The sequence below is a fragment of the Agelaius phoeniceus genome, chromosome 10, assembly GCF_051311805.1.
Source record: "Agelaius phoeniceus isolate bAgePho1 chromosome 10, bAgePho1.hap1, whole genome shotgun sequence".
Taxonomy (NCBI): Eukaryota; Metazoa; Chordata; class Aves; order Passeriformes; family Icteridae; genus Agelaius; species Agelaius phoeniceus.
In genome coordinates, this window is record NC_135274.1 from 12,372,568 (window position 1) to 12,428,813 (window position 56,246).

A 56,246-nucleotide genomic window follows, 5' to 3' on the forward strand; every position below is an offset into this window, starting at 1 on the left:
GGACTGTGACCTGTGGTATTGCAGGTCAGTCATGGCCTTGCTTAAGCTGCCCTTGAAAGCCTTCAAGGATAGAGACTGGCCAGCCTTTCTGGGCAGTATGTTCCTGTGTAGCACCAGCCATGCTCAATCACATGCATCCAGACACAACTCCAAGGACTCAGCTTGTGACTTTTCCTTCTGGTTTTGCCATTTGCTACTACTGAAAAGAGTCCAGCTCAATAATCTCTGCCACTTCCCTTTGAGTAGTTTTACATTGTCATCAGATATCCCCTTATTTTCTTCTCTGCCAGGCAAACCAAGCCCAACTTATTCTAAACTCTTCACAAGTTGTATGCTGTAGGCCATTTGCCATCTTATCCACCCCTCTGCATGTCCCTCTCCTGTTTCTTGACATCCTTCTTGAACTGGGGAACCCCAAACAGGACACATTATCCCAGGTGTGGACTCACTATCACTAAATAAGGAGGGATAATAATCTCCATTCATCTGCTGTCCGTGCTCCCTTCCTAATGTAGCTCAGAGGGTGAAATATTCACAATGAAAACTCCTTGTTGGCTCATGTTCAGCTTAGTGTCCACTGTGACCCCACATCCTCTTCAGCTGCTGCTCTGGCAGCTTGCACGGGAGCCTGGCACTATTCAACTGCATGTATTCCCTTTGCACTCCTCATCACACTTTGTAAGGTTTCTGTTGCCTCAGTTTTTAAGTATCCCAAAGGCCTCTTGACTGGATCTCCACTTTTGATTTGGAAATCACCTCTGCTAAGTTAGTATTGTCTGAAAATCTCCTGCAGGTGCATCCTATATAATTATTCAAGCTAAAATCAAAGTAAAGAACAATTCTGGTACTAGTATTGACCCTTGAGTGTTCTGCTTGTACTGGTCACCAACTAAACACCGCATTGATTCCTATTCTTCAAGCCCAGGATTCCATGCAGTTTTAACCCATCTTGCAGTTCCTTCATTCAGACCATACTCTTCAGCTTCAACCAGTTGCTTAATCCCCCTTGCTTCAAAGGGCAGCTGTGCTGTAGATTTCACAGACGATTCAGCTCTCTGCAAATGCATACTGATAAAAATATAAAGTGCTATTTATCTTCCCAGCATTTCTCCTCTACCATTGCTGTAGTGCTGATCCCTCTCCTCCCTAAAGCTCTCATTAAGCTGCCACCCTGCTTCCCATGAAGTCATAGTGCTGTAGTGATTGATGAAGAAGGAAAGGTTTGAAATAGGAGCTTGGCTGCTGCAGCACCAAGATACAGAACAGAAAAAAAGTCTGCCCTATTTTGTTCAACTACTGAACTTTTAACCAGTACAAAGTATCACCAAATGACCTGGCCAATTCTTCATTACATAAGTTACTGTTAAAAGGAAAGATAATTTATGGTATTTAGAGATTTTGCCTCCTCTTTCCTCCATGAGCCTCTTTGGGTGACTGAAGAATTCTGTATATTTGCAAGGGCATGTTACATTGGTGCTGGGTAAAAAGGCAAAAAGGAAAACAACCCAATATTATCATTTGGCATAGAGACTGCACAGTAGTACAGCTACCTTGCAACACCCTAAAACCTTGTGCCCTCCCTTCATTTTGGTAACTCCAGACTGCCAAACAGAAATAATGCATCTTTTCTTCTTTTCCCACTGCCTGTCTGCAGAGAATCCTTGGTATCTTTGGTGGATTCAACCACAAAACAACATTACCAAACAATACTCAGAGCAAGTATGAACATTTTCAGCAATTCCCTTGCCTACTCCCATGATAGCTGCAGGGTCTTACTCAAATGGGAAAAAATGAACTAATTTGCTATCTTCAAGTTCACCCAATACTGAGGATAGGCCATGGGAATGGAATTCAAAAGTAGAGGAAAAAGCAACATTTTTATCATTGCTGGGATGGAGATCTCCTTTTGGAGAATAACTTCTTTTCTGTCTTCTCTCTTCTCTCTCCAAGAGCTGATGAATTATGTCAGCTGCAGATAGAGAAGATCCTGTTCAATTTCCTTAGATCCTTCAGGAGGGCAGTGCAGAATCATAGAATGGTTTGTATTGGAAGGGACCTTGGAGATCATGTAGTTTCAAACCCCCTCCTATGGTTAGGAACACCATCCACTAGACCGAGTCGCTCAAAGCCCTGTCCAGCCTGGTCCTGAGCATTTCCAGGGATGGTGCAGCCACATCCTCTCTGGGCAACCTCTGCCAGTGCCTCACCACCCTCAGAGGGAAGAATTTCTTTGCACCATTTGATCTAAGGCTACCCTCTTTTAATTAAATTGTGTAAAAAACACACTGTGTATGCGGTGAGAAATGCAAAAGTTTCCTGGACTGTATTAAAAGAACCCAAGAATGTTTCTCAGCAGCTGGGGATGCTGCAGAGGTTAACAGTCTTGCCTCAGAGTGGAGAGGCTATTTTATCAGTGACTTGTCAAGATTCATGTTAGAGATTCTCCCAGCAAAACTGAGCATTGCCTCACATGAGAAGTTGGAGGTTCATCCTGCCACAAGAAGTGCAGCAAGAATGAAGGGAGAAAGTGAGCAGAAACAGGACACTGAGTTGCAGAAAAAGTCTAAAGAGCTGGCAGGGTACATTGTATGGGTAGGAGTATGTGTGGTGGCTGCTGCTTCTGAACTGAACTGCTGCTACCCACACACTTGAGTTCTTCAGCGGCAGCAGCAACAGCAAACCTACATTTCCATGTTATAGATAAAGACGTCCACAGGAAAATGTGTGTTCTGCAACTCATTATAGTTATTCCCCTAATTCAGAAAGTCACAGCACAGGAGGAATGACACTTGCTAACAAAACAAGAGGTGATAAAAGACGCTTTTTGTGGTGTTATTTAACTTCAGCTTTCTTAGTTAGCAAAGTTGTATATTGAGAAGGGAAGATAAACTGTCTTATCAGGAAAAGTCCTATGAGTCCTAAGTGTAATTGTAACACTAACATGTTTTGCACACGGTGATATCTCGCTTTTCTGGTTTAAAACATGTGAGTATAAGGGTGTGGTGGCAGCTGGCTGAACATCTGAAGTACCGCGTGAAGAGAGAGAACTTGGGGCCTCCAGCATGACTCACACTGGCACTGCAGTCACTCCCTCCGGGTCAGACATGGGCATGTAAGAGATCCCAGAGCATGCAGTGCATGACTTGGTTGTGGGGTGCACCTGTTGCAAATATACCAAATTAACTGCAAATTCCTGCAAGGTCAAATTAGCACTGAACTAGTTAATATAAAGTCATGTATTTACTTTAGTGGTACCAAGGCTATGTCTGATTTTATGGCACTCAAATCACAGTACTGTGCACAGTAGCTCTCTAAACTTTTGCTCTTGAAATGTTTTATTCCAGTGGGTATGAAGTGAATGTTTTGCATGTGTCTAGTGCAAACCAATAAATTTGGGTTTGCTGCAGATTACGCATAAAGTTTAAAATACATACTTAGCTTTGTTCTGTAGTTTTCTTCATGCTTATCTTGACAGACATTTTGGTCAAAAGAATCTTCCAATCTCTAAACATTTTGAAAACATAATATAAAACAGCATTTGTGCTTGTAAACATTGAGATTTTCTGAGACTGACTTGAACTGTGTGATTTTCCTTTCTGTTTCCCTTTTTATTTGCTGTAGCACCACTGCCAAAGTATTACATTCTTTATAAACAGTTTGTGAAGTATCAAAACTTTCATTAAATCCTAACACAACCTTTCAATAACTTGATTTGGGTAAAGTCCCAAAGCAATATATTTTCAGAAAAGGTCTTTTTTAAACACCAGAACAGCAATGGTGTTATGATTTATGAGAACAGAGCAGGTAAACAATGCATAGAGACAGAAGGAGACACATACACTGTCCTCCTCTGAATTGAGAGCTGTAAATATTTCAGCCAAGTTACAGCAGGTGACTTCCTCAGCTCACAACTAAACTGCAGTGTCCCATTAGTTGCTCATATCTCATAAGGTCATCAGGAGCAGTCCCTGAACCAGGGATTTTTACATTGTGTGAAGCTGCCAGGGTGTGCTCAGTGCTCTGCTGCTGTTGTGCTCTCCACAGCTGCACGGGCTGTTTTGGAGAGCTGGAGTGTGACTGATCTCCATTAGGCCAAAAAAGCCCAGAAGTCCTGCAATGGAGATCCCTGTGACAGCTCAGCCAGAACTGTTTGTACAAAAGCTGCCTTTATGTGTCTAAGATAGAGCCATTCCTTCCTTCTCAGTAACTGTTCCAATATCATTTGCTTGTTTTACTGGAGTTTTTTCTATCTCTGCATAGTGCTCATACTGTCAATAACTACAGTTTTCCCTAAACAGAGATAGAGGAAAGGAATGTATTATTAAACTGCCTCCAGTTCCTTAGAAAACTTAAATAAACATAATCAGGACTGCAGAACAGAAATATATTTAATGGGATTTTTTATTTGTGAGCATTTTATATACTTCAGAATTAAATTCAAACATTATATTAAGGCCTGGTTTGTGTTTCCTTGTTAAGTTTTTGTTCTTGAACCATAAACAGGGGGCTTCCTTTGAAATCTATATGAGCACAAACCAAACAGTTGTTGCCTTGTGCTTAGTTTGTCCATGTCACAGTATATAAAGAAATATTTACTTTTCAAGGTCACTTAAACTTCCAGTGCTAAATTATTGCTTTGACAGTTGACATATTAACCCCTCCTAGCCTTTCTTCTTTACTCTTTCTGTGGCGGGTTTTAGATGAAAGTAACATTTCAGCTTTTGATTATGTGCCATCTATGGCTGTCCTTTAGGTACTGAGCATCCCGTGCCCACTGTTCCAATTGACCTTATAAATGCAGCAGAAACTTGGTCCTGCTCAGTACTCTGAGTCTCGTGTTTCTGTGGGCTGGGGCACACACGTTCTGTGGGCACACAGACACCAGCTCTTGTTTTCTTACCCCACCACAAACTGCAAACCAGCAGGACCACGAGTCCAGAGGACTGAAAGGGACAGATACTTGTGTGGATATCATGGACTGGATCATCAGGTTATTTAGGTGAAATGGAAACATCGACACTCTGAACAGTTGCTGTCAAATTGTCTCTGGAGAGGGGAGACTTCTGTGAGCTTCTGAGATAGAGGGGCACCTGCTGGGTGGAAGAAATCATGCTCTGATTTCTAAGGAAGCAGTAAAAAAAATGCAGTACCTGTAGTAATATTCCATATCCAATACAGAATAGAAAGTACAATATAGGTAACTTTGTTTTATTATCAAATTAGTAACTATAACAATTTCTGTTACTTTTGCTGTTTATTTCAGATGTTTTAATAATTATGTTAATGTGGATGTCTAAAGAAATCAACTTGGTATATTGATTGATTCCAGAAAGTAACCTGGCAGCAATTAAACTTTAGATTTCATGTCTTCAGTATTTTAGGAGTTACTTGGTATTTGATAATATAATGAACTAAATTGCTCGGGGTTTTTTTCCCCAAAACTTGACATCTTTGCTTTAAATGGTGCAGAATGAAAGTGTAGAATCTGCCCAGCAACAAGAGCTGCTCTCTCTCCCTCTAGCGGACGATAATAAAATAATTTTCTTTCCATTTTTCCATATGTAAACCGTCAAATAATGCTGTCAGAGCTTGAAAGCTTTTCTGACCAAAAATATACAATATTTTGTTTTTCATGTATAACATAAATATTATATGAATAGCATTTTAATATGTTTTCATATTAATACTTTTCTGCAAGTGCAATTCTTGCACTTATACAATTATTCTAATACACTAATACAATTATTCTATAGATAGTAAAATATTTATGTATGTAAATATTTACATACATCTATGCACTTTTAAAAACAACAATAAAGCGGTAAAGATTATAAATAGCTTAATCTCAGAAGTACAATACAGCATGCTTAGGTTGAACAGGAGCAGCTTGCTTGTTGGCATTTGCCAGATTGATCCTCAGTCGAAAAAGCATGTACCTAAATTATAAGCTTTTTATTTCAATCCAAATGTTTTCAGCATTTGTGGTGTTCACCTTAAAAGAAGAAAGAGAGTGTCAAAATACTTGGATGTGATGTGTATCCTCTTTTTCATAATTAGATGCTACAATCTACTGCTTTGTTTCAGTCTCCTAATAAACAAATTTTTAAAGAACAGCATAAACATCTTCCAGGTATTCACTATTCATTGCAAGTACAAACTTCTTATGCAAGTAAAGATTTAATTATGGACTAAATCCATAATTAGGATTCTAGAAAATACTTCTTATGTATTACTGATTAAATAAGATGTGCCTCTAATTATTCTACTTCTAGTTTCCAAAGTATACCAAGACCATTGTTTCTTGGCTAGATTCCTGTTGCTGTTTTCAGGGGAAATTTTGATTTCTAACTCTGCTGCTGAGCTTCTTTTTAGCATATTTTTCTATTTTATGTTTTTCTTATCTCACTTTCTCTATTAGTACTTCTCTTTCCCTTCATTGTTGCCACTAAAACTTCACACAGGTAGGTAGGGGAGCTGTCAGCTCAAGGGAATCTGAAAGATGATGCACATGTAGGTAACTTCAGAGATTTCATCTTTCAGGGAGAGGCACTTTCTCACCTGCAAGTCCCTGTCTTGCACTGTGTGTCACTGGGAGCATTCCAGTTCCATTTCATTTGAGTTTGTGTATTTGTTGTTCCTACCAAGTCACTAAGGGGTAAAAAGCTACTTGAGAAGAAGTGTTGGATGACAGTTCTGTCTGGGTTGCCACCATCTCACTCAAATACCAGCAGAAAGTAGATCTCATAGAAAAGAGGGAGAGCTTTTCTTTTCTTGTATGGGGGAGTGACTCCAAGACTTGTGGTGTCATGAGTCACTCGAGTTGTAATTGCTTTAAGTAGCACAGAAGCTTAGAGAGGGGGATGGAACAGTGTGCAGAGAGATGTCACAGGAGAGATGGCAGAGATGTGAGTATGGACTCCTGTCGATAGCTGTAATTCTCCTCCAGCATGAGAGGAGCCACAGGGATGTATGGGACCTCTTGTGCTTCTGTGGCTGCTGCAGCAGCTCTGCACTTCTGTCCAGATAGAAATGGGCTGATGAAAATGCATTCCAGACTCTGGAATCTGACAAACTATTACCGGCTCCGTTTGTGTTGTTTTAGGGAGAGTGACGAAGAACAAAAAGCAGAGGAGCAAGTATGAAAGGGACATTTGTTCAGTCATTGTCTTTATTATCAAATGGAGAGAGAGAAGTAAGAGCTTGCTGGACGGGATGACATCGCAATGTCCTCCCACACACCAGCCTGTAGATGTTGTTTTCCCAAATGCTTATTGCTTTCCTTTCAGTGCAACAAGAATGCAATAAACATTGTTATTTGAGGGAGAGCGAGGGTGTGGGCTCCCAGGCGTTCATTCGAGCCAGCTGTTCACTTCGCCCTGGTTTCAAAATGGACTCGAGCTCCAGGGGCTGGTGCTGCCAGTGGCCCAGGCAGATTTTGGAGGTGCTGGTCCTGCTGTTGTGGTGGCTGCAATGCAAAAAACAAACTAGTAAATGCTCTTTAGCCCAAATCAGCTGGTCATCTCCTGAGTTGCTTTAATAGGGAATGCAAATATTATTTTAATTCAACTTTTTTATATGTTAAGGAAGGAAATGATTGTTAACCTCTACAAACATCATTTTAGAAGCACTTTCTTTTTTGTACTCTGAAAGGTGAATGTGCTCCTGACACTGGGATGATGATGATTTCTGCCAACCAGGCACATTGTCTTTTAGGTTAAATATTGCAGACCCTATTCTCAAGGTTTTATTAAAAAATGGAAGGTTTATTCAGCTTATACTATTACTGGCCGGACTTTTCTGCCACTTTGTATCTTTTAATGTACTTCTTAACAAAACTGTATTGCGGCTCTAATGAGGAGCAACAATTAGTTTTAATAAGGCTTCCTGCAAGGGGCAGTGACCACAACGTTTTAGTGTCCCCAATAATAATAATGTGCCAGCGCCTCCGGCAGGTCCTTTCCCTGCCATCCCAGTGTGAGGCCGGTGCTCCCAGCGGGGCCGCTGTGGGGCCATTGCGGGGCCGCTGTGGGGCCGCGCTCTCCGCCATCCCGCGTTGGGGCCGGTGCTCCTTTAGGGCGCGGGGCCAGCGGGGCCGCCATGGCGGGCCAGCCTCGCCAGGGGGCGCCGTGGCGCAGCGGCCGGGCCGCCTCAGGCGGGGCTGCTCCGGGAGCGCCGCGTCCCGGCAGCGCCCGGGCCGTGCGGGAGCTGCAAGCGGGAGCAGCCTCGGCCGCGGCTCGTCCCGGCCTGGAGCAGCAGCTCCGCAGGGTACCCAGGTGCTGATATGACGGGACACACCGGGCAGGCGCTCCTGGCGGGGCGCGGCGGGAATGACGCCGGTAACACCCGCGCAGTAGAGCGGGTCACGCTGGGGTCAGACACCTTATAGGGTTCTGAAAGTTCAATTATTTTTCAAGTATACTCTGTGTATTTTTAATATTTATTTTATATACTTAACTAAGATCCATCTGAAAATATCGCTACGTCAGATGTAGCAAATTAGATTAAAAATATTTTTAAATCATGTATTAATTTCTCTCATGCTATTGCCAAATTATTGACGTCTTGATGGGCTATTTAAGTAAGCCTACTATGATGGGGGCTTATTGTTCAACACATAATTAGTCTATATTCTTGAAATTTTATAAAACTTTGCTGCACTAAATGGCAGCTGTTTATGCTTTCTGAGTATCTTTCATATGCACGATTCACAGTACTTTGCAAATCATTAAAACATGACATTGTTTCACAAACAATGCCAAGTTCGTCACAGAGGAGCCAAGAAACACTGGGAGCAGACTGCAGAGAAGACAGGAAATAATGAGCTCGTCCTCTGACCCCATTTTGATGCCTCTTTGACCCAAAAAGCGAGTAGTGCTTGATAGGCAGGCAAGGCTGATCATCGGGGCCTCTAAGGAGGTTAGAAATTGCGTGCAGGAAACCTTAGAATCTCTGTTTTCACATCAGGCTCAGAAAGCTATCCATGGTTTCGATATTTACTGAAATACACCTGACATCTGTTAGAAAGGAGGGATCCTAGCTGTCAGCTGCACTATTCTGAGACCAGAGAATACTGTACAGCAAGTACATACAAAGTCTGACCTCTGTGTCAAATTACCCTGATCTTTCTTCCTGCAGTTCTTCTGGAGAGATGGGGAAGCTTCTGGGTCTCACCACTGACCTTATCCTCACCTTTTAAGAAAAAATTTTGTGGACTAACTAGGAACACTGCTGAAGGATGAGGTCTTCATTTTCTGGAGTTACAGCCTTACAGAACCAAACCTAATCTTACTCTGCTGACAGCCAACTGCAAATCCTGATTACTTTTTGCAGGGTTAGCATCAAGGCCCTTGGCCTGATTCTGCCAGAGCTCCAGGCAGTTTTAGATAACTGCTCTCACAATATCATTTGTCAGACCAAGGTTTTGGCTTACACAAGATCAGAAGGAAAAACAGTTATCAAATGCATTGCCAAGTAGTAGCTCCAGTAGGAGCACACAGGGAAATACTAAATCTTTCAAATGTTACATTATTTTAAATCATTCACCCTCAGTGTTCTTCACAAATTACTAAAGTTAATTTATAAACAGAAGGAAAAATCGTTGTACCCATTAGTAAAAAATTGTTTTTTAAATACTTTAATTATAATAAGTAATTTAATAAATTGAAAAGAAGCCTGTATTCTGTAAATGTGTACACTGACCATGAAAAGTGCCAGGATACACATATAAAGTCTCATGAAAGAGAGAGGTTTCAGTATTGCCCATTGCCCAGGACCAAGGTCAGACCAAGTTAACACAGGACACTGATCCCATGGTGTTAGACAAGCATGTGCTGAGGCACTGAGCAGGACTTATCACAGCACAGTGCATTTGGGACCTGCAGCAATTTGGGACATCTGGGGCTAAAACCACACACGCCATTTTTCTAGGGCTTTTTTTCTTATGTTTAGAGAGCTAGATTTTGCATTTAAAGTTGCTGCCTATTTTAAGTTTCTTCTTTTTTTTAATATGTTAGAGGTCTTATGCCCATCTGCTTTGTTCTTTCTGAACTTCTGGCCTCTTTCAGATGTTTCAAATTAGGCACCGAAGAATTGAGATGCTCATGACTTCTGATGCAGTGTGTTGTATTGTTAAATGTACCTTGATTTGTATGTTTCTTAGTGTAGTTAATAATTTTGCTTACAGGTAGCTGGAGTGGCCTGCAGCTGCTCCCCTGAAGTCTGTGGGAGTCTTTTAGCTTTGACGCCAGCATGAGCTGGCTGTAACCTAGAGGCCATGCAGCTGGCTTTTACCATACTTAGCTGGGTATGAAATCATTGTATTAGTCAGAACAATGAGGAGGCAGCAGCAAAGCTGAAATTGAAGCTTCAAGGATCTGACTCATTCCGTTTGTGGCGCAAAGAGGTGCAAATTGCACTTCCTGAATTTGCTGCACACCTACCAAACCCCAATTACAGCACACCCCAAATTGGCTGTGCTGTGAAAAGCCCTGCTCACTGCCTCAGCACAGAGCCATCACCTAATTTGCTGTTGGCAGCTGCTGTTTGTAGGATGTTAGCTGAAAATTACCTGTGTGTTGCTGCAACTCTCCTTACCTTACCACTTCTGCAGTCTTAGCTCACTGTCACCCAGAGAGCCTGGCTTGTTGTAATGGTACCCCGAGAATCTTCACTAGTTCAACAACATGATAGAGCAAGGCCCTCATCCTCTCTGCTGGTCATAAGCAGCATATTATCAGATTTTTTTCCCTGAGAACTAGCAATAATATAGCTTCTCAGATGTGTTCTATCTATCTCCATGTGTTCTATTGAACTAGAATAATTTTATTAGCCCTCGTTCATAAAATTATATATAAAAAAAACCACCCCAAAGCCTGCAAGCCCACTGTGGTCTTGCTGAAAGCATGCTGCAGCCCCTTTTAAGTCACAAGCCCTGTCTGAGAAGTATTAACAAAATGCAGTGGGTTGTAGCTATGTCAGTCTGATGCAGCAGGTACTTGTGCATGGAGACAGCCACAAGGTACAATCAGCATGAAGAACTAGCCAAAGGAAATTCTGCCTGCTGATCTCTGGTGGTTGGAGCAAAGGAGGAGCTTTCGAGGACAAGTCAGAGAAGATGGGAGACATATTTTCCCCAGTGCCTGTGTCATTATACAAAATATACTGGTGCAGATACCCCTGGTTGCTGCTGTTTTCTATCCAGGACACCAGCTTGCAGATACTTATTTAGGACTGTTATTGACAGCTAGTTTGGGGGAAAGGCTGTTACCATTCTAAGGCTTGGGACCAAAATTTGCATGAAAAATATATGTGCACAATATGTCTTAGGCTATTAACAGGTATTTTCTTTACCACAGCTAATTAATTAGGAGAATTACATTCCAAGTAAGGGGAGCTGAGATTTGTTACTTTTTCTGTTTCTGTAAAATTTTAGGCCACAGTAAATGTATGGTAGCTGTGAACTTACTGTATTTATTACAATATTTATATCTCTTGCTATTACTTTTTGAGTCTTTAATAGCATAAAAAACTGTAAACGCCTCTAGAAGGACACACATTCTAAGTATGTAATGACATTGTAGACATTTTGGTTTCCAAGTAACTTCTCTATTTTTGCTTCTCTTTAATTTCTCTTGCTTCTTCTTTTACAATGAACAATGTTTTAGCAACACAGAGAAGGAAGCATGCAAAAAGTACTCCAGTTTGAACAGAGACAAAATACAAGGTAAGTTAACTTTCTTTGAAGATACAGTCAAGTTACATCATATTCCTTTTATTATCAGGGCTTGATAGGCATGAGTGTACAACTGAAATTGATGTTTTATCTATTTTTAAAATTTGTCTTTTCCAAATAAAAATCTGGGTATTCTCTACATGAAACTCTTATCAGTAAAGAGATTAATTTAAGAGTTTGTGTTACACTCAAAGAATAAAACTACACCCAGTAGCTAAACACTAAAAGAATGGGGATATACCAGATTATTCTTCTCAGTAGTAAGAAAAACTATTTCTGGAAAATATACTTTTATATTTAAAGTCTACAAGATATATTTGAAAATTATTCTTGATATTATTCAGCGAGTCTGCACCCTAAGATTTGAGTCATATATGTCTTTAAATATTGCCTCAGTAGGTTCAAACTTAAAAATTTTCCTACTTCTGAATTATTTTTATTTCATCATTCTTGTCCCTTTATGTTCCCCATGTTCCTATACTCTTTTTGTATTGTGTACTCTTTTTGTATTTTTGTATTGTGAAACTTCTCCAAATGATATTTCTTAAATTTGGGAATAGATAATTGGTACAAAATCAAAATACTTTTGTTATCTTCTTAACATTTTACCTATAGCTAACAACATTCTTTCTCATGAGTCTGAATAAAACTGCAACAGACTAGAAAGCATTCAGCATCAATTCCCACACTTCCATCTTAAACCAGTCCTGTCCAATTGAAACCAGCAGTACCCTTTGGCTTCAGTGGAAGAAAGTCCATTATTTTAGCTAGAGTTACACATAATTTTCTGTCCTCATGTGGATATTTTTTTCAGAATAGATCCAGTCAGCTTTGTGGTATTACAGACAGTTTAGAAATACCTTATCTGAACATCAGTCTGACCTGTTAGCAAGTGATGCCTTCCTACAATCTCACACTGTAATCCACATTTTTCCTTGTTTGAAGTCTCTCTCATATCAGGATTAAAGTTAGAAGCAGGCCAGAATCAGAGCAGCAGGCTGCTCATGCAGTGTTATTTGGGATGAAATTCAGTTTCCTAAATGGAAGCTTCCGGTGCCTTTTAAAGCACCCTGAGTTAGCCAAGGCACAGGGGGCTGTTGGATGTGATGGGGCTGTCAGGATAAAGAGAGCCTCATTCTTCTGGAGCACAGAGGGCTTGAAGCGTGTGACACCCTGGAGCTGCCGTGTTTCAGGCACTGCCAGCAGACAGTGCCGAGTCAGTACTGTGCCAGCTACACCTGCTGAAGGGGCAGCTCCTTCTCCTGTCACACTGCAGCAGCCCTGGCTGCAGCATGGGCCAGCCAGGCTCCTGAGACAGGGACACTTCAGGACACAGCCCTGGCAGCTGCTGAACACGAGGTCCTGGATGCCAGATCAAACTGCCCCTCTTGAGCAGGGAGAGTTCTCTTCTGCTGGGTGTGTATTCTCTTTGATTTACATTACCAGATCACTTCAGCCACTAAATATTTAAGTATTAAAAATCATTTTGTTTCCACAGCGATGAAATACTGCTTTCAGATTATTAAATATTTCTATATATATTTAGTCAAAATTAGTTTGGAGTTTTGAAAGTCAACGAATGCAGCAATGATAGAAGATAGTATAAGACACATTACAGTGGCAATCTGATTTTGATTTCCTTTAAACGTCTCCTGATTTATTTATCAGTATATTGTCATTCTAATGTCCATGGGCAGTGCCCATGTGAAATAGTACAACTGATATATTGAGGGTTTTTTCGTTTGTGTAAATGCTAAAATGAAATAATTTTACTTCCATGTAGTCTAAATAAAAACTCCAAATTAAGTCTGTGATGCTTTTAAAATGAAGCTTTAGCTCCATGTAGAAACTGATGTTCAAACAGGCTTCACTTCCTATCAAACTCTGTGTTAACATTCTTTAAACTTTTGCAATTTTGGAAAATCTGCAAGATGAAGACTTCCATGTGTTGTGGGTAAAGACTTGAGTGAACAGGCCCCATGACTCTGTTACAAGAACTGTAAGAATTCATAAATTGAAATTTTACCACATGCCTTGCAGACTGATCTTAATCAGCATACAGATCTAAACTGCCAAGAAGACCCTTTAACCACTGTTATCTTTTGCCCGTACATAGGAAAAGACCAACTGATAGATGAATGACTAAGCAAAGCTTTCCTTATTTATGCACATAGAAAATTGACTTTCTAGAGCCCCTGACAAGCATAGGACTCAGTGGTTTCCTTCTACAATGTCTATTCTGAGATTCTAACAAAAACAATAGCAGTTTTCTGCTTATTTAATGCACCCTTTCAATGAGCTCATCATCCTGCACAATAAATGGAAGACTGAGTGCCTACCATGCATATACATATATATATATAGATATATAGATATATAGATAGATAGAGAGATATATAAAGTGGCTGAAGTAGCTAAATGCACCATTTGCTTAACAGATTACAGTAGGAGACCAGAAGGCTGATTCATGACAATGCAGTGCACTTTAAAAATAGCCCCAGCCACCAGTATTGACACTGCTGAAGTGCAGCTCAGTGACTGCACTGTACAAACAGAAGCTGGCCTGTGTGGAGCAGTTTGAAGCTTTGGAGCTGTAGCTCTGAAGTGATGTGTTAGTGCTGACAAGTTGGCAGGAAGTGGTGATTCAGCCCCTTGGAGGGAAGCTGCAGTCACTGGCCCCTTTTGCTTTAACAAAAGAAAAATACTAATATTTCTCTTTTTATGTAAAGCTGTCCCTGACATTTTCATCAAAATAAACTTCATATACTCTGTATTTTTCCACTGACTTTTTGCAGCCCATGCAATAATTTTAAATGCTTATTTCTTCTCCATGTGCCCAAAGGCCACACATGTCTATGGAGGTTCTATGTCACCTTCTTGAACCATGCAGAGTCAGTAAGAGATACTGATTCTCCCCCATCCATATGCTGTTTGTATTCAGAAGTATTCTGGAAGAAGATGACTGTAGGGGAACTATGGAAAATCTGCTCTAGGGTTTTGTTAAGACAGAAATGTTATGTAGTACCTGTGTTGTGGCTTGCTGTTACCCAACAGCCCAGCACAGGCTGGTCTTCATTGTAATAAAAATGAGGTCACCAGGCTCTCCAAAGCAGCCTGGAAAATTTGTCAGGAGGAATCCTAAGGCTAACAGCTGGCCATGAGCAAAGTGAAAGTTTCCACCAAGGTTGTTACAGTTGTGGGAAGAAATAACATCAAGCTAACTGAACAAATTATGATACCTTTGGGTTTTTCTTTTTTTTACAGGACCTAGGAGCTGCCTTTAAAGATCATGAACGTGTTTAGTAATTCATCTGAGGGGAAATGCTCAGTATCAGTGCATATAGAAAGTGTACTAAAAACATTCCTTTAAACAGATGATTATATTGTTATTATTTCACTTAGTTTGCTAATACTAGAGATAGTTTGAAAATGCTTTCAAATGAGGAAATAAGTGCAGTATTTTCTCCTGTGCCATTACCTGCTCTGTTTTTCCCTCCTCTGTGACCTTGGTGACAAGTACTTAATGTGGTAACTCCAGGATTTGTAATAGGGACAATGTTTGGAATACAAGGAGCACGTGGCAGGATGGCACTTCACTTTGATGGCGCTTCACCGGTATCTCGCTGCATACGCTGATCTCCGCAGTGTTTACCAGCAGGGCACTCAGTGAAACACCAAGTCATCATTTGTGCTTGGATTATAACAAACCTTGAAGCTATTTGCCTATTACTTACAGAAGGCAGAAAAGAAACACCTCAAGGAGTACTCAAAACAGAACTTCATGGCCAACTCTGCCTGGAGCTACTTTTGTCAGAGCAGCTGGAATTGTTTTAATTATAGTTCCTATAATCATCATTGTAATTGACTACTGTCTCTTCTGCAGAGAAGAAAAACATGATGGGCATTCAAATATCTAAAATAAAAAGCCCAGAAAAACTGTCATTATTCATGGACTGCAACTGAGTTTGCACCTTTTTGCTACTTCTGATAACAGCTGTTGGAAGACACCATGAAAGCACTATTTTACAGCCCTTCTTACTTTGTTATTTGCACTGTGTTTTAACCCTGTGGTTTATGGTCAGTGAAACAAAGAGCTGCAAACCAAGCTATTCAAGGGGTGAAGACTTGGTGCAATTACTCAATACATGGCAAACATTAATGGCACAGGAGCTATTTAGTTTGCTGAATTAGGTGAGCGATCTTACATGTAAAATTCCAACTTTCCACTTTCTAAGAAATTATGATCATCAGGACTGTAAAATAAAGGAGAAAGCCTTACATACTCCTGCACAAAGTGTTTTTATGACACTGACTGAAACTTAAGGGAAGTTGAACTGCTTCGTTCCTTTAACAATTTTCATATTCTTGTTATTATGACCCTACTACTATGAAGCTGCTATGAAACAAGATCAAGCAGAAGACAGAGTACGACTTGGCATGTGAGAATGCTGCAGGTTTGCCAAATGAAATCTAAAACAGGATTTATTTTAAAAGAAATGAAAACCTACTTTCACTGGCAATGAAAATTATGACTACAAAGAATACGATGGAGTCTATCTGAAGGTAACTATTATTAGATAGGCAAGTAACAGCAGTAGGTTCCACTTAACAATATTTCCAAATGGAAAATCAACTTGCAGAATCAAGTTTCAGAATAGTTTTTAATATATGAAAAGATGCACACATATTTTTACACATCTATTTTTCCTTTACTCATTACATTTAGACCAATGAAGTTTTATTACGATTTTAGTGAACTACCTTTTTTGGTGAATTTGTCCTTTTTACTGTTGAATTCTGAAATACTTAAAAAAATAGGAGCACAAATTCTTTTGTTTTATGTTATTTAAAACAATGAGTTCTTGATCTAACAATGCTGATTCATTGTTCTTGTAGGACCACTAAAATTGCTGTACTTGAGGAAAGACATGCATATTTACACCTCTGGCTTCCTTACATTCACTGTATGCTCTGGAAAGTCTAGAGGTTGCCTTTTGAAGTAAGGTAAGGCTAATTAAATCCTTGGGGATTTATTTTGAGAGAGGCTACCTAGACATAGAAATCTGAAAAAGTAGAATAATTTTAATTGAAAATTTTGCCAGCATTGTGAACTCCAAGAGATCATTCATAAGTACATACACCAGAAAATGAATTGTCAGCTTTTAAATGATCATAAAACTAAACGAAAGCAAATCTGGTGTTCGCTTGTGTTTTAATGTTTAACTTTACAGGGTATATTTGCTTTTAGCTTTGATAAAGATCTGTGAAGCTAGAAGTTATTTTTAAATAAATGCTAATACACTTCCTATTAATAGGATCCCCAAATCCTATCTCATAACGCTGCGATGAGGAAAAAAGTTACATTGTACTTCAGGGTAAATTTCAGTAGCTGCTGCATTACTGTACCATTCCCTACATATTGACATGAAAACTTGTGACATTTAAATTTGAAAGCAGTGGCCTTGTCCACATGGTCTTGCAGATCTGGCAAGCAGATGAAAAAGGAGTTAAAACCTGCTTATTTGGCAGTGGGTTTAGATGAGCCAATGAGATCCCTCTTTGTAACCTGAAGTACACAAAAAAAAAAAAAAAAAAAGAGGAAGTATGAGCCTAACCACAGCCCACTGCTTGGTCTTTATTTTAGCCTATTACCGTCGTCATAAGTACAGCACAGTTTGCACAGAGACTGAAAACTAAAGTCAGCTGATAATGAATTCCACTTTGGAATGAGCCCTGAATTTTAGGTATGATGGGGGGAAAAGTTGCCTGTGTCGCAGTAGAGCAGAGAGAATGGTATGCAGGTAATGACTTGGAAAACAGAAGCAGCCCGAGCTCTGTGTGTGAGCTGAGCCCTGCGGCTGCCTGCAGCCGCCCTGCCCTGCCCCTGCCGCCCTGTGCAGCCACCGCGGGGCTGGGGCTGGGCTGCTCGGCCGGGCCTTTCCGGGGCCGCCTTCTCGAGCGCTTGTTTAAACCAAGAGCTCCGTGAAGAAAACGTCACAGGATGTCAAAAACAACACAGGATGTCTGATCTGTACAGTCACAACTCCTGAACAGGTCTTTTAGAAATGCACACATTTCAACATCACTGAATTGCTATGTAAAAATATGAAAACAATCTATATAATGCCATCGCTCCATATTAGCAACGGAACCTAAAAATTATTCCTGACAAATACTAGAAAATAAAACAACTTGGAATTATTGATATTTATTCCTCTGTAAGTAATTTGAAATCTTGCTGCTTTTCTTACTTTACCCTGTTATTCCCAGTGTTGAATCAGAGCAGGAGAGTCCTGCTCTGAAGAGTTCTGCTACAGGGAGGACGGGGAAAGTCCAAGCTGACAGGTGGAAAAAAGTACTGTCTGCGTGAAGACTGGAGTAACATGACCAGATTTAGAATTACCGCAAACTGAAAGAGTCATCTCTACAGAATTCTGGTAACACAAGCTGTGTGATCGATGGGGTCTCTCTTCTGAGTGTCTTGTTCACAAGCACTTGTCCTGGATATCAGGAAGCAGTTCACAGTTTTTCCTTTCTGTGGCTTCTTTGGGGTTACAGCCCCAGGAGCAGATGGTCTTAAGTTCAGTCACTAATGCAGATTTATGGTGGCTGTTATAACAATAGTAATTTTGGTATCTTTTAAAGGTGGAGTTTGCAGTTAAAGTAAATTCCAGTTGATAAAACTTTTGATAATACCAGCTTTTATGCAGTTTAATCATAGTAAGATGATTGTAGACCACAAGCTAAGGCAATCACAGACTTTCTCAAACAAGTATGCCCAGCATGTTATATTTGTCAAGACACTAAATATTTCAGGATCATCAAATCCTTTTCTCCCATAGAGCTCTTCCTTATAAAAGTAAGAGGTAATGCCAGTAGAATCTTTGTCAGGTAGGCAAAAGCTAATGAGGGATGTAGCTAATTTCTGACTTTCTCCTTATCCCTTATGAGAGCTCTAAAAAGCTCTCTTAAGCTACTTTTGCTTTGTTGTGTTTTAATGCTTTAAATGCATAATGCAAAATACACTATTTTGTCTCTGCTCTTACTCTGCTTTTGTAAAATGGACACTGGTCCACTATTCTCTGGTTATAGTGGCAGAGAACCTCAGAGAGCAGCAGCAGCAAACCTGCTCACCCACAGTGAGTAACCACAGGCTGAAAAAGGCTGAGAACTGCATGCTGTGCAGAAAAGACACACAGAAACCAATTGTCCTTGTGGTGGTCCTTCTCCCTTCAGTGGATTATGATGGTTTATTTGTATATTCTCCACTGTAAATGGAGAGGATATCTTCTGATGGTTTACACAGAGGATTTCAGAGTGGTGACAGTTGTTGGTGGTTATCATTTCAGAGAATGTAGACAGAAACACCTTGGAGTGTATCTTTGAGGTTGCCTTCTTTGGTGGTGCATCCTCCCCTGCTCGCTGGGCTGCACTATCATCTCAGAAACACCCATTAAGCCTCGGCCTTGATGAACAGCGCCTGGACTAAGCTCCTCTTGAGCTTGTCAGAAACTCTGTCAGGTCCCATTTTTCAAAAAATAGCCTTGGAAAATTAGTTTTCAAGCCTGAATAACAACTTGAGTGGAACAAAATTTTTATTATCAAACTTCCGAAGAAAGTCACTGACCCTGATTGTGACCAGGATGGAAAATTGCTATGACTAAAGCCAACTCTTCTGCAACCCTATAAACAGTTGTCGTGAGTGAGACCCTGTGAGCTGTCCTGGACCAGAGCAGGCTGTGCCCAGCCTCCCCCCCTGAGTGGGACATGCTTGGAGCAGGTGAACTCTCATGTTGGCTCTACTTGGGGTACCTCTGCCAAGCACTACCAGTGTATCAATGGACCAGTCATTTGTGACACCTACATGACAGATGTTCTACAGTCCTGCAGAGCTATTCAACACTTTCCAGGAAGGTCTCTCAGGCCATGTGGTTCTGCCCACATGAAAGATAGGTTGGGATATTTTACACATGTGGGTTGAAAGCAGTGATTGGGCCTAAACAGAGATTACACAGCAGTTTAATAGGGCAGCAGATAAATTCTTTTCCACAGGAGCTGACATCTACCAGCAGTAACTGCAATCGTGATTAGTTTTCCAAACTTTAATTTTTTTCAGGAGAAAGCATGCTTTTACACGTATTTTTACCTTTTAGTGTTCCTACTCAGAAGTAAAGCTGGCATCAGGTATCATGAATATTTTCTCTTGGTGCCTTCCACTCAAAAGGCAATAGGTTTAGGTGATACATTCTGTTTTCTGTATTTGCAAGCACAGTGAGTGGTCAGGTCTCTGACAGTGAAGCACTGTGCTTTTCAGTGCATTTTTCATTGATAACAAAAATCCTGGAAATCGAGTTATGCCCTTGCTTACGTCTGCTCAGCCTGGCTGCCTAGACCTAGAGCCCAGGACCATACTGACTTCATAGAATTTGCAGTGATGTAACAGTTTGAAATTCAGCTTGAGAAAAAAATGAAATACATTCTCCACTGAGTAAAGAGAAGTTGGACTTCCAACTTCTCTTTATTACTTCTCTTTATTATTACTTTCCAAAACAGATTCCCTTGCAGTTAGATGTTTCCAACAGAACTGGTTTGCACATTGCTGGAAAAAGATTTTGTGATCGTGGTTTTTTTGTATTGTTCTGTTTTGTCAGTGTGGTTCGGAACACAAAGGCTATTGTTTAAAAAAACCATGAATGTTAATTTGCATTCCATTGATGGGTTGTTACACAGAGTGTGGAAAGAAAAAACAAGCTCTGATTTAAAAAAAAAAAAAGGACATTGTTTCCTTTTCCCTTTCTTCTTCCTTGTGACTGGTTCTCCTTTATTTTAATGTTTCTAGCCCAGACTATGCTCTTAGACACACTGACTGTCTTCTAGTACTTGGAGGCAAATATAAGTAAATCCACAACTGTGTCTACAGAATACAATATTTCAGCTGGGAAGGACCGACAACAACCATCTAGTCCAGCTGCATACAGATCACCAAGTAGAGCTATATAAATTTAAAAATTAATTCTATAATTATGTTTGTGAGCAGTGACACTTGCAATACACTTGCTCTTATGTTAGAAGGTAATTGCAATCTGAAAATTCATATCTGTGCTATTTCAGAAGACTCTGAGTGTAGTTTCACAAGTGGCAGAGACCCCACTTAGACCACACTGTCACATCTACCCCTGTCTATTGATTCTCAGCCCTGAGCCACACATTCCAGCCAATTCCACAGCACCAGTTCTGGTGTTCACACAGCAGTGTGGGGAAATAACCTTACCAAGAGGATTGGTTTCCTCCTGAGCTGCTCTGACTCCACATGCAGCCTCACAAGCACTAAGCTAGAATGAGGAGAGTGGGAGGAACAGGACACAAGGAAGAGCAATAAGTAGAACTGTCAGGACCCTGATGATTCTAATAACCCTTTATTGGCCTCCCCCACAGCCCTACCCATGGGCCCAAAGGCTCTGTTTACATTCACTACCTATTTCACCACAGCCATACCTGTGCCTGTATCTGTGCCTATTGATCTGGGCATTGTGGACTGTTCTGGCCTCAGACCTATGGACTGACTTCCCAGCCTCCCCTTGGCTGTCTCCTCTCACTGTTGTCCTGACAGGGGATCACAAGGCTGGACCACTCCTGGCTTGACCTCAGCTCTGCTCTGGCATCACTGACCTGCCTGTCAGTCACAGGGCTGTGTCTGACCCTCACTTGCAGACTGACTTCTCAGCCTGACCTTGGACCTGCCTCATGGTCATGAACTTGCCTGATGACCTGTTTTGAGCCTGGCTCCCACCCCTAGCCTGCCCTGCTCCCTTACTTCAGGACAGGAGGAGGGTGTCTGGTGAGCCAGCTGCTCTGCTCGCTGCCATCCCTGTCCCCAGGGAGCAGCCAGCCTTGAGAAGGACCAGGCACTGGGAGCAGTGTGGTCTCTGCCTGGCTCCTACCAGTTTAAACAAATTACAAGGCTGTGTTAAGAGCAGGCACAGGAGGTGGTGCCAGCTCTTCCAGGAGCTGCTTCCCAAAAGAGGCAGGCACACCACTTCCCAGGCACAGGTATTTGTTCCTACCCCTTTTCCCTGGGCCAGCACAAGTGTTTGCACAGCAAGGCAGTGAAGCAGGACAAACAAAAGTGATGCAGTTGGTTCTTGAAGGAATGGACTTAACCCTTTACCTGGATCAAGAACAAACACCTTATGTTGAGAAGAGTGACACAGATTCAGCCTCAAGTGTTTGTGGAAACCTGGAAGATCACCAAGATTAGGGATTTTGCTGTGATTCCACCAGGTCTGGGATCCCAGGAATTTGTGTGACTGGCCTAGGCTGAAGTGAGCAATTGTGTATCTTCCTTTCTGTCACTACTCAAACTAACTCAGGTATCAAGGTGCTGCTGCAATTACATCCTGCAACTGACAATGTAGTTGGATCTGGGGTTGTTTAAACCTTTCTTATATAAGTAAACAAAACAACAAAAATATTCATCTAGACCCAAGGTCCTGGGCTCAGGGTTTACTTTCAGTTCATATTGAACAAGGAGAGGGTCAGAAGTGTTCTGTGCCTGATTCTGCCTGTTCAATTGTGTGAGGTTGAGCCCCTTTAGTCCTGATTGGCTGTTTTGGGCTCTTCTATGCTCAGCATTTTGACTGTTCTTTCCAAATGTCAACTTCTGTCAGAATCAGCATGGAAGTAATGTCATGACTGGTATATCTGAACCAGCAGTGTTCAGAAGATGTTAATTTATGGAATCCTCATGGCACCAAGTGAAATCTCCTGGATAAAGCTCCCCCCATTGACCATTCAGCTGGCAGGGAAGCTTGTAGTTAGCTGGAAATGGAGACTAAGCTGTTGCTGCAGTTGATTTGCTTATATCTGTAGTGTTCAGCTCCTATGTTACACTAATTTAATTTTTATGAAATGAGAAAGAAGGGAAACCTTTAATAAACTGATAGAGCCAGAACTGCCCAGCAAATAAAAGGCATATTCAGCATAAGCAGGTAAGAAACCTTTAAGAGGATTAATGAAAAGAGAAAATGATAATCACCAATAATTTATTCAGTATGTTGTAGAGGAAAATACCTTTCATTAATTACTAGTTACTCCCTGTTGGATATTCATAAGAGAACATTTTCTTTCTTCTGCTATTAACAATGACAAGTCTGTTAAGGACTTAATTAAAATAATTTTTTGGGGACTAACAAGACACATTTGCATAAAGATTGTGGTATTCTAGAAAATGATAATGTTTAAAAATGTATCAAATATAATGGAAATTAGGAATCATTGAAAAGGCAGTCTAAAAGTAGTAAACCAAGCAGGCACATGAAACAAAATACCAGTGTCAAATAAGTAGAAAATGATGAATGGTACAAAGGGTGGAAAAAAGGCAAAGGATTATTTTTGTCTGAAATAGAGTCTCTGATGCTTGGCAAAGATGCAACTTTGTTGTAGCTCTTATTGTGAGATACATTAAATTAGACTAAGATTAACGAGTGACAGATGAAGTGTTTTCCAGGACATTTAATAAGAAGAGGAAGCCAAAACATCTCTTAAAAGTTTGGTTGTTATTGTTTGGTTTTTTTCTTCCCAAGAGCTGAAATTATTGGAGGAAACTGGAGTGGTACTTGAAGAGATATTTTATTATTTTAACTGTTTTGTCCTCCTTTCTATGTCCAGCATGATATTTTAAAGAAAGTGGATACAGTCATGCTGTCCTCTTCTTTGAAGTCATAATTGATGTGAATAACACAGATGACTGCTTCAGGCCTCATGGCCATTATTTAAAATATTCTCCTACTTCTAGATATGTATCTGACTAAACCAATATAACCAGTAAGAAATTCTTGGTGTTTATGAATGATCTTGCAATGGTCCAGTGAGAGTTTCAAAGTAAAGGAGCAAATGAAAGAAATTTCCCTGCTGTATGTCCACAGCAACACTACTTCCTTGCTGGTGAGCACTTCCTCAGAGCAATTACATCATGGTTTTGGGAGTGCTTTATTATGTTTGAATCTGACATCCCACTTGGATTAGTCTGTCAACAGTTCTTGGTTGGGATAACCCCCGGTGCACGTGGTGCTGGGTTCTATTCCTGAGTGAATCACTTAACCTCTCTGTCTTTTTCTCTTTCCATCCATAAAATTAGCATAATAATGCTAATTCATCACAAGCTATAGTTAGGCTCAATTAATGTTTGTAATGATCTCTGAGATTGTTGGATAAAACATGCTGTAAAAGTGTATTATTATTGTTAATAGAGCCTTTTGTACTTCAGCACTCTAACAAAGCACTACCATTGCTCACCAGCTCCTAAAATTTCATTGAAACTCTGAAGGACTTAATGGGATACAGCTCTCTGTTAGTGTGTCCATTTATCTTCCTGACTTATTCAAACCATCAGAACAGTTTCAGTTCTGCAAATGGAGGAGCTGTGGAATTTGTGCACAGAGAAATTATGTAACTTATTTTGTAAGTGATCTAGGACTGAAAGCTTTTTAAACAGGCCCTCATTTACACTGACCTCAGTTCTGGCTGAACTAGTTCAGACTGCAGAGAGCTGTGATTTGTAGAACAACTTTTTTTTAAATGAGGGACCTGTTTGGTCAGGACAATAAATACTCATAGCTGTGGAAATAATGGCAGTGGAAGAGAGTGGGAATAGACAAATCTCACTCTGGTGTTGGAGGAAATGATCTGGGGTTCATTTTTAATGCTTTTGGGTCTTTATTACACATACCAGGTTAAAAGTTGAAAGACAAACACTTAGAACTCCCCTCCCATTTGTCAGGAGCAGAGGAAGAAATGAAGGAACAAGCTTCACAACTGAACTAATTGGGAGAAATGGTTTGAGATTTGCTGGGCTCAGAGAGCAGCCCACATTTAGCAGCATTTTGGACAGCTAAGTTGAGCATGTGAGCCTGAAATGGATTTGTTGGTTGAATTGGTTCTACATTTGTAAGATTATTTGGAGCTGTGAGGCAGTCATCTCTACACATGGGTTTTAAGCAGTGAGATTGCTCTGTCCTGTTATGTGACATTTTATCAAATGTGGGACTTCAAGTATTTTCTCTTCTGCTGACATACGTCAGCTTCCTACCCCTGCTTGTTCCAGTACCTGCATTATTCACAAGTGATTTGTTACTATTTTTGATAATGAGAAATGTGTGTTATTCTCATCTTGTTTGTTCTTGAAAATAGGTGGACAGTCCCTACTAAACCTTCGTGGAAAAAGAAAACAAACAATAATTGAGATCATATTCACAGACTGGTTCTTCTGAAAGTCTTATCTTCCAGAAGTATCTTTAATCATGTGTTTTTAAATGAAAGTTTTTGATGATTTGAAAATGTAAAATGGATGAATAGATTTTATGTTGGCTACTTTGAGAAACTTCCTTTTTTTCCAACCGATTTTTAATTGCCATTCTTGTCTACTGTCTGGTATTACCAAGGATGACTCAGACAAAATGATTGTAATCTCTGCAGGATTTTATGTGACTCAGTGAAGCCTCTTTCCATATCAAATCTTTGAGTCTGTTACTCTCTAAAAGAAAAGTTTGCTCCTTGAAACTGGAACTAATAGGTGATGTGAACATGGATGAGCTGATCAACACAAGCAAGCTGTGCTGTTTTGTACAGAGAAAAATAAAAGTGGTAAGGACTTAGTAAATTTGATAAAAATATAATACCTACATTCACTAATCATGTGAATTAGCCAGGGATGATAAGAGACAGAAATTTGAAACCCTTGTCAGTGTCTGGAGCAGTTTAGAAAGCAAGTAGGGCCTTAGATGGAGAGACCATGCCCATCAGTAATTAAAGCACTATTCAGAGAAAAACCAAGACAAAGCCACTTGTTATTGCTAATTACTTTGAGTGTCACATGATACAGAAATACAGCCTATAAAGGTGAGTGCAAATATCTGTAAAGGTATCATTTTCTTGAGATTCCATGGATGGTTCTACAGTGTTTTGAGACATTCTCTTTGCCACTTGTTTACAGTGAATCTCAGGTGTTCTATCCTTAAAAAATTTATGGTTTATAGAGTACTAGACTGTAAGGGGCTCTTAGAAGCATTTCACAAAAAACCATCCAGTATCTCAGTGTATCTTAATACATGACTTGTTTGGGAGCCTTCAGTGTAGGAAAGCCTATGCTTTTTCCTAATGCATATTCATAACACATTGATACAATGGAGTATCTGAATACATTTCATAATATTCAGATACTTGCTATTTTTCTAGATTCTCAGTACTTGCCTTTTATAAAAGGAATTGCCTTTAAATGCTGCTCTTTTAAATCAGCTGGAAAAGTCCCCATCTAACAGCAACAGCAAGAGTCCAAACTTGCATCTTAGATCACTTAGATATTATTTTTGATGGCCTGTTCATATGAGTGTGACAATTAAAAATGAAGTTGTGTAAATCATTCATAGGAATAACAAAGAACAACTGTTTTCTGTTCCAGCAAATAATGGAAGACTTCGTAGCCATACAGAGACATAGAAGGAATTGTGGGAAAGTCTGGGAAAACTGTCAGCACTCAACTGAGTCTGTATCCTTGGGGCAATTTAAGCTAGATGTGTACACAAAAGGAAGTCCAGGGCATGTTGGCTGGATCAGGCATAAATGTGCTTTACTTTGGCTCTGACAAGGCAAACTCTGGAGGTTTTACCATCAGTCCTTTTTTTTCTTCCCCCTGCCTTGTTTTCTACATCCCAAAAACAATAGTGCAGGTTGCAGTACTGAAGAAGGCAGCTTCTTCATGGAGGATGTAGCAGTAGGAGTTTGGATGGAAGGCATTTGAGCAGCAGGTTAATTACTAGACCCAGTGTCTGGGTATATGGATACTTTCCTGAGTGTGTTAGGTCAGAGAATTTTAGTTCATGACAAAGCGTATGGTTTTTGTTTTCCAAAATAACTCTGGATTTCAAACTGAGTGCTCATCAATAATGTGTTTTATGCAATGGCACTAGTGGAATGAAGAGACAAACATAATTAATGCAGCTAAATTCAGAGGCTGAAGGAATCGTTCCAAGAGCAGGTTTGCTGATCGGCTGTAGCCAGCTCTGGAATGCTCTTTTAGAAACACCCACCCTGGATTCCCAGCTGTGCTTCATGTCCCCTTGTCATTGCTTTGCAGGGATGATATGACCAAACAGTTGACTACAGTTTCTTGAGGGTTGGAGCTCTGTCCCTTGATTACTTTGTTACTCCTGTGAATGATTTACACAACTTCACTTCTGTCCCTTGATTGCTGTATGCTGCTCATTTATTTGACAAACAATTTTAAAAACAAAAGAAACAAAACTGTAAGTACTAAGGTGGGACTGAATCCAAGTGTGTGTATGTTTGTTCATTCACTTATTAAACATGTTCACTGCTATTAAACAGAAGTCCCACACTCCAGCTATATAGAAGACATGCAGTATGTCTTTTATATAGCTGGAGGCACAGTTTAGTCCCTTGGTCCAGCTTGGGCCACTGTCAAACAAAGACAGAAGTGAGCTGATCCATATCATATTAAAAGTATTTGTCACTTTTTTCTCAAAATCTCCAGTCTTCCTCCAGATATTTACTGCTACAAGGTTAGTGCTTGGCAGAGTTCCCAGACTATCAGACTGCCCTTAGAATTTCCTTCTTAGGAAGACAAGGTGTGGCAATACTTTGACACAAAAATCAGAACAGTTTTAGGGACTTCAAGTGAGTCTTTCCACACTCTACCTCCTTTTGCCAAATGATCAATGTGGAGGACTAGGGCATTTCCTCTAAAAAACCATATACCATGAGGAGGATGCTCAATATAAAGTAATGTTGGAATTCTTCATTCCTCACCAGTTTTGATAAGCTATAGTATGTGAGGAGAGATAAGATGTTGTTGCACTCGAGTGGTGATAAATAAAGGAAGGGGAAGCATGTTTACAAGTAGGGTGCTTGAAAGGGGGAAAGGCTGCAACACAAATAGCCCATGAGATCCAGTGTGGATACTTGAAATAGGCTCACTTTAAGCTGATTGAATCCAGAACCAACAGAAGCTTATAGCATGGACAGAGGTAGTCCTGACCCTGCAGACACAGGCAATTTTGAAGTAAGGAATCAAGTGAGACAGTACCTTGGGACTGTAACAGTTTTGGTACAAATCATGTTAGACTTAAATCCAAGTTGGTGACTGAGAAGTAACGTACAGTATTAATATATGTCAACCTTGAAAAAATGGACTTACTTTGTGCAACATACAAGTGAAAAATTTATTTATTTAGTAGGGCTTGTATCGTGCAATTGTAGAAGGACTTAGAGACTGATTTCTGAGCTGAAATGACGTTGAGTCTGAAGCAAAATCATTGCAAATCTAAGCCTGCAAAACTATTACTAAGCACTGAAAATCACCCATTAAAGCAAGAGATACGCATAAAGATTTGGACAAGCTCACTTCCCTGTTCACTGTGAGATGTTTATTCCTCTGCTGTGTTTACTTGCAGCAGGTTTTAATGTTTCCAAAATCACACAACCCAAATCACCTTGTTGTGTCTGTCCCAGAGCACCACTTATCTGGGTGAATAAGAATGCTGACTTCAAGAATGCAGGAACAGATATATTTATTGTGAGACTCCACTGAAATCAGTCTTTTGCTGGAAATAATTGTCTTTAAATAAAACTACCACTTGCTTCTGAAATAATAATATCATACTTTAACAAACTGCTCCATATAGCCCAAGTCTTCTGTTCTTGAAATCTATAGGAACTTTGCCATGGTTTTAAACTAACATGACAATATACATTTGACTAAGAGATGAACATAAAAAACCCTCAAAATTAATCCATATTTAACTTTACTAAATTTGATATTTGGTGGCATCTATAAAATCAGACAGCTCAAACTCTGAAAACCTAAAAACAAGCAAAAAATCTAAATAAAGGCTTGCTAAAATCCAAACTTATTTTGTAATCATGCATTGGAATAGCAGTTGTTTTTGCTGGTCTGATCTGCCTTTCTGTTGGCTGGATTCCCTTTCTGTGACAGATGTGCTATTTATGGAAGGGGATTCTGAATATTTTAAAGCACTGACTGTTAGGAACATCTCATTCCCAGCCTTTAAAATGAAAGAGAGCAAAATGCCAAATAATTTCCCAAAGAAAAACCTCCAAATTAAACAGATACCTATTTAATCATTAAAAAAATAATAAAACGGCAGAAAAAAGCAAAATAAGATTGTCTGTTTTTTGAAAAGAAGTGAATACATATGTACAGCAGCCTAGTTTTTGCTGTGCAACATTTTCTGATTTAATACAATACTTGGTATTAGTCTGCCCTTTTAAAAAGAGGTGCTCTTTTGGAGAAAAAAAAAAGTCATCATGTACACAGGTTTCTAAGGAAAGAATATGTGTTTGAAAATTTGGCTGCTTTCTTCCTCAGCCGTACTGGCAGGTCAAATGAAAGCTAGCGCTTCTCTGGACAAATCTGGCCTCACAAGGAGCTGTTTATTTCTGCAATTGGTCAGAAGCCATCTAGATTTACTTATACATATGGTAAACAATGGCTACCTAAAGAAATCTTTCAGTGGAATATTTTTAGAGCTAACACAATAATCTTTACAGTTCTGTTCTTGTGCTGGATATCATCTTGCGGTATTTGCAGGTAGAGAGATAAAGAGCTGAGAGACGTCACCAACATAGTGGGGGGGGTTTTGCTCTCTAAACAGGTATATCTTATGGTTTGTTTTACCTCACCTGATGGTTTAGCCTTCTGGGAAGGTAACTCAGGTTACAGTAAACTGCAGCATGGTTCTCTCATTCTCCTTCTGGAGACAGAGTGATAATGAAAATAGCACCAGTTTTGCTTATTAGGCATTTAAAAAAAAAACAGATTGGCAGTTTTTGATGCTTTTCTCTTTGCATATTTTCCATTATACATGCAAAATATTTTGCTGTATTTTTAAGTTTTCCAGATGATAACCCTTCTTTGACATTTACAAAAATCTAATTCCCACAATTACTCTTGCAGTCTCTGCAGAGGGTGATACCAATTTAACGTATGCGGCTGAACAACATACGTGCTATTAATCTCAGAGGGTAATAGAAAGACATTTAGTAGGTGATGTGAAATTTTTAATTATCATCATTATTATTATTATCTTTGCAGCTATGGTTTTATATTTCAATTTTTTTTCTTCAAGACGACAGCACTTTAGTATCTGCATTGACCTCCATGATGTCAGAATGTCATTGTGCAACCGTAGCTAAGAAAAGCCGCCGAGAAAAAAAAAACAAAGGAGCTTTGCGTCTTCCAATAACATGAGATGTGCATATACAGTACGTAGCATTTTGGAATTTATACTGTGCTAGTGAGTTGTTGCTTTCAGTTTGATTAGACAATCATTGTTTCGTTTTCCTTGCTTTGACAGTGAGTATGCTTGCACGCTGCTTAAGTCTTCTTAGTGTTATCTAGGTCAGTGTACTTAGGATAGCTTTTATGTTCTGTAAGTCTGGCAGATACCATGCTTGACAGAGATCAGCAGCAAATTTTGTTTTATTTGTTATATCTGAGGATAGAGAAATATCTTAAAACTAATCAGAATTGTGTACCACATAGCACCTACTGTTTCTGCATTGCAGATATATTTAGCTCTAACACTGCTTGTGGTTAACAGGGTGTAGCGTAGACACAGACAGCTGATCATGCAGTCAGACCCGGTGCTCGTGTGGTTTGTCAATACTGCTCAGGATTTTGATGGACTGTAAAAGAGAGAAAACAGAAAGGAGAGAAAAAGAAATGTTTTATTTGTCTGAACATTAGACTTTTAGCTACATTATTTTTGCTATTATTGGCTTTTAATTTTATTTTTTAATACTGGAACTTAAAAATTAAGAAAGCACAGCAAATGCATTCAGGATTTGATATGTGCGACGTGCAATCTTTCTGCATCGAGAGGATGTTGCTGTAGTGGATGCAGCGTTTCTCCAATAAGCAAGAAGACTGTTTTGTTTTCCTCGGCAGGCGACTCAGCCATTGCACAAGCAGATTTTGATAAGAGTTTGAAATGCCTACTACCGTATCGTTGTAGAATTTGGAGTTTGCTAACAGTGTTAGTGACTGGAGCTCATCTTGCATCACCAGTTGATGACAATTTTCTTTGTTCCCTCCCACCCAGTTGAACCAAGACTGTAGCTGATACGCAATGTCACTTACAACATTAATCAGATACTGCATTTAAGGTGAGCTGTCCCCTGCCTCCTCCCTTACCAGAGCTGTGCTGCAGTATGTATCTTACTCCTGCAAGCCTAAAATGGCAGGCAGGATTAACGTTGCTTGTGCTGTGTGCATGCTGTGTATTGAATTCATTATACTGTGCCTAGTATCTCAAATGTGAGTATGTAAATGGTCTGTGTGCCATGTCATGCAGTAGTGAAGACTGGTTTGTGCTTCATTACAGGCTTAGATATTTGAGCATCACCTTAAGAATTCTTTTTTCATTTGCAATGTGGTGAGCTGTTAGCTTGTCATCACATTCAAACTACATTATTAGCCCTTGGAAAGGAAAAAAAAAAGCAAACTGTGCTTCCAGATGGTGTCACCCTTTTTCTTCTTGCATTTACTGTAGTTTAAATAATGTATATTGTATTGTTAATTAATGTGAATATCGAATTAAAGCACTTGAAACTTACATATTTATTATGCAGGTAGGAGGCACGTCAAATCTATTTTTAACTCTTACGCAGTCCACGTTGTGCAATGGGCTTTGGTTGTCAAGTTTATATTTTCAGCTGTGATATCAATAGGTTGATTTTCAGTAAATGTGACAAGTGGCCTTTGCAGTGGTCAGCTTCAAGCTTTGAACCCTCTGAGGAGGAGAAAAAAAAAAAGCCAACCTTGTTTTGCAGTTTCAGAAAACCTTGGATGAGGACTTTTTTTTCCCACTCCTGCTTTCCCTGTTGATAAACTCAGTTCTCCTGCTCACAGTCTATTCAAGCTGCTGAATTTTGACAACTGCTTCTAAAAAATTATCAAGAAGACCACGAACAGAACTTATCTCCATCGCTTTACATAAAAATGGCTGGGTGCATTGCCATGTTAACACTGCTCTAAGTGGTACATGCAGGTAGGTTGAGATTTGCATGTTTTACTGTTTTCTTGGTCAGTGTTGCAAGAACATGAAATGGGCTTTGGAGTGTAGCTTTCAGTTTTAAAATGTACTAAACTGTTAATGAAAACAATCTATATTAAATTGTTGTCTTCACATGTTGGCATGGCAATTACTCTTAATCTGTTTTTTTAAAATCTATTGTGAAAGTGAAGCAATCATGTCTGTTAAAATAATCATATGTACTAAGGGCGTGGCAACGCTTATGCAACAAAAGAATTTTTGAAAACCTTATTGATTCCATTACATTTTAAAGCTGACTATAAGCATTACTAAACTTGCAGCTAAAAGACAGAAATAAAAATTGAGGAAGATTAGAAAAAAGAAAAATATTTAAATTCTGTGATAAGCGGTTTTGTGTTTTGTGCGAAATATTAATTAAAGAATAATATGCTTTAATGCTTATATTTTCAGTATTGGCTACAAACATAAAACTGCAGTATTTCTTGTTATTTAAAGGTAGGAGAACTTTAAAGAGAGAGATTGATATAAATGGCCCTGTCAGCTTAAACTGAGTATCAGTTCACTGAAATATGTTTTACTTCACACACACAAAAAATTATTAAATAAAAACTTAACAGCCTTAAGTAAAAACCTGGAATTTGAACATAAAGAATAATAATAATTATGAGTACTGTATTACTTACACCAACTCATATAATATATTTCTTTCAAATTAATACTGGGCCAGAACCAGTTTCCTTGGCAACCAAATCCTTTAAAAAGGTTCAATGGTAGAGATGGAGAAAGATGTTATTCCTTTAGTGGCAATATCACAATGCAAATGGAAATGTCGCAGTTGTTTCCTCTTAGTTCTAACTCAGAATGTGATCTCACTTTGTGTTTCCATGCGGCTATCAGTTCTTAAATGATGCCATGTTTATAAAGCTGTACACACAAAAACCTGGTTTATTTCTGGTTTGCATTGGTTGTTCCCAGAAACGTACCCTGGTTTCTTTTTAATTTAGCCCAGTCTTGCATGTAGGTCAAGGTTTGTACTGTGTGTATATAAAGTAATAGTTTTATTATCATCACAAGTATAAAAATATGACTAAAGCATTTAGCAGCTGACAAATGTAGAGAATCAGAAGGTTTAAACCTTCTTTCAACTTTGCTGAATTCAGCCACAGTAATGCTAATAAACCTTTCTTTAAATAGTGGACCCAGTCTGAAGTTCAGGTAAAGAACTGTGTTTAAGCATACTGCAAAAGAACTCCAGTCAGACCTGAAACAAGCCTTTAGAGAATAAGCTCACTTGTGGTCTGCGGTATTTTGCAGACCTTGTAAATTTTGCAAAATTTAAGTATTATAATTCTTTATTTCTATTTTTAGCTAATATTTTTTACCATGCCAGTGAAGTTAAATATTATGTATACCACAGGTAACTGCCTACACAGATCAGATGGTACTGAATGTCTCCACTGAGCTTATAACGTAGTGTATCTCCTCGTCGATGCCCTTTGTACGTGACTTGAGAAATTCTCACTACTGCAATGAGACTTTTGCAGCAGGGAAGCCATTTTCCTTTCATGTCCTTGACTTTAAAATGAGTATATTTTGTGTGGAAGAAGACTCAGCACTGAGAGTGAATGCAGAGGAGCTATTTAGAAGCACAGCCAATTATCAATAATAGCCCTGACAGTATCAGTAATATTAAACTAATTCTCATTTACTTCTAAATATACCAGTTCAGTGAATTCCAAATGAGCAGAGTATAACTGTTCAGGAATATGACTTGTCATGTGTCATAATAGGCAAATCCTTAATGATGACAATAAAACCATTAGATTCATAATTATAAGAATAATTGCATGCACTCCAGTATTCCTCTGTTCCACCTAAAGAAGCAGAACTGAAAACGTAACAGACAGCAGCTCTCAAGTGACGTATTAAAGCCTGCATTTTTGTAATTTGATTTATCTCCAGTAGCTTGCTTCTGCTGATTATTTTCCTGTCTAAAATGTTAATATGGAGGGCACCATTAAATGTAGTAAGAAAGTAAACTTCTTTGTTTATTTCTTGTGTGGTTATTTTTAAAGGAAATGCTGAGCAAATGATATGTCTAATCTATTTATTGCCTCTGACACTTATCTTTAGAAAAGATGGGGCACTTAGCAATAAACTGTTTTTATTATATCTTTGTGTCTAAACATATCCACTCAAGGCATTTTTAAAAAGTAGCTCCATTACATGAGCACATTTCCCTATGGTTGTTTTAAATCCATTTGCAGATTTGCTCTTTGTTAAGGGGTGCAAGTCCTCTTGTAATGAATATGACTGAACTCAAGTGCTTTCATGAGTCCGGAAAAACTCATTGGCAGCCACGAACGGTAATTTCTTCTAGCGATAGAAACAGATTTCTTTATTTAGGAGGAGTCCAGTAATTAGCAAGCTGTTTCCAGTTTTGACTGCTATACGTGGGCTGCTGTATGTATTTCAGTGGCACTTACATCCAGCTAATGCAGCGTGTCAGAATGTTGCTGACAGAGGTGCCATAAAAAATCTTCTGTAAACTTCATCCATTTTATTCTTTTACTAAGAGGGCTAACCAGGGCATGGAGGAGCAGGTGCAGTTTTTCCCACCTCCAACACAGCCTGCAAATGCTATTGTCAGTGGGGCCTGTTAGGGTTTTTGGGTTTATTTTGTTTGTGGGTTGGGGGGAGGGAGTGTTTAATTTTATCACAGAAATCTAATTGTTGGTACTGAACCGCCCTTTTTATAATTGGAATTTGTTCCTCTATCCATGCAAACTCCATTTCTGCTTAACGGGAAATCTAAACAAAGCATGAGTAAAAATGAAATCAAACAAAAATAAAATATTCACTTGGACACTGTCCTACTTGTTTTTCAATGGTCTTTCTAATTAAGGTTACTTCTGCCTCTAAACTTCATTTAGATTTGAAACTGCAGGTCTCTCAGTGGGAAACTAGGTGTGTTCAGATAATATTTGTCAGACTGTTAAACAGATTCTGGTAGTAATGAATAGGTACCAATTAACCCTTTTGAGGTAGAGTCTGTTGTGCTTTTTCACATAAATTGCTTCACTAAGTATTAAAAGGGCTTTATTATGGATAATATTGTATTTGAATTCCAGTATTATCAAATTTGGGAAATCTTTAGCTTTGGTAAGATCCTTAACTGTTGGATTCCTCCAAACATGATGTTTAAGCTTACCATTTATCATATTTTGGTCATTTATGAATATGCCTTTATTGGAATTTGAGGTAATAATAATGGCTTACTGCATTTTTTTTTCATTCTGGCCTTTGTTAAGGGCAGGTGTAAGCTACAGATTTCTTATTCAAATTAACATATACTAAAAATGTACCAGGCTAAACCAACAACAACAACAACAACAAATTAGCTCACCTTCTTACCTTTTCAAGCCAAAGTAATGGGTCCTGTATTTCCTGTAGAATGTTATTGCTAAGAGCATACGGTGTATTTGCAAATGGAGGATGGAGCTATGTATTCTTAATTGCTGCTCCATACTTGCTGCTATATGAGTGCCTATCAGCTGAGTCATAAGGCCTTATCTGCATGATTTTGCAATTTCTCTATGGAACAATTTCATTTTTTTCAGTATCTTTGAAACAAAACCCGGTTCCGCATAATCTTTATACTGTTACAGGAAAAGCTTTTTAGTATGTTTGATACATAATAATAAAATCAGGATGTTTGACAGTGATGAATAATCATTTAAGCAGAGAAATACAGGAAGTGTATTCCAGAGAACAGGAGCTGCCTAGAAATGTCATTATCACAGATCCTGTGGTGATATCTGTGACAAGAGAGATCAAAAGAAAAGTGGTGGAAGAGAAAGAGGAGAAAGAAAATGTCTTTCAAAATAATTACTTTAAACTTGAAAACATCCTTACATTTCTGCCTAGAACATATCATTATGTCCAGTCTGCACAACACAGGTTAAAACATAATAAAACAATGCAGCAGAAGTTTGCTTAATGCTACTGGTTTATTGCTGGTGTGTTCTAAAATTCCCAGATGTAGATTTGGAGCCCAACAGCACCCCAGGGAAAATTCTGATGAATTACGCAATGTATGTGGAAATTAGTACTCATCTAATAATTCAGTCATTAAATTTGGATTTTTCCCTTTGCAGGCTGATATACTGTAGCCACACAGTTCACAAAATTACTGAGATGGTTTTGCTGAAAATACCTGTCAATACCACTTTTAAAAGACTCTAACAGAAGAACAACCTGATTTTAGGTGGGTAAGTTTATGGGGTAATTTCACATAGAAATAGAGCTACATTATTTAACACCATCACCACTACATTACCTGGGTATATTTTCTGTTAATTTTTAGTTTATTACAATAATTTAAGATTTGTTCTCACTATGGTACCACATTGCTCTATTTGTATATCAGTATTGTTGGATTTTTCCAGTTCCTACCAGCTTTCTATTTCCGTAGAGATTGGACAAACAAAATCAGACAGAATAGTTTTTGAAACAGGTTGTTACATCCTCCAGTGATCTGCAGAAACCAAACATTTTGGTATGCACACAAACCTCCTGAGCATGCCAGAATGTCAGCTCTGGATCCCAGTCACGAGTGTTCATTGCAAACCTGTGCCACACAGCAAAGGCAGAGGAACTCTCAGTGCCAGTGCCTGTTTCCGACACTGCTGTGCTGGTTAAGCTGGGTATAGTTCATAGAATCTCTACCTTTATACATGACTTTAATCAGGGACACAAAAAAGCCTCTTGATTCATGAGCTGGAAAGAGCAGTTTGTAGATTCAGGTATAGTATTGTGATAAATAATCACAAAGGATATTTCAAAATAACAGTTCACATTTTGCACGGCTTTTTCAAATATTAGCAGTTTCATTTTTTCTTATTGTGAATGTCCAGTAATAATCTTGGTTAGTATAAGTATAAGCCTGGTATCTGTGCTTCAGATTTAAGATATACTTGTATTGAATGAACGAATTGGTGAAATTCTGACTAATTCATTAATTTTTAATGTGGTTCTTGGTACCAAAGGGTATAAGAAAGGGAGAAGTCCCAGTGATTTCAGTGGCAATATTTGCACAAATTTTGGTAGGAAATGCTTTGTTGCATCGGAGCCATTCTCGCTGTGGTATCTCCAAACTGAAATAAGTAATTACGGTCACCAGGCAGAATGTACAGGAAGGAATCAAATTTCTAGAAAACCCAGAAAAACACAATACCACAATCCCAAGTCAAAAAGCCCTCTTCAATTCCTAGAATATCTCAAAATGTCTTCTGTAATTAAATTTACTTTTAATATGCAATGTTATGTGTTCCTTTACAGAAAATGTAAAGGATTTTCAGAGGCAATAAAATGGCATTGGTGGTTTAAACTAATTAGTGAAACATTACAATTAGATAAATTCAGGTTACCTGCATTTAAAGAAGCAATGAGCTACAAAACCCAAGTTGTATCAATTTTAAGTAAATTATCTTAGAACACTTGCTCAGTATATTTTAGACAGAATACTGGGCCATAACCTGTTTCCTTGACAACCACATAGGAATAAAAGGTACATTAGCAAAGCTGCAGATGTGTGTCAGTGAATGCTTATTAAGCAGCCCAATGCATTTACATACCATGTGCTCACAATAATGCATGCATCTTGAAAATCACCATATAAAAAGATTTCTGGGCATGGCCCAGTGTGGTTTCCCAATACTCAAAGATTTTAACCAAAACCCCTCATGTTTTCAATGAAAATATCTCTTGTGACTTTTTATTATTGCACTTTCAATTTGGCTTGGAATAGCTGGATAAAAGGGGCATGGTAGGCTTGGCCTGCAAATGGAAACCTTCCTCTAGGATTCAGAATACTTAGAGCACTGCTATAAGTACAGATGGAAATCATGGGTAATGGTGTCTTTCAGAAATGCTCAGGCACTCTCAATTTGAATCTTGCACCAGCATTCAGAAGCAAGCATGATCATATTGCTTTACACAGTGACAAACTGAAGCCACTAAATAAGAATGAAGCTGGTGTTGCTTGTAGCACTCTGGTTCTAGCTAACGTAGCCAGGAAAAGAGAGATGACCCAAGTGTTGTCTTCTGCCAGACAACAGGAGAATGCAGGGGTCAAGAAACAGTTGTGGAAGTCAAAATCACAGTTGATCATGGACTTTTGGAATAATATCTGGATGTAGCATTTAGGCAGCACTTACACTTTCTGTGCAAGTGTTCAGTCCAGGATTAAAAAGAAGCTTAGATAAATAAGATCAGTTCTGAGAAATTTGTTTACTGACTTCAGCAAATATATGTACAGGTTATTTTTGGCCTTTCTTCTTAAAGTACTAATTTATATTTAAAATGAAAAGTGTATCCAACCTTTTGGGTTACGCCAAATTATATATTTTAAAGAAAGAAGTCTAAAATCCTATTAATTAAAAAGATGGGGGAAATGGGAATCTGCAAATCTTGGGTTTAAATTCAGTGGGTGTAAGCTGAGAAGTTGCTTAGGTAACAAGTAGCCTCATTGAATTTGCCTTGAAATCAATGAAAATATTCCCATTTACTTTTTTGGAGTGCTTAGTAAGAGAGTAGACTTCAGATATAATAACGATCAGATTTAGGAAATGAAGATTATCCTGACAATTTTCAACATTTCCCTTACTCTCAACAGCCAAGATGAGAATCAATACCAGAATCCAGTATTAATTTCAGATAGTTTAAACACTGCCACAGGAAAATTTTCATGATCCTGAACCATAAACACTGTGGATATGTACTGTCACATGCTACTTACTATTAAGGTTTCTGAGTGAATAAGAGTTTGGGAAATTATTATGGAGAGGCAAGCCAACTGTTGGGGTTTTAGTAGTAGCAGTAGCAGTAGTAGTTGTAGAAGTAGTAGTAGTAGTAGTAGCAGCAGCAGTAGTAGTAGTAGTAGTAGTTGTTGTAGTTGCTGCTGTTGTTGTTGTTACTGCTGTTGTTGCTGTTGTCCCCCACCTGAGCTGAGCTCAGATCTGAGCAGTTCACACTGGTGGCAGAGCAAGCAGCACAAACCAGAGCTGGAGACACCACGGTTTTCTTTGTACTGCCAGTGCTATCTGCTTTTGTTACAGTTCTTCTCCACTGCATGAGCAGAGGTCCTGCTTCAGCCTTTAGTTTGGAATCATGCAGTAGGATGGAAAAGGAGGAGTAGGGCTTGGGCTGGGCCCCTTTGGTCAGCACAAAATGGAGCATAAGAATATTTAAGAGCATATGAAGTTCTCGAGTGTTCACAAAGTTGTCATAATATTGGCCACACTGAAGTGATGACTGACAGCAATAGCTATCCCTCGTATGTTGGTTTCGGTTTACCAAAACAACAGCAAAACCAAAAATATTTTGCAAAGTTTTAAGGAATACTGGAGGCTAGTGGTGGCAAATTAACAACGTGAAGACCAGCTCTGTTTCCAAAAGGGCTGTGTCCAGCCACCTGGCAGACCACTGAACAAGGTGTTTGCAGGTGCAGACTGAACTCTATTTCCAGTCCATTCTGATTTGCCACATCAGCTGTAGTAAAGGGCAAGAGCTGATGCATTGGCCTGGCCCCCACATACCTCACCCAGAACAGCAGCCCTGAGCTTCACTGTGGATGCTGGCTCCCATATTCAAATGACGCTTCCTCTGGAAATTGGAAAATAGAGGCTGAAGTAAACTACTTTTATTTTACCTTTCTGGTAACAGAACAGGCAACAGAATACCGCATAGTAATTGTTCTGAATGAACAAAACCTAAATGTTTAGTTTGCTTCTTTTGTTTCAAGCTATTCAAATATATTAATCACTACATTTGACAACAGTCATCAACAGAAGAATGTCTGTTGTTGTCATTCTGCCTGTAAACATAGCTTCATGTTTGCAACTGGTCTCTGTTAGCTGAGGACTGATATGTCCTACAAGTGTAGGCAGCTAGAAAACAGCTTGCCAGCAGCACATTAAAAAAGAAAGACTTAAATGGAAAATAATAATAAGATTTTTCAGAGATAGCAAGATGTCACGTCAGCTGATTCTTAGTAGCAGTACAAGATAAGCTTTTGTATTTTGTGCAAGAGAGGAATTTGGATTTAGGTTATTGTTGCTTCATTTTCTTTTTTAGAAAAGAGAAAAGTATGTAGTTACACCTTTAAAAATTGCTTGTATATGTCCTGTTTAGTGTTAATGGGACTCTGATTAGGCCATGGCTAAATTTTAAGAAGGCAGCATTTCTTGGAGAAAGACTGAGTTCAGTGCATGTGCACAGCTCACACAGTTTGAGAGCTGGACGAGTTGTCCCAGGTTTCTCTCCTCTCCACCAGACCTGAAAGGGCAGGGGGCTGATGCAGGTGCTGTAACTGGGCTCTTTCTCCCTCCACCTGATGCTGAATAAGAGCAAGAGGGCTGCACATGAACTCCTTCCCTTGCTCATGGGCCACAAAGGGCAGCTGAAGTCACTCTGGGCTGCTGGGTCTTTGCCATGCCCCTCCTGAGTGAAGGGCTGGCCTGCCTGAGGGTCCAGAGGAGCTCTTTCCTTCTCAGCAGCACTCCTGATGCTCTCACCTCAGCAGGGAGAGCACTGAAGATGACAGTCTATCCTAGCATTTTTCTCTTGGATAGGCTGGTCTAGGCACCGAGACAGAAACCAGTCAAATCCTGGCCAGACTCCTGTTGCTTATGAGGAATTTGCAAGACTGAGTAATGCTCTATATGTTGTTTTCTGCTGTTGCTTAAGAACTGAAACTGCTAGTCTAGAGAGGAATATTGGCACATTTTTTTCATTAAATACTCTTACAGAAAGAATACCATATGCCACAACTTGCAGAAGTGAGATTATCAGACTTCAGCAAAGCATCCCAACACCCCCATTTCAGTAACCTTGGAAATGTTTTATACATTTTAAAGAGATTTGCTGAAAAATTTCTCTAGATCTTGCAGATTTACCATATGAGAAATAATCCAATGCTAAACTCCTTGGACTTCCTTCTAAAAGGAACACAGTATTTGTGTGCTGTAGTGCACAATCATTTATGTTTAATAGGAATTGGTACATATACTCTAGCAAGCTCACTGTTTCCAAAGTACATCATTAGTGTTGGGGATTACACCCTGGAATCAGGGCTGCAGAGCACATGGATCTTGTCTGACTTCTCCCAGATATCACTGCAGGGCATTCACAGCTCTAGCTGCAGCACCAGTGCCTCCATTTTCTTTGCTTCCAGCCGATCTTCCATGACACAATGGAATGATTATATAAAATCTTGGATGAGGCCAAGACAGTCTTAGAGAAAGAATTACTTTTTCTGAAGAATATTTTTCACACCCAATGAGCTGATGTGACTGTGAATTCCCAATAGCTCAAAAGCTCAAATTATATATATATATATATATATATATATATATATGTGTGTATGTATGTATGTATGTATGTATGGAAATTAGTACCTTCAATTACACTACTAGTCACAGAAAAGGTGATTCTTTTTTTAGTGGATAAGCTAAAGTTGCCTTAAGAAAACACCCCTTAAAAAAAAGAGAGAAAACTTGATTCATTTTTTCGTTCTCCATATCTATTATATTGTTTATAGATATTATAGACTAATATATCTATATTGTCTATAGATATTATAGACTGCCAGAGGATCCAGTGTTTAAGTACAAATAAATTATTGTCTCTAAGTTGGACATATCAGTTATACAAACGATGGTTATGCATCTGATTTTCAAAACAATTTAAAATAATCAATTTTAATTAAGATTTAGGGGGAATTAATAACTTAATCTTCTTTAAATTTGTTTCAAGATGCTTGTTCAGTAAGGCATTTATTTCCTTTAAGGGATTACAACAGGTTTAATTTAATCCATTTTATTGTATTGTTACTGACAACACATTTGTCACAAATACTTTTTATGGCATTTGTGTCAAAAACCTTCATTAATACATATGCTTATGTATATACATATCTAAAACAGTAATAAATTAAAAAAAACAGCAAATAAGCAATAGGCAAAATTCAAGATTAAAAGCAACCTACATGTAAGTATGAAACTTTGCTTATCCATTATGTAGGTTGGAATAAAAATGAATGTTGGGAAAACGCTGGGACACACTCTGCCTTTGCCATCAAAACCACTGTGTTCTTCATTTATTTGATCCCATTTCCACAGCTGCTGGTGAACAGCTACTGGTCATCTCATCACTCAATTTGCCATGAGGTTAAAGAAATCGTTTTTCAGTGGCAGAGAGCCCTAAGCTAAAAACATATTCATTGCTTCAATAGGTGAGCTTATAGGTAAGAATTTCAGTGATCCAGAATTACAGAAGGAATTAAACTCTTCACAGAAATGTTCAGTGTTTCTAAGATGAACTTTTAATGATAAGTTAGTGAAAAATGTGTGTATAGATAAGTCACTGAAATTGTGACAATTTCCTGACAGGAAAGAATTTCTTTCCATACCTTTTAACCAACTGGGAAAGCACTGATAATTCCAAGACAGAATTGGGGAAAAAAAGAAAGACCTCCCCTCTTTATAACAGAATTTGTACATTATGTTGATATTAAGCAGTTTCCTGCAATGATAAGCAGCATTTATCATGAAGAGGCTCTACCAAAATTCTAACTTCCAGGCCCACCAAGTGTGACAATGATTAAATAGTTAAAACTTCTGGATTTTTTTTTTTTTTGCTAATATTAGTTATTTCCTATTATTCAGGGCTTTTAATGGATAGGTTTAAGATTTGAAAATAAAGGTTCTGTCCCATGAAGCCTTATACAGAATACTTTGTAAAAATAAACATAGGTTAGCCTTGGACAAAAGCAAGCTTTAAGACAAAAACCAAACTGTTCATTTTCCTAACAATGTTTTTCACCTGTCTCAAAGCCCAGTTTTTCTCTAAGCTTTATGATTCTGAGTTCTGAGAAAACAGACTTTGCTGACTATTTGCAGTGAGAGGCTGAGACAGACAGTATCTGGGAGAACTGTACCAAATGTGTTGAGCATCTGGACAGATGAAATCAAGCTCTGTCCTTCTTTATCTAAGGGAGCGTTTGTTACTGCTTATGAATAACTAGTGGTAACGTTGTGCTTGTTTCCTGAGGCAGTAAAAAATATCAAGAAACCTAAATTATGAGTAAGAATACTACTTAAAACAAAATTCCTCACATTGAGTTTCTGTATATGCTTTTAAAAAAGATAATATAATCAGATAATGAAAAGGGTAAATGTTACTATTATTCCCTATTTAAATGTAATTTATTTCAGGTATTTTTTTCAAGGATATGTTTGATCTATGCTTTCTGGAGGGAAGTGGCAGAAGGTAGCACAGAGCTGTCTATGCTCAGAGACACTTTTTTTTCCTTGCTGTCCGAAAGGCCTGGAAGGAGAGTCAGGCAATGAAGTCCTGTGTTAGATCCAGGAGGAATTCTCAGGGACGTGCACAGCCCTGCATTGATGGCCGTGGAGCAGGCGCTGGGTTCTGGGAGCGCCGCGTTTCCTCGTCGGTCTGAATTTACCGATTGCGTACGAGCAGCTTGGCGGAGCGGCCCAGGCCCCCGCTGGCCGCGTTGGCTGAGCGCGGCGCGCTCGCTGCGGAGGGAGGACAGGGAACACGCGCGGCGGCGGCGGAGGGCGCGGGCCCGGCCCTGCCCGGCAGACCTCGGGCAATCCCATTGCCGGGATCGGCACAGCAAAATGGCGGCCGCGCCGTCCGGCCGCCGCCGGGCCGGGATCGCGGCCCCGGCCGCAGCCACCGCCCGCCTGCCGCCCGCGGAGAGCCCGCGGGCGCGGTGTTAATGGCGCGGGGACGGGGCGCTCCTGCGCGCGGGCCGAGGCTGCGCCGGCGGGGACGGAGCGGCGGCAGGTCAGTGGCGGCTCCCGCGGGAGGGGCCGCGCGGGCACCGCGGCTCCGCCATCAGCGGGCGCGATGCGGGCCCGCGCGGGGGCCGCTCGCAGACGCACAAACAGCGCGAGGCCGCCGCGCCGCACCGGGGCCCCGCAGTGCGTGCGGGCGCGCAGCCGGCGCGGGACGGGGAGGCGACGGCAGAGCCGTCCGCGGGCCCCGCGTTCCCGTGGCTGCGCAGCGCAAAGCCCGCATCGCGCTGCGCGGGACGGGCCGGGCCGGCACTGCGCGGGGGCAGCGCCCCCCCGCGGGCGGCGGCGGCCGGGCCGGGCCGGGCCGGGGGCGGGAGGGGAGGCCCCGGGGCCAGGGGGAGGCCACCCGCGGCGGGAAGGGCCGCGGTAGTGGGAACGAAGCGGGAACGGAGCCGCCTCGGAGCGCCCGGGCACGGGCACGGACTCGTCCTACGTGTCCGAGCGTGGCGCTGCCGAGGCCGCGCGGGCTGTTCGTGCGGTGGGAGAGGGCATGGGAAGCGTAAAGCGGGGAGTGAGGGAATTAGGGTCGGGATGCCAACAGTGGGGAAGATCCCCGCTCTGAAGGAATGCTTCGTCGCGGCCCATCAGAGGTCTGTTAACACTGACATACTCTTAGGCTACCTTCCATCACCCCACCCCAGCCCCCCCCCAGCTGTCGAATTAAAAGAGGAAAACGCAAAAAACCATTTAAAATAATGGTCTTCTATAGCAACAGAGAAGGAAGGATGTGAGCAGCGAGAGTCCAAAGAGAAGGTCTCTCAATGCAGTTGAAGAAGTAACGTGTAGCTCTGTAGAGTGAGCGCTAAGCTACACGCTCCTGCGAGCTATTGAAAGTCATTAGACATCGTTAACATCATTAGACACCGTGAACACGGCCCTGCATGCCCAAGGTTGCAGGGAGGCTGCAGCGCCCTGATCCAGGCAGACCTGCTGCCGACATAGGACTGGTGAAATGATTCCATAAAAAACTGGGCAGTCGCCGTAGCAGTGATGGTTGGACAGTAAGTTTCCAGGTAAGCAAGGGTCAGAGCTGGGGCGATGCGTGTGTAGAGGGGGGATGTACTTGTTTGGGGGTTTATGTTTGTTGGTGATGCCTGCCTCCATTTCAGCTCTAGAACAAAACCTGCATCCTTAAGGAGATTTGAGATATAGGTGAATGTTCCTCCTCAGCTGGAGAAGCCAGCTGGAAACAAAACAGAGACTTCAGAGTACCTTTACAGAGTGGGGTGAAACTGAACATAGGGAAGATACGGAATGAACATGTTTCTGTAGTGTCCTGTTGTTAGTATCAGAATATACTAACACTTTAAAAACCCAGTAGAAATTCACAGAGTAAGAAAACGGGGAGAATTCTTACTACAGTTCATCTTTTATCTTGATGGTTTTGATTTTGCCTGGGTGCTAGCAACTGCCCTTAATGCTTTGGAGTTTTTTTGTTATGCCGCTAGCTTGTCTTTCAAATTTAGCTGACTGAAGTGGAATAGAATAATCTCATATGTAATGGGGTACATCGCCTGACAATGGATTTCAAAAGATAAGCAGAAGTTAAAAGAATATTCCTAGATTGTAATTGTTCTCTGTGGTAGTAAAAAATTTGTATTTGGTATTCATGGGCCAGTAAAACTTACTCTGAACTCTTTGTTGACTTCAGAGTAATGTTAATATAAAAATTAACAGGAGCTTCTACTCTCAGCTCTGTCCATGTAGAGCTGGCTTCTCTATTTATAATTAGCAGTGTCATCTATGAATGTAGTCAAATTTGTGTTTGGATGCATCAATCTCTGATATTGACATTAACTTTTAATACTACTTATTTTCATTTGTGACTGCTGTTGTGGAGTGCTGTTCTGTTGATGTCAGAAAAGGTACTGTTATAATTTAATAAACCTACTGATTGTTACACTTAAGTTTCAGATGAATATTTAAATCTGATTTTTCCAAGTGATTCCAACAACTTTTAAGGACAGGTTAAGTCTATTACTGTTCTTGCAGAAAATCTGCAAATAGTACTGTAACCTCCAATCAAAACTTCTGCTGTCCTGAACCCAAAGTTATTCATAGGTGTACCAAAGACCATTAGGTAATGCTACAAAGGTACTGTTGAGATTGCTAAGAAATTATTTATGTCTGCATTGAGAGTAAAAAGTATGAAGTTAACATACAGATTTGTGGGAAAAAGGGATTAGTTGGCTGAGGAGTTTTGTTGCCCTTTAATAGGCCAAATGCTATTTATATATGTTTTAGGAAAAATTTACAAATAAAACTAAATTTTCTTCTGTAACTCTATAATAAAAATCATACCAAAGAGTAGTTACATTCTGAGTGGACCTTCCAGTGTTTTAATGAAAAATATTTAATACTAACATGTCTGAAAAGTTTGATCTCCATGTATATTGGTTCTTGGTAGTGCTCCCTTGGAAAGTGAAGAGCAGGTTTTCATTTTACAGGATGAGCTGCAAATGGAATGTAGAAAAATTCCTAAAATACTTCATTTATATTTGTGTGCTAAGTAGGGCATTTTGACTTTATAGCATTTCAGACAGGTTTTTTCAAATGGAAGAAGCAAGACTGGTGAAATAGAAGGCAGTAGAGAATCATTACAGACATAAATAAATGGTTTGAGATATGTGTAGTTTGAGATGAAGAAGGAAAAAGTGTTGGCTCTGAAGACTGATTTGCTCTGGAATTTTTATGTGTAACTTTCCAATGAGATATCTAGCTTATGGTTTTGCACATAGAAAGAAAAAATTAAATGACCAAATAGCAAAAGATCATTTCTACAATGTTGACAGAAGGAATCTAGTTTAGTATTTTACTGAGCATACAAAATTGTCCAGGACTGCAAAAGCTGTCAGTCTATGTACATGGCAAGTAGAAATTTAAAATACTCAGTTTTGTCCTTAGGAAGATAAATTTTAAGATAATTAGTTGAATAACAAGACTTGTACTAAACCCACTTAGGTTTGGATGCCTCTCAGCATGGCATTAGCAGCCTGATACACTTAGCAGTCAGTCTGTCAGATGATGTGTCTTTGAACTAAAACCAGCTGTCTCCAATAAAGAAACAGAAAAAACACAGGCAAGTTCCTGTGGGGCAGTTCACTGGGAGGTAGAGTTGACATCATTTATTTCCTATACTCAGGAAATAACCCTATCAATAGCTCCTGTTGTGAAATGTTTTTTGATGGCTGATAGTTGGTTTCTAATACCACATCACATGAGCAAGTCAGATGTAATCTCAGACACTGTCAATGAGAAAAAGGAATCAATTATGGAATAGTGGCTGCTTGCTGGAAGAAAAGAATTGTCAGTATGCTTTCTGTAGACTCCATATGCCAGAAACTATCTACAGTTACATCTGAATTTTCAGATACCCAGCCAAAGCACATAACTGTATCTAACCACTGTGAATTTCAGGTTGCCATTCCAAATGAGTAAATATCACTTAGTGTAAGCCAAATTAGTGTCATAAACAAACCCATTATAAACTATGATTTTAACATTTCAAGGCACAAAACATTGCATCTAGATTTACAGCTGCTGAGAGTGATCAAATAATCAAAATAATATTCATGTATGTTTCTGTCACCATTATATTGACGAATTTGTTTCTTGACATCCATGGTATATCATGGGAAATGTCAGAGGTATTTTTTGTGAATCACAGTTTTGTTCTGAATTCTGTGCATTGAAAATTCTCAGCCATCAAAGTCTATTAGAAATTTTTTACTAATTGCAAAGACAACACCTTTCCTGATAGAAGCAGTGGCCATGCTGCAAGGTAAAAATTTTACTTCCAAGCTTAATCTGTAATGTACCAAATTACAGTCTGGTTCATGGTATGTTTGGTTTGTCTTCACGGTAAAGTTGTTGCTGCTTTTTGTGTAATTTGATTTGCAGGGACGTAGTTTGTGGATTTGTAATAAAAGTGTTCTGAGTGTAATTAGATGAGTTAGAGCAAGAGTGTGTATGACTTGTATTACTTAACTTTGTGATAAAGGGCCTATTTTCCAGAACAGATTACTTCCCAGTGTGATAAATGGATATGATTCGTGCTAATTAAATCGTAACTATATCAATATTTTAGAAAATAATTGTTATAAAATAATAAAGGAAAAGTATATGTGATTAGTGTTACAAAGCAGATGGGCCCCTTTGCAAATGGTACACGTGAAAAACAGGATACAGGATGTAATACTGAGATAAGCAAGATCCCAAAACAGAATCGGCCTTGGGATGAACAAAGTTGGGATGATTCCAGAAAACAGAATCAGCCTTGCGATGAGCAAAGTTGGGATGATTCCAGGTATGGAATCTAAGTAGTGGTTTTATCTGTGAAATAATATGGCTTATTTGGAGCATAATGCTTACTTACATAACACAAAGCTTAGTGTGCATGTACAACCTGTAAGGTTATTCAGAGACAGTGAGGAAGATGGTGAGCCTTCCTCTGAAAAGACCACCAAAAAGCCAGGAGACCCCCTAGCAGCCAGTGGAGCATGTGCTCTGCAGTATGGTGATGTAGATTTCAGGAATCAAAAGTAGGAGGAGATTTCTGGGAAATATTAATGAATATGTATTAGCATACAGTAGATAAGTGTAGTTTGGATTCCTTTGTTTTGTATGTGAGGCAGGGTGAGGAGCCCTCCCCGTACCCTGGTCAGTTTTGCTTATGCTTGTATAAACCTTAGTCATACTTAATTAATCGCTGCCAAATTTTTTTTGCATATGCTTGATTATATTTAATGTACTTGATTGTATTCATTTATATAAAATTGCTGTTCAATTAAAATTGCTGCTAAATTCAATTTTGTTGATTATTAAATTAGACATATAGAACTTCATTCATAACACCAGTATTTTGGGTGAATGAGCCAATGTGTTCTAAATGGCCATTGCTGTTTGCTTAGTGAATATGGGTTAAACCTTTATTTTGCCATTTGGATCAAACCTGTCTTATATATTGGCATTCTTAACATAAAGTATTTGAGGGTAAAAGTAATAGTAAAATTTTTAAAGCTGAACATTAAAGTTTGGAGCAGCAGATGGAGTACTTAGAAGGTAAATCCTGACTTACAGTGTTGTAATATTTTAGCCTGTCTTACAGAATTTCTGTCAGTAATATTCTTTAAGGTGCATTTAATTTCCACAAGTTTAAAGAAAAGGGTCTTTAAGAAGTGTGATTTTTTTTTACTGTAGGATTGGTAAGTTCCACGAGCACAACTATTTCTTCATGACTTGAAGTCAGAAAGGGACAGCAGTAGTTCAAAAGACTACTCCAGACCTGGGGAAAAAAGGAATAAACCTCATTATGTGGTACAGATCTGAATTTGAGAAAAAACATCTGGTGAAAACCGATTTTCACCAGATACAAAATTCAGTTGGGAAAAATTGTCAAAATTCAAATTCAACTGGCAAATTAATCCATTTTTTTCTAGAATATTTTTCATTCATATTTTGCATATTTTTTCTCAATGGAATGAACCAGTATATTCATATAGTAACAGCCTGGCTAATCGAAACAGTTTTTTTCAGCATTAAACCTAATTATTATATATTAGCAGTTATTTAATGGTATTTATTACTGCAATTAAATCTTACTATTTGACAGAAACTAAGAACATACTATCTAATTATAAAATGTGAACACTAAGTATGAACTATAAGAACTGAAGAAAAGAACTCTCTTATTTTCTACTTGTCATTCCATTATTTTCTACTTGTTTTACTCAGAACTTTTCAGTCAATTTAAAGTAGTGTAAATTATTGAGGGAATTTAATCACTATTCAAAAAAAAATCTCTTCACATAAACAGTATTATAGGTACTTCACTGTTGTCTACCAAATTGTGTTCCTTCATTTGCTTTCCCTGAAACTGAGACTCTCTTGCTGTGATTTAAATATGAGCTTAGTAAGGAGGTCAGATGCAGCTGTGCTGTGAAGTTGGTGTCTGACAAACAGCCCAGAATCAAAGTCCTCCTCTGCACAGAGCCTTGGCAACACAGCCTTCCCCATTGGCTGTGCCAGGTGCCCCCGTGGCATGCTGGGGAATTCCATCCAGGCTGCAGGGAGTCCTTCAGGGTGACCCTGAGCAGCTGCACCCGCTGGCATAGCAAAAGGCATCGGCGATTCTCAGTGAAAGGCTCAGGATGGACACCAAGCTCAAGCCAGGGGGGAGTGAGAGGGATGCTCTGCCTCCTGCTGAGGAGCTACTGGTGCTCCTGCCTCCTTGATCTGGACAGACATTTCCTGCAGTAATGTTGGCACCAGAGAATGTATGGCTTAAACCTGAGATATTATGAAAAAATTTTACTCATTCTTAAACTTTAAAAGTTAATAAACTAAAACATATATAAAAATAATATAGACTATAAACTTAATGTGTAACTGAAATGGATGAAAAATGCCTTCTAATTTACTTTTTTTTCTCTTGTAGATGACAGTCATGTCCCATTCAAAGGACCTCAAGGACGACTTCCACAGTGACACTGTACTGTCCATTTTAAATGAACAGCGCATTCGGGGTATTTTATGCGATGTCACCATAATTGTGGAAGACACCAAATTTAAAGCCCATAGTAATGTGCTGGCAGCTTCAAGCCTTTATTTTAAAAACATTTTTTGGAGTCGTACTATCTGTATTTCAGGTCATGTACTGGAGTTAGATGATCTCAAAGCTGAAGTGTTTACAGAGATACTGAATTACATCTACAGTTCCACAGTAGTTGTTAAGAGGCAGGAAACTGTAACGGACCTTGCAGCTGCAGGGAAAAAACTGGGAATATCATTTCTAGAAGATCTTACAGATGTAAACTTTTCAAGTTCCCCCTGTCCCTATTCATATTGTGTTAATGAAAAAGGGACTGTCAAAGAGGAAAAACATGAAAAGCGACATGAAGATTCTGCTGTGACAAATGGACCACGAATTACAAATGCATTCTCAATTTTTGAAACAGAAAACAATTTGTTTTCTCCCCTTGATTTGAGAGCCAGCTTTAAAAAGGTATCTGACACAATACAAGCTCCCAGCATCGGCCTCGACAGAAGCGATGTGTGCAAAGATGCTGAGCCAGCCAGTACCTTGGCTGAACACTCCTATGCGGTTTCTTCTGGGGGAGATACTTCACAAGGAGCACCTTTTACTGACAAGGACAGCAGCCCTTCATACCAGGTGGGTGAGGACCGCTATGAAAATCACCAAGCCACCCCTGTCATTCAGCAGGGAAAACAAGCAGGTAGTACTCCTAAGTCAGCCTTTAAGCCCCAGGGTACTGGTTTGGCTGTAGCCAAAGTACCAGCCTCCACTCTAAGCGCTGCAGAAGCCCAGCATGAAGCAGTTGGTGATCAGACAATTACTTCCTTTCCAAAACCTCAGAATAAAACAGGAGATTTACATGTATCCAGAGAAGAGGGAAACACTTCTGCTAATGTCTCTGCATCTGGGGCGACAGTCACTCCACCTGTTTACAGTTGTAACTATTGTGCAAAATCATTCAATGACCGGGTGTTACTCACTGCTCACCTTCAGCTCCACTCAGAGCATCAGGAAACTTTCATATGCAAATACTGCAGCAAACAATTTGCAAATTTAAATATACTGGAAAGTCATGAACAAGTCTGCATGAGATCAAGTAACTTAGCAGCTCACAATGGAAATGAACAAAATTTTGCAGATAACTGTACTGCTACAGAGGGACGGAATGGAAGCTCCTGTGCGAACACAGAGCCTCCTTTGTCTGAAAACAGCATCACTGATTGTTCTAATGCAAACTGCACTTTACCAGAAACAGATCATTTAGTTAAAGTCGTTGATGGGCAGATATTATACACTTGCGTTGTTTGCAAGCGTAGTTACGTCACCCTGTCCAGCCTTCGCAGACATGCAAATGTGCATTCCTGGAGGAGAACGTACCCTTGTCACTACTGCAATAAAGTCTTTGCGTTAGCCGAGTACCGCACCCGACACGAGATCTGGCACACCGGAGAGAGGCGCTACCAGTGCATTTTCTGTCTGGAGACCTTCATGACTTACTACATACTGAAAAATCACCAGAAGTCTTTCCATGCAATTGACCATCGCCTGTCAGTAAATAAAAAGACAGCCAATGGGGGATTAAAACCAAATATGTACCCATACAAACTGTATCGACTCTTACCTATGAAGTGCAGGCGACTGCCTTATAAATCCTATCGAAATTCATCCTATGAAAATGTTCCAACGAGTACCCAGGCTAATGAAACTGCTTCTACTAACTGTTTCATTCCCAGCTCTATTAGCTCTGAGCTACCACCGCTGAATTTTCAACGTAGTATAATATCAAACAACAGAACCCTGGCCTTGGATACATCTTCAGGTAATAATGCAGCATCTTCTACAAATACTCAGAATTCTTTCTCTGGAGGAGTAGGTATCTTAAATTCTGACCTGCAGAGGGACTTTTTCCCAGCTGAAAAAAGAGTTTCCACTGCTGCGAATGACTCAAGTTCACAGGAGTGTGATTCCTCAGTTGTGTCTTTAGGTAATGTGAATGAAAATTCAACCTCTGTCATTAGTTACAGCAGTTCTGCACCCTCTGTTATAATGCACAGTAGCAGAGTTTCTTCAGTAATAATGCACAGTAAAACAGTCACTTCCATAGAAAACAGTAAGACAGAGTCTTCAAATAACCCACCCAGTCAGTCAGTCAGTGATGACTGTAAGTATGGGTCGGATAATTATGGGAAGTGCATTACAAAATCAAAAACTATTAAGGATAAAAAGAAAACACTGCTGTACAACAGAGCAGAAGTAACTGAGGATACACAGCACATGACAGGATCTGAAGGTTCATGTAGCAAAACTACAAATACTGTCCAAGAGTCCAGTAAAACTGAAACATACATTGCAAAGCCTGCCTTACCTGGAACGTCTGCTGACAGCAATGTCGCACCTCTTTGTCAGATAACAGTAAAAATCGGTAATGAAGCCATTGTAAAAAGACATATATTAGGATCTAAGCTGTTTTGTAAAAGGGGCCGAAAATCCAAACACGAGTCCAAACAGGACAATCTCACTGAAGAACCAGAAATGGAGGTAAAAGAAAAAAGCCCGTCTAGACTCTACAGCTCAGAATGCCTGGAACTGACAGAAATGTGTGATGATGTTAGTGACCAGGACTCCAGTGATAAACCCTGGAGACCTTATTACAACTATAAACCAAAAAAGAAATCCAAACAGCTAAGAAAAATGAAAAAGACCAAGTGGAGGAAAAAGCACGGAAGCAAGAGCACTGGTATGGAAAGCCACAACACGTGCAGTCGAGAGTATGCGCTCAGGAATGCTCCTGAGGAAAAGGTGGTCAGCCAGGAGGATAACACAGAAATGCCTAATCTTCACTGTGAGCTCTGTGAAAGAGACCAGTCTTCCACAGCAGAAGGTCAAGAACATGTACACTGGCATGTAGCTGCTTCAAAGCCTTACATTTGTGAGTTATGCCAAAAACAATTTCAAAGTCCATCCACTTTAAAAATGCATATGAGGTGTCACACTGGGGAAAAGCCCTACACTTGCAAAACCTGTGGTAAGTGTTTCTCAGTTCCTGGTAATCTACAGAAACACGAACGTATTCACCTGGGTGTCAAAGATTTTGTCTGCCAATACTGTAATAAGGCATTCACTTTAAATGAAACACTCAAAATACATGAAAGAATTCATACTGGAGAAAAACGCTACCACTGTCAGTTTTGCTTTCAGAGTTTCTTGTATCTTTCTACCAAAAGGAACCATGAGCAAAGGCACGTACGTGAACATAATGGAAAAGGATACGCTTGCTTTCAGTGCCCCAAAATTTGCAAGACTGCAGCTGCTCTGGGAATGCACCAGAAGAAACATCTATTCAAAAGTCCAGGCACACAAGATAGAAAAGAACAGTTTTGCAACGAAAGCACTAAACTTTTGGAAAATCCGCATTTCCTTGGCTCAGAAGGAAGCAAAGTGAAAAATACACAAAATGTAACTACAGAAGTTATACTCTGAGTGACAATTGTGCAAAAGAGAAGAAAAATATATATTGGAGAAGATAAAGATGTATTGAATGGGGAAACGTATCAGTAAGGTCAAATTTCTTCATCTAAATGTGTGTCAATATATGCAAAGAAAAAATAACACAGAAAAACTAGTATTTGCAATAATACAAATTTAATTTGCAACACCCAAAATACTTTTGCCACAACAGACTCTAGCATAGAGAGAAAGAAAAATGGCCAACTCAAACCCTTCTACTTAATATTACAAGAAAGTCGTCACTGAACTATTTTACAGTCCTGGTTTTGAATCAGAATTGTTTGAAGCAAAAGTAATGAGTAGGTTCATGGTGTATTCTGTAGAAGGAATTTCTGCTGCAGAAACCATACATTGCATTTCTTTTTTTTTTTTTTTTACAAAAGTAATGTCTTTATAAAGGAACTAATTGTAATCTTGTGTATTCTAAAGTGAAGGTGGGAGGGGTTTCATGGGCTTGGGTGTGCCGAAGTACATTTGAGTTCTGCCATGCTTTTCTGTAATTCAGCCTTTACAAAACATATTCAGGAGTTTAAACTACTCTTTTCCTTTCCATATTCGGTTTTGTAGTTACCATAATAACTGTTAAGTCTAAGTGGAGGTGTGAGAAGTATTCCCAATTTATATATCTCTGAGACATTTAATAAAAGTTCAGTGGAACTTGCTATAGCCAGTCTTCCAAGCTGCATAAATCCCCATGTCAGTGGCCTGGAGAACTCTTCAGGTGCATTGGTCTAAAGAAAATTGTTCTTACGAAACAGAAATCCTGTGTAGAAATGTCCACCTCCTGGTGGGTCTGCAACTCTTGTCTTTTAGAAATACAATTCTTCTCAACAGAAGGACATGTAAACAGTTTCCCTTCTCATCCTGGAATAATGCCTGGACACAAACAATAGAGCAACTCCCCGTAAATACTTTGAGAGGAGTAGGTAAATAAGACTCTTGCTTCCATAGATATCCCTGAGGCTGTCCCTGTGTATAAACAAGTATAGGGCCAGTTTGTGGGGTTCCCTGTCATCTCCATGCCTTAAATGCAACATTTAACCTTCAGATGTCCCTTCTCAGTGATGCCACCAACCCTTCCAGCCGTGTCCCATGGCCACAGCAGAGAGGGGCCGGGAGCAGGCTGCTGGAGGAAGGAGTGTCAGCCTTCCTGCCTCCCTCAGCCTGCCACTCCACAGGCTGTGGGGACCCTGCAGCTGCACAGGTCACTAACAACTGGGAGAATGGGCTTCTGAAAGACAGCACCTAGATGTTCCAGTTAATACTGTTTTGTGGAAGTGTGATTCATTTTAACTGAGATGCTTCAAAAAGTCTAAGCAGGTGTATGTCTGCAAGTTGCATTTTATATGCTAGGGCTCTGTTGTACCGTATCTGCATTTCTGGTAGTCATGTTCATCCCTGTGAAGTGTTAAAAAATTAGGTCATGACAAGGGTTAGTGATTCTTGACTTCATTCTCTGTGATGGTTCACAATTTGTTACTTAACTTTGTCTTCTTGAATATTTTAAAAGAAACTATAGCTTGGGTACAATAAAACTACAGTTGAAATGGTAATACAGTATTGATTGAAGTAATAATACAGTCCACTTACTTATTCTGTCACTGGTGAATGCTATGAACCCTTTGAGAAATTTTGGTTTCATGGCAGCTTTGGTTCCATTTAAATAAGAATAGAATAATAGACACAGGAAAGTGTAAAGATGTTTCAAAGAAAGTACACAAAGATATCTTCTGAGTGGACTTGTATGGTGATAAATATAGACCAAAGCAAATAAGGTAGAATATTTATAAATACAAAGATAATTTTACACATATTTTATATAACTGTATAGTTCATAAGAAAAATAATGTTAGCTTGTGTTAGGTTTGGGGGGGTTTGTATATTTTGATAAAAACACAACAACTTTGTAACTCTGTATATTCTCTACAGTTTATAGCAAAGCAGTTTATAGATGGCAATGTCATGTTTATAGTTCAATTGTGGCACTTTTACTACAAGTAACATGTTGCAGTAATGAATCAAGTATTAATGACCAAATTAGAATTAAAGTAAGTGTAAGAGAACTTAAATGCTATACGTTGTCAAAGACTGTAATTTGCTACATAATCACATCTGTATTTTTGTTTAGAAGAAATTATTAAATGCAGATGTTAAGGATTGATAAAGAGTCTAATTTTATTTTTAGAAAGAGTGATTATAACTCTGTTTTTGCTTAATTAAAATAACATATTCCTATTTTTCTGTAAGTCTGTCAATTTTTTTAATTGTTTTAATGCTTATATAATCTATATGATGCACAGATACGTATCTTCTAATAGTTATTTCAGTGGAAGATTAAGCAACACAGTTACCAAGTAGTCCCTTCATTAAGGTCAGAACACTGAATTGAGAACCTGCCAGAGCTCAAGGGAAGTGATGCTATCTCCTGGCATCATACAGGGTGAATGCAATACAGAACAGAATCTACCTGCTCAGTGTTTCAGAGGGCTGGAAACACA

At 39.4% G+C, this 56,246-nt stretch overlaps 1 protein-coding gene and 1 long non-coding RNA gene across 12 annotated transcripts; one reads left to right on the top strand and one right to left on the bottom strand.

Moving 5' to 3' along the window:
• Positions 1-6,843: 6,843 nt before the first annotated feature.
• Positions 6,844-55,983, top strand: ZBTB38 (zinc finger and BTB domain containing 38). 10 transcript variants are annotated; one of them, XR_013183616.1, is made up of 9 exons: positions 6,844-6,905; positions 11,664-11,722; positions 14,996-16,294; positions 16,628-16,735; positions 18,002-18,168; positions 29,893-30,028; positions 30,868-30,931; positions 31,598-31,815; positions 33,239-34,694. XR_013183616.1 is itself a non-coding variant. In XM_077183910.1 (5 exons), exon 5 carries the CDS (start codon positions 50,143-50,145, stop codon positions 53,719-53,721), a length of 3,579 nt encoding a protein of 1,192 aa, XP_077040025.1. In that variant the 5' UTR covers positions 29,897-30,028; positions 30,868-30,931; positions 31,598-31,815; positions 35,979-36,088; the 3' UTR covers positions 53,722-55,983. The 10 variants fall into 10 exon arrangements, 9 of the variants coding, with proteins under 9 accessions (XP_077040025.1, XP_077040020.1, XP_077040022.1 ...); XM_077183910.1 differs by lacking the exons at positions 6,844-6,905; positions 11,664-11,722; positions 14,996-16,294; ... (1 more) ...; positions 18,002-18,168; positions 33,239-34,694 and adding exons at positions 35,979-36,088; positions 50,143-55,983 and having other exon boundaries at positions 29,897-30,028; XM_077183905.1 differs by lacking the exons at positions 6,844-6,905; positions 11,664-11,722; positions 14,996-16,294; ... (1 more) ...; positions 18,002-18,168; positions 33,239-34,694 and adding an exon at positions 50,143-55,983 and having other exon boundaries at positions 29,897-30,028.
• LOC143694879 (uncharacterized) lies at positions 30,022-35,339 on the bottom strand. 2 transcript variants are annotated; one of them, XR_013183618.1, is made up of 3 exons: positions 35,236-35,339; positions 31,382-31,557; positions 30,022-30,451 (listed from the first exon to the last, which is right to left on the bottom strand). It is a non-coding gene; the product is annotated as an uncharacterized LOC143694879 (long non-coding RNA). The 2 variants fall into 2 exon arrangements; XR_013183617.1 differs by having other exon boundaries at positions 35,228-35,334.
• Positions 55,984-56,246: the final 263 nt, after the last annotated feature.